Below are 67,525 nucleotides of genomic sequence, written 5' to 3' on the forward strand. Positions count from 1 at the left end.
AAAACCAAAATGTCCATCAAAATCACAGGAGCGCAGGGAACAGTTCATGACTCCTCAGGGGGCCGACCCGGAGGGTGACGGTCCAGAAAATCATAGTTCATGTGATCAGGGGGCCGGCCCGGAGGCCGACGGCACAGAAGTCCATGGTCGAACAGTTCCGGGGGCCGTCCGTGTGGACGGCAATGGTGGCGACATGGAAACCGTTCAGGGGGCCGACCGTGCGGACGGCAACGGCGTAGAAACAGTTCAGGTGGCCGACCGTGTGGACGGCAACGGCGTAGAAACAGTTCAGGTGGCCGACCTCGACGGCGGTGACGTCCAGCAGGTGGCCGAAGATTCCCAGGTGCAGAGCGAGGCTTGGGCGGCGGCATAACAGCCGTAGGACCAGGCGACGCTGAAGCAGAGGCTGGACCAGGCGTAGCAGAGGCCGGACCAGGCGAGGCAGAAGCAGAAGCCGAGGAAGACTCGGATGAGGCCGGACCAGGCGAGGCAGAAGCTGAGGCCGGACCAGGTGAGGCAGAAGCAGGAGCAGAGGCCGAAGCCGGACCAGGCGTAGATGAAGACTCTGACGAAGCCGGACCAGGCGAAGATGAAGACTCTGACGAAGCCGGACCAGGCGAAGCACAGGCTGAAGCTGGACCAGGCGAAGCACAGGCTGAAGCTGGACCAGGCGAAGCAGAAGCAGAAGGTGGCTGGACGAGCTCGGCTGAACCTCCAGCTGGCGCAATGGGGCGATCGTGGCTCAAGAGTTGGGAGTTCGCCTTGTAATCGGAAGGTTGCCGGTTCGAGCCCCGGCTTGGACAGTCTTGGTCGTTGTGTCCTTGGGCAAGACACTTCACCCGTTGCCTACTGGTGGTGGTCAGAGGGCCCGGTGGCGCCAGTGTCCGGCAGCCTCGCCTCTGTCAGTGCGCCCCAGGGTGGCTGTGGCTACATTGTAGCTTGCCATCACCAGTGTGTGAATGTGTGTGTGAATGGGTGGATGACAGGTTGTGTAAAGCGCTTTGGGGTCCTTAGGGACTAGAAAAGCGCTATACAAATACAGGCCATTTACCATCTCTTTTTGGTGACCCTTGCCTCTATTCTATCTACAAACTTTATCTTCTGGGGGGTGTTTTTTGCCCCATTTGACTGTATTTTTTCTCGTTCTTTCTCCTCAAAGCTAGTTTAAAAAGAATAAACCTGGACCCATTTGTACTGCTTGCACCTACTGCCCAGCTGGCATCCATTGTTTGCAATTAGTTCCAAAGTATGTGTTTGACAGCTTGCGCAGTTTACGTGCAAACTGGCTTGTACATTTTTGCAGGCATGCATTTGTGTCAGGGAGCAAATGTGTCCACACATCTAAATAATACACTTTTTTTTGTTCACAAATGTTAAGATCAGCAGAAAATCAGGCAGCCTGGGAAAACCAGGGAAAGACACAGGTCTGAGCAGGTCCAATTATTAAGAACAATCCATCAATATGCAGGCTAAGTCCTGAAGCAGGCTCAGCAAAAAAACATGGCGAAAAAAGTAAAAGCAGAAAAAATGTGGTTCGTACGAAGAGGGAAAGAAAAATCTGTCTTTACAATCCCCCTGTTTCGGCTTGCCAACTTTCTGCTGGCTGTTGGTAGTGCGGAAATGAGAGCGTGCTAGATTCTCCCCTCCCGAGAATAACACAAACCCCTCAAAGCTCAAATCAAACACACAATCCACGTCACAGGAAACCATTTTGAAGCGTAAAACCTCCCAATGGGAGCTCCATTTGAATGCTGCGGGTATGCGCTGCCTTGCTCGCCCCCTGCGCCTCCCACTCTCTCCCCTCCCGCTCTCTCAAGGCTTAAACCACAACCTAACCCGAACCACACAGCCTCTCAGACGACAAGTCTCCCTTTCTCTCACTCCCTGTCCATTACCCCCTTTATTCCTTCCTTTAACTTTTGTTGTTCTTCATCACTTCTCTCTATGGACTATTAACTGTAAAATCATCATTTGGTCAATAGATAGATAGATAGATAGATAGATAGATAGATAGATAGATAGATAGATAGATAGATAGATAGATAGATAGATAGATAGATAGATAGATAGATAGATAGATAGATAGATAGATAGAAGAGGGGGAGCAGAGATTGTAATTGATGCCTACTTTATGCACATACACAAAATAATATTGTTTATAGATCTAAATTAAGGGTCCTGAACCAGAATTCTGCTGAATACTCAAGTGACCTCTCCCACTACCAAGAGCCACCTCAGCTCTAACCTCAATAACAACCTCTCAAAAACCACCTCTTTCCTTTCCCTTCACCCTGTTCCTCTTCTTTGCCTGGCAATTGAAACACTGAGGTCAGGAGGGCATATGGGAGGCAATCACAGTAGTTTGTTTTGGCTCCCTCTCCCCCACACCAAGTTCTCAGCTGTGCAGAAGCAATGCCGCCACCTTGCCTGCTCGCTGCCTGGGAAACAAACACATCCTCAATCACCGCGAGGCTCTGTATCCGCCAAGGCCACACCAGTTGAGCCCTGTCTGACAAGCTCAGGCCAGAAAAGTTGGACTCCATCTGATGAACTCAGGCCATGCAAGTCAAGCTCTGTCTACTGAACCCAGACCACATCAGTGGCAGCCAGACAGTCAAATTCAGGTCGCAATAGTTGAGTACCCCTTGTTGAAACAGTGCCAGCGAGGTCATCAAACTCATTGTCTGCTGAGCCCAAGCAACCGTAATCAGCTCCTGGTGGACAAACCTGGTAAGTCATACCCTGCTGTATGAATCCAGGCCACAAAAGTGCAAGCCATGCTGGCTGAAATCAAGCCAGAGGTCGCTGAGCCGTCTTTGGCTGCGGGAGCAGTTCTGTCATTATGTTGGCTAACGTAATAGCTAACAGTGGCATTTTCTGACGTAAGACCGACGCAGCTGGAAATGAAACAGTAGTGTAAGAAAGTGAAGATGTTGTAAATAAGAGCAAGTAGCCAACAGCCATTTAGACCAGAGATGTCTGACACAAATTCTCTTACGCCATGCATCCCTTCTAATCCCCCAAACCAAGACCAATAGCTTCTAAACCTCACTCTGTTTTTCTTCTTGTCCATCTGTCTCTCGACAGTTCACCTTCACAAATATTTTCCTAACCGCTCGTTGTAACCACACTTTTCACCCTCCTCTCATGTGTCTCTTCTACAATAGTTTCTGATCATTCTCAGACATATACATGGGTGCTGCAAGGAGTTTTTTGACCGCAGTCTAATTGTGCATCATGGGAAGAAACCCCTGCTAATATGCATAGGATCTTATTGTCAGTAGAAACAAATCAATCCAATCTCCATGGCTCAATGTTCCTATGGTTTGTCCTCTCCTCTGCTCTCCTCTAAACTGGTGTTTCAGAATGACCTGCAGGCAGGCGCAAAGGAGTGATAGACTCCCTGATCTCCATTCAGCCCACTGTGCAGCCAAGCAGCAGCTGGAGCCGTGAGCAGGTATGAAGTGCTGAGACGAGTCGGGACTTCCAGGAAGTTCAGCATCAGGGATCAGGCTGTGTTATTGACTTGGCAAAGCCTCCAGCCAATATGATTCCACCAGCTAGGGGTTCACTGACCAGTGCACATGTGGGTATGTGTGCAAACCAGAGCTCAGTGCTCTGTACTCCAGATGGGTGGCCAGACCCCAGTTGATTTCTGTTGAACTGAACCTATTTGAACCCTTCTTTTTCTCATTGTTATGATTTTTGAAACACACGCATACCAGATGCATTGAACCAACTCCCTTATCTTCCATGGCTCTTCATATTTAGGCATCGCTATTTTTGCAAAGTTTAAAATCTAAATAAATGTGTTGAACAGCGGGCAGGAGCATGGACCATCCAGTCCAACTATCTTTACTATATAAGGCAATATTGCATATAATCAAAATATTAAAAAAAAAATCATAATCAAATATAATTGTAAATAAACAACAAAAAGGAGTTTCTTTTCGTGTACTTTTAACAAACCGCAAGTCTAAACTACCTAAAAGTATGGTACCAAACAACAAAAATTAAGCAGATATAAATAAATATTAATATGCATAATATAAATATGCATAAGCCTAGCAGATATGCTGCTAAGCTAACAATATCCAGTAAATAAATAAATCAAATTACTGTTAAACAAGGTCATTATCGTTAACGAAAACGAAATAACGAAAACTAGAAGTGAAAAAACATTTTCGTTAACGGAAATAAAAATAAAAACAAGACTTTGCAAAAACAGGAAAACTAACTAAAACTGTAATGAGTGTTCACAAAACTAACTAAAATTAACTGAATTCATTGAGTTTTCATTGACGTGTGTGTGTCATACAATAGTCTGGGGTGAAAATGGAGTGTAGTTTCCAGGTTTTTTTCTTGCTGTGTCTCATTATGCCAGCGGGTGGCAAGTACGTTAGTCGAGTCATGTGTGTCGCCGCTCCATCCACGCGTAGTGTCATGTCAGCAAAAGTCGGGAGAAATCACCAGGGTCCAATTTCAGATTACTTTGAATATGATTGTGTTTTAGATAAAGCAAGTGTCTTGTAACTAACCTAGCTTACCTTGAGAAGGTAAGGGAGCACGCCCAACCCTCATCCCCAGAAACAGAAGCTAACCCCAGGCAAGGCAGCGTGATGCATCCCAAGACAACTCCACAAAAAACATTAATGCAGTGCTTCCAACAGCGACCTGATGGCTACTGGTTTGTCAATTCACAGGAACATCACAAGCGAAAGGAAGCGTTGGCGAATATGTTTATTGAGACTGGGATATCTACACAACTATGTGAGCCAATTGCCTTAAAAAGTTTAGCAATTCACTTGAACTAAAATTATGAACACCCGGTGCTGCAAGAGTTAATAGTCTCATTGGGGCCAAGATTTATCTTTTATAGGTACCTGGTATCAGTGGTTGATAGGTTTCATAGGTTCCCCATAGGTGGGAATGTGAGTTGTCTGTCTCTGCGTGTTAGCCCTGCGACAGACTGGCGACCTGTCCAGGGTGCAGGGTATGGTAGCTGGAATAGCAACATACCCAAGGATATTTTGTTACACATAATTATTGCAAACACAAGTAAAACTATAACTGAAACTAATCAAAACTAAACTGAAACTAAGGATTTTCAAAAAAAAAAAAAAAAAACTAAACTAAACTAGCAAACAAATGGTAAAAACTAATTAAAAATGATATAAAATTGAAAATCTGAAGTCAAAACTAAATAAAAATAAAAACTAATGAAAATTGCAAAACTATTAAAACCCTGCTATTAAACTGCATTTCGGCAGAAAGAACAGCCACTACCTCATCTTGCCTTGTAACTTTATATGACTTATCAAAGTGGGAGGAAAAGATGTATGGAGAAGCCTTGTAACGACTGTGGAGCGTACCACATCACTTGTAAAACACAGTGGCGGCAGTGTGATGCATAGGCACTCATGATTTCCACTGGTAATGGATCACTCTTGTTTACTGGTGATTTGACAGAAGACAAAACTAGCCTGATGAAGTTATATTTTCTGCTCAGATTCGTTCAGTTGACTGGCCAGCACCTCACGGTAGCGATGGACAATGACATGTGAAAGCGACCCAAAAGTTTTTGAAGGTAAAGAAGTGGAGAGTCAGTGAGTCATATGACTATCACCCCACCAAGCTGTATTTCAGCTCAAACTAATGGGAGGTAGAGAGACCCACAAACAACTAAAGACATCTACAGTAAAGACCCAGCTTTATGGCTTTAGTGATGCCCAGATTTCAAGTAACCATCACCTGCAAAGGATGCTTGAAAAAGTAATAAAAATTGCTTTATCTTCATTTTATCCATGTCTATATTAATTATCTAGTGACATTTACATATGGGTAGAAACGGTACTCACCGTCATCTCATTTATCATCTCGTGGCAAATTTAGATTGTGAGTTCAAAGGAATTATAAGACGAATGATGGGAAAACACTACAAATCACTATTTTTTAGTATAACCAATATTTTGACAATGTGCTATTTTCAATTTTTAACTTGGTAAAAAAAATTGAGACTTTTCATTTAGGGTTTCCTAAACAAGCCCATCAACCAAAACCTCCTGATATTAGAAAATGTTATTAGAATATATGAGTTTAATGTTTTATACTTACTAAAAAGCAATCTAAACAACAATGAAGAGCCTGTTCTTTCTCCAGTGTATTCCTTAAATTGTTACTCATGGCACTAAGCCAACACGTGTATCAATGTGACTACAGTATGACTGTATATATACAGCGAGGGGCCATATCAGGGTACGTTTTCTGCATGTGAGGAGTTCACGAGGAGCCATGAACACAAGCATTAGGCGCCTATATTGACTGTGTGTGTCCTACATTCAAACGGAAGATGTTTTTTTATGTAAGCGTCTTATGGTTCATGGACTCGCACTGAAACAGACACACACACACACATAAGCCCACACTTATGGGGTGACAGAGTGCACTGGCTGAGCTCAGATGAACCAATGGCAACCTGGGGAAGGAGGAATGTGCATGGCGCTGGTCCAAGAGAGGCCGTCAGAATCCTCAGCAGGCAACCCCGGTTGTCTTAGCGAACACAAGTGTGAGTGTGTGAAAGTCTGTGCATCTGCACAAGAAGGTGGTAGGTGTAGTAACTGTAGAACTATATGAGTATGTATAATTTTACAGACAGTTTGGAATGGATTGCCTTTACATATGTATGGGAAAACACTTTCAGCTCAAAGTTTGTATTGTTTTTGTCAGTTTTGTCACATTACAGTATATGAGAAGTTCTTACTCACTGTCAATCAGCGCACGCAGTCAGGCACAGGCTCTCCTCACAAGACAACCCCAGTGACAACACACTGATGAGATAAAGTTATCTGCAGTGTTATTGTGGGATGCTTCATCTAAATTCCTTAGCATTTACAGGATGCAGTGAAGCATCTGCAGGCAAAGATTTCACTTGCAAATGGGCAGTTACTACAACCAGCAAGAAGGAGATCTAGGTCCCTAGAGAGGCTACAGAGTCAGAGAGGACACTCACTATACCACCACTCATGCCAAAAATACAGCATGATGTCATGCAGATTCCAATTGTGGACTGCAGTAGAAGAAACAGGGTCATGTGTGCACTTGACTAATGCACAACCGCACAAGAAAAAAGGAGAGAGGGGTAAGGAGGGAAAGGAAGAGAGTGATGTGCTGCTTAAAATATTCAATCCTCCTTCCATTAACTAACCGTGTAGGGATGGCAACACGACCTGCACTGTACATCTCGAGAGAGAGAGAGAGAGAGAGAGAGTGGAAGAGAGAGGGGAAAAAGAAGGAAGAGAGATGGTGCAATGTGGGATCAGACCTCTTTTATCCAGTTGTCTTTAAATCCAGCTCAGCATTTTCTTGATGATGTCATCTCTTTTTCACTCTCACTTTGCTTTCTCCTTCACCTCCATCTGCTCTCTCCCTCCACCCTTACTGAACTTTCCGTGTCTTGCGCACACATGTTCATCTTCCCTTCCTCCGCAATTACACAACGTGAGGTGCATTACAATACATAAAGCATCATGTTTAAGCACACCAAGATCCTTATAAATCTGGAGCTGCTTATAGTCATCCCAAGTTCAGCTGCACCCAAGTGCAGAGCTAGCTTGCCTGCACACTTCCATATTCCCCTTTCCTTACACCACAGCCACCTTGCGGCAGCTGACACACAACGAGAACACCAAACAAACAAACAAACAAGGGATAGCATAGACACAACCAGATGGGGGAACGCGTGTAGGTTTTTATTGCATGTGAAGTAGAAGGGTGAAAGGAGGGAGGTGGTGGTGCTAGGGTTATATACACACTGTATCTCAGGCACCAAAAGGTGAAGGAAGTGTCTATTTACAATACAGATGTATGTAGCTATGAATTTTTTTTTTTATAGAGACTCTGTGGTGTCTGTAATGCAGCAATGTGGGTGCCATACAGATATTCATTTTCAATTGTAGTGTGCTTGCATTGTAGTGCTAAATACATTACCAACCTAGGGTACATATTTACTCAGCAGCAATAGTGAAGCTGCAACTGCACAAATTGTGCATATGAGACCAGGTGAGCAAAGGTTTTATGCACATGTTTCTGTCTCTCCGCTGACTGAGAATCTATGTCTTTGATGTAACGGAAAACTCTTAAATGCTAGTTAGAAATTGCTGGCAACCATGTGGACAAATGTTTGTCATCCCCAAACGTGTCAGCTCAGGGGATCCATGCAGAAGAGACCTGCTTTATATCAAACTATTCAACCGTAGAACCTGAAATCTAACAGCTGACCTGCAGGACGTGCGGAAGAACAAAAATCATCATTTACCATCAGACCCTGATCCGACCGTGCGTGAGTGGATTTGCTGTCACTGTGCCATGCACGTAAATGCACTCATCAATTTTATTTTCTAAATCCCATTTCAGTTTGAACCACTCTTTATATTGTGGACCACTATAAACATTTTGCTCACTTCTAAAATTTAATTGTGATACCCAATAAAAGAGGCATCCTTATATGTATATCTGTCTCTGTTGCTCCACCTGGATATCAATTCAGGTCTGCTCTCTTTCATCAAAGCATTATTGAGAAGTAGAAATATGTGGAGCTCGGCTCTAAACGTGCGGTGTGAGGTGACGAGCCACAGGAGAGGGCTACAGCTTTGGCACTATGCTTACACCTTTGAGCGATCCATGCACACTAATTATGCATTTGTTTCAAACGAAGGAACACTCTTAGTGTCACAGAATCACAAATTGAAGCGTGCTTCTTTCAGTGTTAAATATAGTGGAATTTTGCATTAAACTGCCTGCAGAAAAATGTGTGCACTCTGAAACGTAAACTACAAACAGGCCCACATATGCAATAAGCCCAGTATAAAAAAATAACTGTCAGTGTTTTCAGTTACAAAATTGACAGACCTCTTTAGGAAATATGACATAGGGTTTTGCCCTCAGGAAATCTGGCCCTAAAAATGTAAGTCATGGTGGAACTGTTCAGAGGACGCTACATCAATAACCCACTCCTTCTAGCATATGACTTTGTCTTTTTCTGTTTATCAGTTAATGAGTTGTTCCTGTTTACTTGTCTTTTTTAAAGAGCTGAAATGACTCAGAGACATTTAAGTGTGTGAGCAAGAGATGAGCTCATTAACCGAGTGTGTCTCAATGTGCAATGTCTCTGCAGTTAAAAAAATAAAAATGTATCCCCAACACTACATAACCACCACTGTCAGCAGGCCTTAAACAGAGATTTAATGTTAGCGGCTCACTGTCAGATTATTGTTGACAGTTGCTGTTAATGTACCAATGCATGTATGTGACTTTAGAACAAACAGGGCTTCCCCGTGACAAAGAACAAGAGGACAACAGGAACAGATAATTACTTGGAAAACACCACAACTTGATTTCCCAACTTTCATGTGGGGTCTGTTCAGGCCAGGGGGAGAGCGAGAAAAGGAATTTGGACTCTCTCTCAGTTGGTTAAGCAGCTGTTTCTCTGGAGGTTCAGGTTGGGCAACAAGAGAGCAGAGTAAAGAAAGAAGAAAATAAAAAAGTGAAAAAGTGAGAACAAGGGAAAGAGTGAGAAACGGAGGGGCTGTGTAACTGGAGGCTTGTTTCATTCCAAATCAGATTGCTTTATAGTAACACAGGGGGTGAGTGGTTCCAGGCAGCAGACAAAGGGCCAACAGGATCAATATTGACATTCTCCTTAGTGATAGATGAGTTGGCTGGGTGAGGTCAGGGACTGGACCTTTGTATTAGCCAGAGAGCATTAGTGGTCACGGCTGGGGGACACTTACAGTAACCTTGGCCTTTCAGTATAATGGAGGGTCTGAGGGTGCCCAGGAGAAGTCCCTCCCTTTTATGGGCTTTATTACCGTAACGGAGCTCCATCCTCCACTGGCCCGATTCAAACACAGATCATTACTTTGTCAAAACAGCTACCAGACCACATTGGCACTTGCGCAGGCAAAGTTGTGCAGCAAACAGAATCTCAAGGTGGCTGTTTTTCAACACAGCAGTCGTGGGAGATGAAGAAAGGACAACACAAGACAAAGCAGAGCAAGTGACTGTTTATTAGGTCTTATTCCAACAGCATGTACAATAGGACAGATTCACTGGTAAGTCTTGCGCGGTAGGCAAAGATACACACACAGAGTACAATCTTTTTCCAGAGTTACGGCAAGATGGGCTACCACAAAATGCTGCAATATAACCCTCCTGTAATTTCCATGTGCTCGCTTTGCTCAAACATTTTAATTGTTGTTTACCTTAAGTGGTCAATTAATCCAAGGCAAACTCATAAAAGAGAGAAGGCTGTGGGCTGCCCAGATAGTCAGATCCAACTAGCCTAAGAATAATGGCTACTAGGGACATCACAGTCATTGGTGGGAAAGAAGAAGATCATAGTGGAGGGAAGAGCATAATAGGAAAAACACAGTAGGGGTGCAGGGAGAAAACCTCTGAAACAAAAAAAAAAAGAGAGAGAGAAACAAAGCGAGGAGGTGCAATTACACTGTTGCCAAAGAGATGGTGGTAAAAAGGAAAGGAGGTGGGAAAAGTAGAGTGTGAGGAGGAAGAGAAGAGGTCATCTGAGGTGATAGAAATTTGGTGAGTTGGGTTCATCAAAGATGGAGCTTGGCCACTCTCCTCCTCCTCGGATTCTGTTCTGGCTCGGGTTACTCAGTTGACGCCTCGCAAACACAAACACAAACACACGAAACACATGGCTGCAGTCTCCCACGCACATGCTCGTTCTTCTTTCATGCACACTTATAAGTGTTTCTTACAGAAACAGAAGTATCATCAAAATATTGTAAGTCAATGCATGTTGATCCCTATGAAATGCACACATACACGCATAGTCTGTCAGTCTGTCTCAGAGTCCAAACCACTCGGTGACCCCTCCTCTCCTGGGGTCGAGTTTCTGCCTCTGCTTTTCGTCCTCCATGAACTTCTCCTGCATCTCCTCCATAGAGCCCTCAGCCGGTGCCCGCTCTTTTTCTGGGAAGATGTCAGGAAAAGTAAATGTCTGGCCCAGCGCCTGATGAGGAGGCAAAGACAGAAAGCACAGAGAAAAATTTTAGCTTAAAAAACACTGTGTTCTTACTTAATGAGAGAAATCGGTTGTTTGTTAAGACTCAAAAACCATCAATCTTGTAAATCACTTTCTGTGTAACAAATATGTCAAACTGCACCTTCCTAAAATAAATCACAGTTCTTTGCAAAAATGAAGGCGAGTGTGTCACCATTCTTGCTCTGTTACTCTTCATATGACACAGATGCTCACTCTCTTGTCTTTAGTTTTTTTAGCTCTCCTCTCCTGTCCATTTCTCTGGTCTTGATTTATTCAGAGGGAAAAGATGGTATCCATTATTTATTCCATACTAACCCATTTCTAGCCATAACTAATGCATCTCTGGCAAAATGTAGCCTGTGTCATGTTGACATAGAGTACAGTACAGACAGCACACATATGCATGCATGCACACTCACTTGCACACAAGTGCGTTCACACACAGAGACAGGTCATGCATGCAGACATGCAAACATATCTACAGCCTGTCTCTCTGAGCGTCCCTCGTGGACACCTGGCAACAAGAATTCAGTTGAGACTGATAACAATAGAGTCAAAGGATCAAATGAGGGGAAAATGCAAGAACATGTCATTTTTATCACAGGGCATTTACATGTTAAGCAAAGTGCTATAACTTAGTAGTTTCCCCAACAACAGTAGAACATCTACCAGAGAAATATAAAAACCCAATCCTCAATATATTTGTCAATACATCTAAAACACTAAAAGAACCTACATGATCAATTCTCTCATAGAATCAAAACTTTAAAAACGTAGTAGAACTTAGAGCTGCACGTCATCGGCATAGCAGTGGAATGTAATATTGTCTCCCTGTCTAATGTGACACAGCGGCCACACACACAAAAAGACAGGTCCCAGTATAGACCCCTGGGGGATTCCACAGTTCAGTGCACAGTATTGAGAGCTGTGGTCACCAATGAAAACAAAAAATGTGTTTGGCACAACGATACATTCAGACAATGGTTCTGCTTGCCAAAACTGCTGCAGAGGAGTGATAAAACAAAACACTGTATCAACTGCTGCACTGAGTAGTACTAGAACAGAACATTCACTACTATCAGCAGTTAAGATATCATTTGTAATCCTAATAAGCACGACATCACTTCTTTGATGCTACATAAAACCTAACCTTTTCAAAGATACTGTTATGATGTAATGCTTCAACAAGCTGTAGACAGACGATCTTAAAGTGTTTTGCTATAAAAGGTCATTTGTTATCCAACTACTCTGTGGTATCCCAAACCTGTGGATAGCTTTGAGGGAGCTAGGAGGTTGCTGAGAAATCAAGTTTTTGGTTGTGGCTCCAGAGGAAGGATAGCAGTTTGGGTAAAAACCAAAAGGCAACTATAGGGGATGGCAAGGAAACATCACCTATATGTCCTCCTGCCTCCAGCTGATGACCCTGCAACTGACATTCTAGGAGTGGCGGAGGTGTGACAGGATTAGTGCCAAAGCAGGAGAAACATCTCAGCCATACAAGAATTTACTACTCCTGCCACCACTGCTATTACTGTTGCTGCTGTTACTGTGTTTACTACTTTAATTACTGGTACTATCCATCACTATTGCTACTGTGACTGCAGCTGCTGTTGTCATCAAATTAACCAAATCTACTTGCACATAAAAGCTGAGCAAGTGTGACAGTAAAACAGTGAAACAAACGGTTTAATTGGATCCAGTTAAAAAAATTTTTGCAGAAATCTACATTACCACTTGCCGTCTACCTTTTTTCCCCACCTGATGTATATTATTCTTCCATATTTGCTCTTTTAACACCATGAAATTATGAAGAAAATCATGTAATTATACAGATAACATTGTTGTCCCATCTTTACAAGTGCTTATTTCTAGATGACCACAGAGCACGCACACCAAACCCAGGCAGAGTTTATGCACACTTGTAAATATTTATACTAATAGATTATTCTGTAAGCCTCATGTATCTTTATGATATGCTGTTTGGGGTTTCCAAAAAAATGAAAATAAGGATCATTAAAACTGTAGTTTACACTATCAGCTTCCTCTTCATAATAAAATCCACTTAAATGACTCCGATTGATCAATTATTATGTGTAGAGGCCTGCTACAATAAAAATAAATTGTTTCAATGAACACAATTGTCAATCAACTAAATATGTGAAACATTCTGTATGGGGTCAGTGTGTAGGCGTTAAGGAATGGTCTGGCTCTGATGTGAATGTTACTTTGTCTGTCTCCAACCCCCAAAATACCAAGAGAAACATGCATATAATTGCTGCAAAGTAGGGCTGCTCAATTAATCGAATTTTAATCACGATTACGATCTGGGCTTTCAACGATCATTAAAAATGACTGAGCCGATTATTAGCCCCTCCCTCATGCTTTACTCTCGCGCTGCTCCGTGTGGCAAATCAAGCGCACTGCTCTGCATTTCGAACACGCGTCACAACAATTAAGAGGACCCGAGGGAAGCTCGGAAAGCTAAGCAGAAGTTATTTGGAGAGGAGTGGACTGCCGTTGGTTGAAAAGAGAGGTAAAAAAAAAAAAAAAAAAAAACTTCAGTGGTGTGGAAACATTATGGCTTCGCGGAGTCAGACGTGGATCAAGTAGACACAGTGTGTAAACTTTGCTATGGTGTCGTAGCTGCACCACAGAGCAACACTGCAAAGTTTACATTTTTCATTTATTTCTTTTATTGCAAACATTTGCACTGTTATCAGTATTTGCACACTATTTTATATTATTTTTTAAAGTCATTATTCAATACATTGTTATTGTTAACCCTTTAAAGCCGGTCAGAGCAGCATGCTCGTTTTGTATAACTATTTTTAAATCCCTGTAGAACCTGAACCGCTAAGCTAGCACAATAAATTTTTTTCCATATGAAACCAGAGGAGTTGTACTTACATCTTATGCCATCAGCTTGTCCTAGGTCACGGTTTCCTTCCACATAAAGCTTTGCAAAAATTGCATAAAAAGCGCTTGCAGGAACAAAAACATAATATTCCAGAAACACGCTTTGCCGATCCGATCAGCTGTTCTTAACACTTCCCACATTGAAAAAGACGTCAACGCGAACTATCGCAAGTGACGTCATTTTCGCGGAAAATGTAGTTTTTTACTTGTAGGCCTTAGAACTCGAATTGCACTGCTGGCAATAGTTTATTTTGATGCACATGCACATTCTTTGCAAATTTGCATCATAGGATTGTTTTTTTGTTTTTCCTGCAGTGTATATAAAAATTGCTGTATCTCCAAAAATAAAACTATGAAGACACTCAAAATAAATTTCCTGTTGTTGTAAACTATTTTTTGCAACTTTTTTGTATTTAAAGTTTTGAGGGATAAGCCTCTTAAATTTCTCCAAGTAGAAATATATGTAAAAAAAAAACCAAAACGATTTTCAATTTTTTTGTAGTTTATTGCACTTTTTTGCAATTAATGTAGTTACTATGGACTTAATACATACACATTTTTAAAATATGGGCTATAACAGTTGTATTGATGTATAGCAACTTGAAATGCTCCCACAAATGGCACTACAGCATGTAAAAAAAATATTATAAGCTCTGGCGGACTTGGTTCTATGGTAGATCTTAAAGGGTTAAATAAATATCGTCAAATAATCGTGATCTCAATTTCAGTGAAAATAATCGTGATTATCATTTTTGCCATAATCGAGCAGCCCTACTGCAAAGCATAGTTTAATTCCCAGAGGGAGAGGCAACATGAAGCTAAAGATGCAGAATGAATCAGACTGTGTCTACTGTAAAAATAGCTGCGAATAAGGACAGCCTATAGCATTTTGGGCAATATGCTAAAATTTGACATAGTCCAGCAACTGGTAACTGCTGATAGATCTCAGAGTCTGCACAGTGGTGTGAAAAACTAGCAACAAACAACAAGCTTACCAAGTACAAGCTCCAGTAAGTTTATTAGTTCATAATACTGTTGGACATGAGAATAGACCCTCCACAATGGTCTTTGTTCTGCTGCACTCGACTTGGACTGTATCAGTGGTTCCCAAACTTTTTTCGTTAGGCCCCCTTCTGTTTTACAAGAAAAATCTTCGCACCCCCCCAACCGCACAAACACATCCTCCAACCACACACACACACCCATATTTTGTTTTCAAACTCTATTGTGGTTTATTTCACACCTCAAACATTTAGTAGACAACTACATGAATAAACTGCAATAAATTTACAGGTAGCAATGAAATAAACTACTAATTCTTTTACGCTACGTCCACACCTACGCGGGTATATTTGAAAATGCAACTGTTTCTATGCGTTTGGGCCTTTCATCCACACATAAACGGCGTTTCGAAACACCGAAAAGGGAGGATTTTTTAAAACTCCGTATTTGCGTTTACGTGTGGACGAGGAATACAGAGTTCGTCACGCAACGTCAAAGCTATGTGCCTTTTTTCACGTCACGCTGTGCGCCACGTTATTGTCAAAGTCAAAGTCAAAGTCAACTTTATTTGTCGATTCTGCCACATGTACAGGACATACAGAGAATAGAAATTGCGTTACTCTCAATCCCTAGATAAATAGCAAATGAACATTTAAATATATTTAAATATAAAAGTGATTAAAAATGCAAGTAAAATAATTAAAAAGTAAAAATTTAAATAAATACAATTTTACATATAACAAGAAAGCTATACAATATACAATATAATGGGTAAGTGACATTGAGTGTAAACCAGGCAGAGTAGTGCAAATAGGCAAATAGTGCAAATGGAGATTTAGTAATGTACGGTAAGAGAAAGTGTAACAACAAAGTCTTATGAGGTAATGGCAGTCCAATGCTCCACAAAGTGACTGGTAACTGGTGCAGGCCAGTGAGTGAGTCAGAGAGTGTGTGTGTTTGTGTGTGTGTGACAGAGTTCAGTGAGACCGTGGAGGAGAGAGGGGAGAGGGGGCAGAATCGGGAGGGAGTTAAGCTTCCTGACAGCCTGATGGATGAAGCTGTCCTTCAGCCTGCTGGTCCTGGCCTGGAGACTCCGCAGTCTCCTCCCCGACGGCAGCAGCTTGAAGAAGCTTTGCATTGGGTGCGTGGGATCAGCCGCTATGCAAAGGGCTTTTTTAGTGAGACGGGTGCTGTAAATGTCCTGGAGGGAGGGGAGAGAGACACCAATGATCCTCTCTGCAGCTCTCACTATGCGTTGGAGGGTTCTATGACAGGACGCATTGCAGGCTCCAAACCACACAGTGATGCAGCTCGACAGGATGCTCTCGATGGTGCCTCTGTAGAAAGTGTACATGATGGGGGCTGGTGCTCCTGCTCTTCTTAGTTTGCGGAGAAAGAAGAGACGCTGCTGTGATTTCTTGGCCAGTGCTGTGGTGTTGTACGTCCAGGAGAGATCCTCTGTGATGTGCACACCCAAGAACTTGGTGCTGCTCACTCTCTCCACAGACGCTCCGTCAATGGTCAGAGGAGCATGTTGGGTGTGCATTCTCCTGAAGTCCACAACAATCTCCTTCGTCTTCTCCACATTCAGAGAGAGATTGTTGTCAGCACACCACGTGGCCAGGCGTCTCACCTCACTTCTGTAGTCGGTCTCATCCCTGTTGCTAATGAGACCTACCACCGTTGTGTCGTCCGCAAACTTGATGAAGAGGTTGGAGCTGTGTGATGGAGTGCAGTCATGGGTCAGCAGAGTGAAGAGGAGGGGGCTCAGCACACATCCCTGCGGGGCCCCTGTGTTTAAAATGATGGTGCTGGATGTATTACTGCCGACCCGTACTGCTTGAGGTCTTCCGGTGAGGAAATCCAACAGCCAGTTGCACAGTGAGGTGTTGAGCCCCAGCTGGACCAGTTTTTGAATGAGCTGTTGGGGGATTATAGTGTTGAATGCTGAACTGAAATCTATGAACAGCATTCGAACATATGAGTCTTTTTTGTCCAGGTGTGTGAGTGCCGAGTGCAGTGCAGTGGAGATGGCATCATCGGTTGAGCGGTTGGGCCGATACGCAAACTGGAAGGGATCCAGGGAGGGGGGCAGGACAGTCTTGATGTGTTGCATGACTAGTCGTTCGAAGCACTTCATCAGGATGGGAGTAAGTGCAACAGGACGGTAGTCATTAAAGCAGGAGGGAGATGACTTTTTTGGAACCGGAATGATTGTGGTGGCTTTAAAACATGTGGGGACGACAGCCTGGATGAGTGATATGTTGAAGATATCTGTGAAGACATCAGTGAGTTCCACTGCACAGTCTTCTCAGTACACGACCAGGAATGTTGTCAGGACCCGGAGCTTTACGTGCATTGATCCTGCTGAGGGATCTCCTCACGCTGTCCGGTGACAGAGTCATCACCTGGTCACCAGGAGGGGGTGGGGTCTTCTGTGCAGTGGTGCTGTTTTGGACTTCAAAGCGAGCAAAGAAAGTGTTCAGCTCGTTCAGCAGGGGGATAGTGCTATCACAGGTCTGTGGTGGGGGCTTGTAATCTGTGATGGTCTGAATGCCCCGCCACAGGCTCCGTGAGTCTCTGCTGTCTTTGAAGTGATGAGATATTTTCCTGGAGTACTGTCTCTTAGCCTCTCTGATGCCACGGGAAAGGTTGGCCCTAGCTGTCCTCAGGCTTGCCTCGTCTCCATCTCTGAAGGCAACATTCCGAGCTTACAGCAGCCTGTAGACCTCTCCTGTCATCCATGGTTTTTGATTGGCCCGGACAGTTATGGTTTTCGTGACTGTTACATCCTCAATACACTTGTTGATGTAGGCAGTAACAGTCTCTGCGTACTCCTGGAGGTCAGTGGTGTTGTTATAGGTGGCAGCCTGCTTAAACATGTTCCAGTCTGTAGTATTAAAGCAGTCCTGTAGAGCCTCTGAAGACCCCTCTGGCCACACTTGTATCCGCTTACGAACCGGTTTGGTCACTTTAACGAGCGGTCTGTAAGCAGGCATTAGCATGACAGTGATATGGTCTGAGGCGCCGAGGTAGGGGAGGGGAAAAGCTTTGTAAGCTCCTCTCTGGGTGGTGTAAACAAAGTCCAGTGTGTTATTTCCCCTTGTTGGAAAGTCTATGTGTTGTTGTATTTTTGGAAACACGCACTTTAAGTCTGCATGATTGAAATCCCCAGCCAGGATGAGAAAAGCATCAGGATGGGCTGTCTGCTGCTCACTGATGTGCTGGTACAGTTCATTCAGTGCCTCATTCCTGTTGTTGACATTGGAGGAGGGAGGGATGTACACAGCGCACAGGAGTATGGCTGTATATTCCCTCGGTAGATAGAATGGCCGGCACTTAATAACCATTAACTCCAGCACTGGTGAGCAGTGTTTGCAGACCGCAACAGCATCGCGACACCAGGCATCATTGATGTAAACACAAAGTCCTCCCCCGCGGGTCTTACCTCCCGCGACGATGACTCTGTCAGCACGGTAGCATGTTAGCTGGTCGAGCTGAATGGCGCGGTCCGGGACACTGTCGCTGAGCCATGTTTCCGTGAACACAAAAGCACAGCAGTCCTTTACATTCCTTTGAGATGAACGTAGCAGTCGGATGTCGTCCAGTTTATTTTCTAGCGAGCGTACGTTGGCCAGAACGATAGAGGGGATGGCGGGTTTGTGTGGGCTAGCCGCTAGCCTAGCTCGGATGCCACCGCGCTTACCCCTCTTCTGCTTCCTCTCACACCGCTTGAGGCGCATCCATTGTGGGCGAAGTGCGGGAGTGGGGGTCGGTGATTGAGTAGGCCTTCGGAGCAGACCCAGATCTTTCAGCTTCTCGGTGTCCACAGAGTTTAACTTAAAAAGTTTGTTTCTGCCGATGTCGAGAAGAAGTGTTCGGGCATATCCTCGCTTGCACACAGATAGACGCGACAAAGACTTACAAAAACACTGCAACTTACAGGACGAAAAACACGAAAAAGTAGTTTGTTTGGGAGAGAGAGAAGCCGCTGCGTGTGCACGCGCCGCCATGTTGGATCAACATTACATGAGATGAATTTCTATAATGGCAGATAGAGACAAAATACTGTTAATCTATCTGCAGGGGAAAGTAATTCTGTCGCAGAGACCTACCTCGGCACTTGTGCAGGTGAAGCCAAAGGGAAGATATGCTTCACCATATTTTATAGTCTTTGGCTTGGAAGGAAGTTGGTTTGGAAACATATTTGGCGATGCTTCATCTCCTGCTTTGCGTTTGTGTGGGAATCCCGCCAAAAACCTGTCAATTATGCTAGCAGTGTCCAAACATTCTTTTTTTTTTTCTTTTCATATGTGCCCCCCAGCAATGGTTCTGCGCCCCCCCTAGGGGGCGGGCCCCACACTTTGGGAACCTGTGGAGTTCTCCGTGGCATTACCTGACAAAACCCTGGATTTCCAAGTGTCCGTGTACAACTCCTTACACTGCTTAATTCAATTCAATTTTATTTAGATAGTGCCAAATCACAATAACAGTCGCCTCAAGGTGCTTTATAATGTACAGTAGATCGTACAATAATAGATACAAACTTATGATGCTTAACGCAACAAAAAGTAAAGCGGTACCAACAATTCTGTATTAAATGAATTGTTTTAATGAGTCAGACTAGTAAATCAAAAACGATTTCAACTGCAGAACACTGGACATAAAAAATTACCAAATTTGTTCAAATTCCTGCATCTTGAGTTTGCAGTGATTGTGTTATGTGTAGAGTCACAGCTGAAACAGCAAAAGCACAGCTGTGGTCTTTCTTTGTGTATATGGTAATTTTGTCAGTGTCACAAGATTAAATTCTGGCGTGTCTTGCCCAAGTCATTACCCCTGTTTTTGATTAACACTCAGGCACCAAACCCCAGAAAATGGTATTTGGAAAAGCCTGAGTAACTCCATCCAACTATCCAAAACACATTATGGAAACTGCTATTTTGGTAGGATACTTCACACAGGCCTGAATTCATGTTACTCTCAACATGTGGCCAGTTGGGTCTGAATTCTGATACCAGATTTGAGGAGTGCCTGGAGAAAAACATGCACAACCTTCAGTCAAAAGCTACCCTGTTCTTCTGTTTCAATTTCAAACTACAGGAGGTTTTCTAGTGAGTGCAGTATAACAGTAAGAGATGACTGTGCAAAATAAGTCGGGCACAGGCAGAGAACTGCCAAACACCAGAGAAACACCTGGAAAACGCCAAGGTCTTCAGTGTCTCGCTGCACTCTCGCACACTGCCATCGAGGAATCCAGAATCCAGAACGCAAACACTGGATGAGGCCAGGAGTAAGAGAAGGAGAAAGGAGGTCAAAGGGAGAAAAATGGGGCTAGAGTATGCGAGGAAGTAAACGTGACAGGAAAAAGATGAAAGTAGGAGGTGACGAAGGAAGGGGTCTACCCCAGTCCTATAAACACAAGAGCTCACAACAACATGAACAATGAAGCAGTGAATGAAACAAGACTTCACCCGACCTGAACCAAACATTGTCGCATGACAATTCCCAGTTATACAGAGCAGTTCTGGGTACCTTATGTATACAGACAGTGAAGATTAATACCAGCCTCGGAGAGCGCGATTCACAAAAACAACAAAGCAGCAAGACTGAAATCAACAAAGAGCTGAGACTCGTTAAACAAGTCTTATTGTTGGCAGCAGGCCGCGCCCTGAGTGTGTGCGTGCATGTATGTCAACCGTCTGCTGGACACATTTTCGCAGTGAGAGAAAGTGTTGGCAGAGAGGATTCATACTTTTGTTTGAAATGTATACATCGCACCACAGCAGAGGCAAACCCCAGTCTCATCCATCTCCTGGCGCTGAGCTACAATGATCTGTCCTGGGTGTCTGTCTGACTTTCTGTGTATCTGAGTGAGAGAGGGAGTGTGTGTATGACTGCATATTGAGTGATTTATGGTGATGACCCAGTCCTGGCCAAAAAGGACAAAAGTGGAGAAAGAGGCAATATTATTATGTGTATTTCTCTTCCACATTTGTTCCTCTAAGGCTTTTATTTCTGGTACTCGTTTTGTTCCTAGATGACAAACTGAAGGAGGCGTATTTTCCCTCTCCCTACATCTTTGCCATCTTCAACGTGCTCCCAGTTGACTCAAGCTGCCATCCAGGAATATTGGGAAGCGATCCCGTACTGCCATGCAATGTAAACATACTCCTCTTACGCACATGAACAATCCATTACAACACAGTTTTCCTCTCAATGGGGAAAAGAAAGAAATGGGTGGTGGGGGGGTAAATGTTGTCATTGACTCATTACCACACCGTTTCACTTTTCCCATCTGTAGGTACATGTATACTTCTTTATTAAGCTCTAATTCAGTGCCTTGTTTTGCCCCAGGAAATGTGCATTTAGACTGTCAGTCTGGCCAGTGTCACATTTCGGGACCACTGTCAGAGATTTAACCAGTTGGTGGGGGCAGCTGTCAAATTAGGAAAACAACTGGTGTGAACATGTTTTCTTAACCGCTACATTGAGGAGGAACTGAACTGCTTGCATGTAGTTCGTGTAAGCCTCCCAGGCAACACTGTACTCGAGTGAAATGACCCCATCTGAAACCTGAGTTTGTTGAATCCATATGTGTGCTCGTACACATACACAAAGTCATGCACACGACCTAAGTAACCCTCTTTGCTGACCCCAGAGATGGGAAAACAGAAGACTAGGCGAGAGACAAAAAGAAACTCATAAAGGACAATTATTCAGTTCGATCGACCTTTCCCACTGATCTATGACAAACTGAGCATGCAGTCATAGCTTAAAAACAGCTCTAAGAATTTTTTTTGTTTTTAAAATTGACTCCTTATGGGTGCATTATTAAAACAGTTGGAGTAAGTGTCCTGTAAGAAGAGGAGGAGAAAAAAACTAAAATTAATTCAAGAAAAAACGATGGCTGTTATATTTAACTATAAAATATGAAAGTCACAGTTGCTCTGGGTGGATATGTTCAAGTGTCTGATGAAAACAGGAAAGTGCCAGGTCAGTAAAGTGACACTTTACCAGCCTGGAGCTGAATAGAACATTATGGCACAGTCGCACACTGAAGGCAGCGAAGGCTAATTCAACCTGCTTCTCTGGACTGTGACCAGACTTCATGATGTGAAAGATGATATATTAAGATCTAGATCCCGCTGACTGCTAAGGATAGAATAAGAACTATTCCAAGACTAATAATAATAATAATAATAATAAAAAAGAGGTTTGATTACTAAACTCCATTGAGGTAAGTTTGATTTCATTTTCCAATATCACAAATCCACAAAATAGCCTTTTTCATATCACATTTTATGTCCTCTGAAATGAAAGAAGCATGGAGCAACATTTTATTACTTTAAAGACTGTTTAACAGCTGTAAAACTACTCTCCAGGTCAAATAGTGACTTCCATTCAGATAATCTCAATAAAATCCATGTGAAAAGACCTTCTAACCACTCTTTTACAGCCTGAGATCAGCATTTCTTTTGTGCTCTCTCAAAACATCAAGCACCAAGAGTTATTATGGAGCTAAATAAGTTGTGACTGCGAGGTGGGGGTCAAGTACACCAACTTCTTGGATGACCACACTTGACCGAGTTAAAGAAAAAGGAGTTCTTCAGGTGGTTATACAGCCTCAGAGGGCTTTAAATGGTCTGAAAATCGAAACTGAGCCATTAACGCCAGCTCTTATACACTGCCAGAAAAACAATCCCCTCATTTGATAGGGGACACAAAGATAAACCGATAAGCTACAAAATCACTTACAAGTGAAAAGAATAACATGGATCATCTAATTACAATGCTGAGAAACCCTAGACCAGGGCATGTCGCTTTTATGTTGCCATGTACCACAGATGCAATTTAATGTTGCAGCTTGTTGATATTGAGCTAATCAAAAATCAAACACATGTAGACAGATGCTAATAAAGTGAGAGAGAAATCTGGGCCATGAAGAGGCGGAGAGGTGCTGACAACACGGTGAGAGGCAGTGGCTTATGTGGCTAGAAAACAATGTGGTGATGTGAGGTAAACCACATACCATGATGAGGTAAACTGTAGCAAAGGACAGACATCTCTAATAGTTGTGTGTGTACATGTGCGCAGAAGGCGTTTAAGAGACACTATCCAAACAGGCTGACAGTGATTTTTAAGGTGGAATTTAAGAGTTGTGAGCCTGTTTTCTTTCATCTTAAATACAGCCGATATAATTCCCACTTCATAAATACAAGTGAAAAGGGGCTTTTAAACAAAATTTAGACTAAGTAAAAAAAGTATAATTGATAATAATTATAGTTTAATTTCTGTCTATGGAAAAAACAAACAATACTGTCACTATTGAAATGAGATACCAGCAGAAGCATTATACTGTAGTATTAGCGACATATCCACTGCCACAGTGTTAACCACCTAAAAGTAAAGGTATACCATGACTGCTGTTTAATGATTTCTTGATATCATCAAATAATGAAACGGAAAAAATATTTTCTACTTGTGAAGTTGTATCTTTGGTAAGACTTTTCAACCAGCTGCTTAAAGTCATTGCATCAGTAATGAATAACATGCACCATTTGCTCTTCCTGTCATATGGAGTGCAGCTAGCAATGCTCGGTGGAGTCATCTGTTTACATTTGGGTTGCAGATCACCAGCTGTTAGAATCTCCTCCTTTGAAGCCTGGTTGAAGTCATTGGTGGGGTTTTTATTTTTTATTTTTTACCTCAAGTGCTTTGTTGTTTCCAGCTTTTTGAAAAGTACTCTGCTTTGTTAGAGGGAGTTGAAATAGGTCCATTTTTGCCAAATGGTCATTTGAGGCCATCACATGGCTCTTGCTTTTAGACATGCCTGGACATGTGTCCTTGGGAATGTAAATACCGTATTTCCCGGACTACAAAGCGCACCTGAATATTAGCCGCACAAGCTAAAATGTGGTGATCATGGACTTTTCCACGCTGTCAGATTCCACCGGTGGAGTTGAGTATAACTTGCTTTTCGCAAGTTTATCGCCGCTCGTCATCCACGACTCCCGCTGAACGCATAGCGCTACTTTGAAGTTTGTTTTTCATGCTACTTGTACAGCACTATGTTGCCTGGCGGATGGACATGTGACAAACATACCACTCTTGAACCCCGATACTGTGTGTCTGATCACATGCCCTTCCGCCAGGCAACGTAGTGCCGTACAACAGCGGAACAAACAAAACAAATCGTCTTACGATATGACAAAAATCATGGACAATCCATAGAAAAGCCGCACCTGACTAAAAGCCGCAGGGTTCAAAGCTTGTGCAAAAAGTAGCGGCTTATAGCCCGACAATTACGGTACCTGGAATTTACATTCTGTGCTATCATAGATATGGTAGCATGGTGGTTATCACTGTTGCCTCACATTAAGAAGGTCCAGGGTTTGAATGTGTCCGGCGCCTCCCCATGCATGTATGGGTTCTTTCCAGGTACTCTCAGCTTAGGTTAATTAGAGATTCTAGATTGCCCGTGTCTGTCTATGCATTAGCTCTGCGAAAGACTGGCAACCTGTCCTGGGTGTACCAATTTTCGCCGTGTGGTAGCTGGTATAGGTTCTAGCTGCCCTGCGACCCTGAACTTGATAAGCGGAAGACGATGGATGGATGATCGCAGATGATATGATTTGACATAGCCCTTCTCATAATAACGCTTTATACTTTTCCTATTGTTTTATATAAAAGAACAACACTGTCAGGTTGTAAAAACCAAACAAACAAAAAACCCCACACACTTAAAACGAAACTCATTTGTAATAGACCAACAGTAATGACACCAACTTGGAAAGCCTTCAAGACATCTATAGTGTTGCAAATATTTTCTTTGTGTTTGGCTGTGCCTAAATACAGTAGGTCGGTCTATAGTAGGTCAATGTGTTATCTAAGTATGTTTTCCCACGTGCACAGTATGGTTTAAATGGTTCAACTGTTAGTGTTTTAGTGCAACGTCCAAGGCAGCATCATTAGCATAAAAAGCATTTCTACTAAGATGAACAGGGGAAATCACCTGAAGTACTAGTTACAATACCTTTCAATACCAAAATCGCCAAAAAAATGTTGTCTCTCTCTTGTTGTTGTTTTCTTTAATACCACAGGTGAAAAACTACACATGGTAAATACAACTAGTGCAATAAAGGCATATTTTGGGTTATGGTGACATGACTTTTTTTTTTTTTTTTTCGACAATTGGCACTGTCATTGTGAAATCAGCTATGCTCTAAGAGATAAAATGTTTGCAACAGCTAATGTAAAAATAGATACTTTAGACGTTGTGGCAATGTTAATGAGATATTCTGCAACCACCCTAACATTTTCTGTGTCTTTAACTTGTGAAAATATAATGTTATCATTCCAAATAAACAGTCTGCCACCATCATGGTATCAATTTGGGTATCAAGAATATCACAGTTCTACTGGTATATTTCTTCTACATGTAAGAAATGGCAACTTCAAACATTTCGGACATAATTCCACAGTTCATGTATAAAACACAAGATGAACAGTGCATTTTCATCTGCAATTACAGAGAGTAAATGGTCAAAGCAAACTAGGCGAGGCAGGAAAGGCAATGGAACAGGGCAGGAGAAGAGATGTAGCCAGATGATTGTAAATGGCTCCTGCTGCCTGGCTCCTGGGTGTGCCACACATTCACTCTCACTTTATCTCATTGACGCACACACGCACGCGCGCACACACGCGCACGCGCGCACACACGCGCACGCATACACACACGCGCGCATACACACTCTTCTGTCCAAATGTCTTGGCAATGAACAGTTCCAGGAACAGTAATATTAAGTAAGGAGAGTGGGGATGTAAAAGAAGTACGTATTAAAAGACAAATTAAATAGCACCCAGGAAAGACAGCGAAATTAAAATGATTTTGTGTGAAAACATACAAACAAAATTAAGTTAAAAAACAGATGAAGTGTAGAAACCAAGAGTACTTTGCTATGGCTTAATTTAGGGTTATGACCCTCAGCCTCCCTCCAATTACAATAACATCTCCTCCACAGCCCTGTAATGGCCAAATAACTTGGTCAGCTTTGGCAAGCAGTAGTATATGTCCTTGCGTGCCTCATTGTCAGTCCTACTAATATTATGTCCTACCTCTACTGCCTACAATGCTGACAGATACAGTTATGCACACGCAAGGATGCAAGACTGTTAAAGTCAGTGTGCCCCAGGGTGGCTGTGGCTACAATGTAGGCGCTATATAAATACAGGCCATTTACCATTTACCATTTAATTCAACCATACAGAAAATGTCAAATTCATTTGTTAAATAAGAAGAGATCTAAAACCCTTGTGTATACTTGACTTTGTGGACCAGGAGTAAAGAACGTTGGTGAACATCGCCTCTAGTGTCCAACTGAAAATACTTTAAGATTTATCGCTGAAACCCTCTGACATACTAGTGTAGGACATCCAGTAATACATAAGCACATACTTCTGCCCAGAGACAAATGGAGGGCGTGAGTGAGAAAGTGCATGTGTGCACGTGCGCATGCATGATAGGTTTCATGCCTGGGCATGTCTGCTCCCAGCCTGCTACTGGAGACATTGGAGCCTGGTAACAGAGCTCTCAGGAAAATATCATCACTACCTAAATACACATCCAGCCACCCACAAAGACGTTCACATCAGTCTGATCTCAAACTGGACACTCAGATGATAATAGCAGAAGTAGCAGCAACAACCGTGCGCTCACACACACACACACACACACACACACACACACACACACACACACACACACACACAAATATATCTGTCCATTATTAACAATAATGACCAACAACTAACTGAGTTCGATTTCTTCAGTTTTTCCACCATCCTCCATCATACCTTAAAGCCATATTACGCCTAAAGTTTGCCTATCTCTATTGTTCCCCATTACAGACACGCAGAAGCATATGCATAAACAGCTGTTCACCATCATTATCCCCTGCATGTATGTCAGTCACCCCCACAACCCCCTACAATGTACCCCATTTCGATTGCCAATACTTGTAAACAACCCCACCACACACACACACCCCTTCTCAAGCATCCCTTCCACCTACCCCACACCCTCCCAGCCCTAGACCAAACTATCTAGGCTACCAAACACAAACACAGCTAGACCCTTGCACAAAAAACAACACACTCACCCCTACATGCACATGAACATAAACATCCCGGCGTTGCCCCTGCCCCCCTCCCTCACTCTGAGGAATGTGGGGACCAGCTGGTGGAGAAAAAAAAAATAAAAATGAAGAAGCATACCAAAACAGGAAATACATCAGCACAGGCCTATCAGAACATGTTATCAAGCCGGTGGCAGCACCGCTGAGAACACGGGTGGCGCCGCGTGCTGATTGGCGGATCAAAGTGGCAGCTGTGTCATTACAGGTCTAGAGGTCAGGGGTAATCAAGAAAAGGTTACGAGCATGCGCGCTTGTGTATGGGTCAGTGTGTATGTCTGTGTTGCCATGGCTATCTAAATAAGGGGAAACTGGAGAGAATGTGGAAGGAAATGAGGGTGAGGAGAGAAGATGCTGCAGAGAGAGATAGAGCAAAAGTAAATAGAAAACAACAAAAGAAAAGACAGGAGACAGAGAGGCTGTAAGAGCCCTGAAGACTATTCATATAGTTCAAGTGAGCCGTTGATTTGTTGTGAGATTTGTTTGTCACACCAAATTACTATAGCACTGTGCTTTTGAGAGTTTCCATTGTGTTTTCGTGATAATAATTAAACCTGCCCTATGCAAATCCATCTACAGCACAGTCACTGCATTAACACTTAAAGCATCTAAAATGAATTGGACATAAGAGTCAAACATGTGAAGGCACAACTAAGAGCCTCCACTACGGTCAATAAAATTAAAAAGTAAAAAAGAAAAGGTTTGCGTGTGAGATTCCTAGACCCTGCTCTGCTCTCTATAATTCATGTTCTCTCTCTACTGAGCTCTTATGAAACCTGCACACACACACACACACACAGCCACACACTCTCGCACAAGATTTTGCTTAGGGGTAGAATTTTCCAAATCAAGACATACAGGGAGATGGGGGGGCCTTAAAGAGAAGCCTGATTGCCAAGAAAAGCTTCTGCTTTCATAATGCTCACCACCAGCATACACACATGTCTGTGCACACATATATATGTAAACACACTAATTAGTGGATAAGCTTATGCCTTCCTTTAGATGGTTTATGTGCCTACAATGCTGATAGATACAGTTATGCACACGCAAGGATGCAAGACTGTAGATAAATTGAAAATTAATTTATCGCGTTTGTTTTTAATTATTATAAAGACTTAAAAAAAAGCCTCTGTTATAGCTCAGTGCACTCTTGCGATACACTAAAAATATTAGATATATCTGACATTCTCGATTCAATCTTTCAGACGGTCGATTCCTTTATGTTTTGAATAATTGCGCAGATCTGTGCTTCATATGTAGGAATATGACAAAAGTCCTAGTGGCACTGTATATGACTCACTGTGAGCTTTTAATTTAAACCCTCAATGCCATTCTAAATAAGTGTGGACAAATCCTTGGACAAATCCGGTTTCTTATTTCAGCTGTCAATCGGAGAATTAATGGTCAACTCTCCTCAGAAAGGTGAAAAAATGAATAGCCCATTAAAAAAATAAATAAAATACAATTCTTTAAATTGAATATTTGGTAAGAAACCATGATTCAGTATAGCACCTAAGGCCTCGGTATGCGTTTAAATTTAACTTCTGTGCTCCATGGCCTATCATAAAGGAGAAAATTCTCACAAGAATTACTAGAGGTACAAACTGAATTGAAATTGCATTTTTGATAAATCATCCCACCCAAAGGGGAAGATGAGACCGCCTCGGGAGGGAAAAGTGCAGAAGTTAAAAATGTTAATTGGCGTGATAAGCAAGGGTGAGGCCGTACAGAGAAGGGAAGGAAGCAAAGCGGCAGACGGGCAAGGCTGTGTGAGGAAAGCCTGTGTTTGCGTGACAAGGTGAAAAGGAGGAAGAGGGAGGGAAGGTGAATGGGAGCTATCATGATCCAAATAGTTGAAAATAATAAAATTCCACACAGATAAGCAAGATTTCCCTCAGCTTCACTGCCTGATTCAGCACCTCCAGTCCCATAGAACAGGGCTTCACTCAGAGTGGAGAACAGGAGGGGAGGGGCTGGGGGTCAGAGGGGTTTGCAGCAACCCATCCTGTACCCCCCCTCCATCACCACCCTTTATCCTAGCCAGATACACACAGTTGCACATATATGCACAACCATACTGTGTCTATTATTAAGCAACAAGGAGTCAATAACAGATACAAGAAAAAAGGGAGACTAGTAAGAGAAGCTATACAGCAAAACGTTGCCATCTAGTGTCAGTCAAACAGAGAAGAGAGCCATACTTGGCCATAGCTTCCTTCACATAATCGCTCTGAATACAGCTGTTTTTCCTCTTCTCTTCTTGTTCCTTTTTTTCCAGCTGTGTCACAACTCCTCCATAGTTGCTACTCAGTCTAACTCAGTTTGTTTGTGTCTCTCCCTGCGCTTTTTCACTTTGAGAGATGCCTTCCATGTGGATTGAGCGGGGTGGAGAAAGCGACTGAAAGAAACATGGGAAATGAGCAATTTCGATTTCAAGGAAGCTACCACTTACTCTACAAGTGCTGGTCCAACCCCGTATCTTGTTTTGTTCTGTGGTCGTCGGGTCAGGACAGTGTTTTGGGGGACAGAGTGAATGTGACTGGGGCATTTGGTTTGCTCCAATGCTGTCAGCGACTGGGGCCAAGGAGAGAAACTTTGACAGCTTATTTACTACTTTAAAGAGATCTTGGCCAGCAGCCACATAAACAATAGTAGAGACCTTTCACCTGTTAAATGAGATGACTGTATGGGTTAAAGATATCTGCCTTTAACTTTTACAAAAATGTGCATGTGTGTAAGTGAATCTTTCAGATGGAAAATTACACTGACACTACTATGCTAACAGTGAAATCACTGGCTTATGTGTAAACAAAACAAGCTGCTCATTTCATGACGACTAAAGGCCGGCATCGTGAGAATACCTTGTACCATCTGTGTTCCTGCTCTCCCTTCTGCTGCAAAGTTTTTGCTCATCACCTACTTTCACTACTCTCAGCCTTATGCAGACCATCTCTGACTGTATGAAGTGAGCTTTTGTCTACAGATAAAACTCTGAGCTTGAGTGGGATTTGCACAATCATACCCAACAAAAACATGAACTTACATCAACACTTAGATCCTGCCAGTGAGTCTGGATGACTGTTAATGCACATGGATATGCCATCTTTGATTCTATCAGGTTACAATGACTGGAAAACAGCAGAGACTGGCTAGACCACTCCATGACCTTAATGTGCATTTTCTTTAGCCACTCCTTTGTTCTCTTAGCAATATTGCTTTGGGTCATTGTCATGCTGGAAGACCCATCCGCAATCTCACTTCCGTGTTCTGGCTGAGAGGAAGTACTCATCCACGATTTTATGGTACATGCCCCTTCCATTGAGCCCTCAGTGCAGTGTACACTTAACAGGAAAACAACCCAAAGCATAATGTTTCCATGTCCGTGCTTGATTGTAGGGATGGTCTTCTTTGCGTCATACTCAGCATTTCTCTTTCTCCAAACACAGCAGGTCAAGTTGATGCCAGACAGCTTGATTTTGGTTACATCTGACCACATTACTTTCCCCTAAGCCTTCTGTAAATAATTTAGATGTTCCCTGGCAAACTTAAGATGGGCCTGTACATGTGCCTTCTTGAGCAGGAGGACACTGTGGGTGATGCAATTCTTCAAACCATTATGACATAGTGTGCTAAGAAATGGTGTTCTTAGAGACTGTGGTCCCAACTGCCTTCAGTTCATTTAATAATTCTTTCTGTGCAGTGTTGAGCTGATCCGTACCTTCCTGTAATCATTCTCACCAGAAACGGCCCTAACCAATCTGGCGCCCTAGGCAAGATTTTAGGTGGCGCCCCCCCTACATCAGCAGTGTAGTGTAATGTTGTAACAAATAATATTTCTATTAAATAAGCTTTACTTTGCATTTTAATTAACGTGGGATTATTTTTTGTATTTAGAAATAATAGTACCAACTTTTTTTTTTTTTTCAACATTTGTGGCACTGGCGTGGCGCCCCCTGATGGACGGCGCCCTTAGCATTTGCCTATACGGCCTATGCCACGGGCCGGCCCTGATTCTCACCCCACCAGGCATGATCAAGCGCAATTAATGGTCGTTCTCACAAAGCCTCTTGCTGTTGATCTTGTAGCCAGAGGTGCCTCCAGAATTTTTTCACAGGGGTGGCCATATTGGGGGTGGGGGCAGTGCTGGGTAGGGAGTAATGATGGGACCAACAAATGCCAGAAATTGCACATGCTGAAATAAAAAGTAAATGTTTTTATTTCGGGGGGGGGGGGGGGGGGGCATTCCTGCTGACATCCTTGACAGCTCTTTGAGATATCTCTCTCCATATATATATATATATATATATATATATATATATATATATATATTATTAGGGGTGCAACGATATTCGTATCGATATTGAACCGTTCGATACAGTGCTTTCGGTTCGGTACGCATATGTATTGAACAATACAACATTTGTAATTTATTTTATCAATTTTCCTTCTGACGATGCTGTCTGTGTTGAGCGCTCAGTGAATCTGTGTTCGACTACTCCGCCTAGGCTGCACTGTCCAGCGCAGATCCACTGAGCGCTCAACACAGACAGCATAGTCAGAAGGAAGAGCGCAGGGCAAGCTAGCGAGACAGAAGTTAAGCTCTCCTTGCAACAGGCAAATTGAACCTCATTCAGATCTGGCGTTTGGAATTATTTTGGTTTTCATGTGACGTATGACCCTGAAGGTAAGCGAGTCATGGACTAAAGTAAAACAGTATGTTGGATGTGCCATGCAATGCTCAATTACATTGGTGTGAACTAGTGTGTTAGCGCAGTTAGCTCGTTAACGTGTTGGCCGTCTAGCCCCATGCACGGAGCGATCGGCGGTAGCTTGTTAACGGAGTTTTGCCGTGTTGTGGCGTTAAGGTCATTTCAACGAGATTAACCTGAAAGCACTAGTGGGAACACAACGAATATGACTGCACATTTACGCCGACATCATCCTAGTGCAAAGACAAAAACAACAAGCATGCTACTAACTTTAGCCGAGTCATTTAGACAGCTGTTAGCACATGATTCTCCTTATGCTGCTGAGAATATAGCCCAGAAGAAGCGGATAGTATAGCTTTTATTTTGGAAAGAGACATTTCTCTGTAATAAACTCTCTTTTCCAAAGATGAGTGATTCCTCAATCAGATACAGGGCTCGCAATATCGCTAGCCCGACGTCCCGGGGCTAGAGATTTTTTCAGTCGGGCTACCAAAATCTATCTCTTCCCTGCCCGTCGGGCTATTGTAGGAAGGAAAAATATATGTCAATGCTTTTGCATTCTTTCAGAAATGTAGCTGGCTAATTATGTCATTGGCATCGGTGAGCCACTGTCAATATGTGACATATTGAAGTCGCGTTTGAATTTGCGCTCGTTTTTTTGCTTTCACTTTGCAATCGTGCGAACTGTGTATAGAGAGCGACAGCAGTGATCTGTGAGTGATGATAATTTGTGCACCAATTCCTCTGACATCGTCTTATTAATCGTTAGCTTACTATGCAAACATGACAAGTGAAATCTCCCGCAGCTTAAACATGTGAGAGGTTGATCGCGCAGAGAATCGCTGAGCTTATGTGAGTGAGTGTGTAAAAGCATTTCAGTTCTGCTGAGCCAAATAAGACAGGTCAGGGTGAAGAAGTGACAGCCAAAGAAAAGCTTACCACAAAACGGAGAAGTTATGACAAATCAGACTATAAGGCAAAAAGAAAGTGCAGCTTTATGGTTTCATGGACAAAATAATTTCTGTGGCTGCAATATGACGAGCTAAATAACCAGGGCTGCACATAAGTGGTCCGCAGGTGCGCATTCGCTGTCAAAATAAAAAACACGCACAAGGGTTAGGGTTCAATTTAAAAACTATACTTTTGAGTTAAAATATATATTTATAATTTTAATAAACGACAAATTAAAAAGGCATGAACATTTTTTTGTATCGAAAAAATATCGAACCGTGACACCAAAGTATCAAACCGAACCGAACCGTGAATTTTGTGTATCGTTGCACCCCTAATAAATAAATATATATATATATATATATATATATATATATATATATATCTCAAAATAAATTAAAACTTTTGTATTGTTCATCAACTTTCCATTCTGACGATGCTGTCTGTGTTGAGCGCTCAGTGGATCTGCGCTCGACAGTGCAGCCTAGGCGGAGTAGTGAAACGCAGATTCACTGAGCGCAGGGCAAGCTGGCGAGACAGAAGTTAAGCTCTTGTTGCAACATGGCAAACTGAACCTCCCCCACCCTAATTCAGATCTGGCGTTTGGAACTATTTTGATTTTCATGTGACGTATGACCCTGAAGGTAAGCGCGTCATGGACTAAAGTAAAACAGTATGTTGGATGTGCCATGCAATGCTCAATTACATTGGTGGGAGCTAGTGTGTTAGCGCAGTTAGCTCGTTAACGTGTTGACACCGTCCAGCCCCACGCACGGGGCGATCCGCGGTAGCTCGTTAACGGAGATTTGCCGTGTTGTGGCGTTAACGTCATTTCAACGAGATTAACCTGAAAGCACTAGTGGGAACACAATGAATATGACTGCACATTTACTCCGACAGCATCCTAGTGCAAAGTGGAAGCAGAAAAAAAACAAGCACGCATGCTACAAACTTTACCCGAGTCATTTAGACAGCCGTTAGCCCATGATTCTCCTTATGTGTTTAATATGCTGCTGAGAATATAGCCCAGAAGAAGGGTATAGTATAGCTTTTATTTTGGAAAGTGACATTTCTCTGTAATAAACTCTCTTTTCCAAAGATGAGTGATTTCTCAATCAGATAGATTTATTTTTTATTACTTTTTTCAGCAACATTAAATTTAAAAACTGTATTTTTGAGTTAAAAAATATATTTATAATTTTAATAAATGACAAACTAAAAAGGCATGAACATTTTTTTTGTATCGAAAAAATATCGAACCGTGACACCAAAGTATCGAACCGAACCGTGAATTTTGTGTATCGTTGCACGCCTAATATATCAATTAAAAAGAAACTACCATAAAAATTCAAGACTGTTAATTTCTTTGTAAGTGAGCAAACTTCAAAATTCAGCATGGGATCAAAGAATTATTTCCTCTCCTGTATAAGAGATGCAATCAAACAACTATGAACATAAAAATTAATTAATTTTTTTTCCCCCAAATATCTGTAAGCATTATACATGACTCATGTAAGTGAAATATAATAATTTGTACTTGCATTTCTTGTTAACCTCTGCCTTTGGCATCCAGGAAGAGTGAAGCAATGCAGAGAAAAGCTAAAGAACTAAAACAGTTCTCTCAAGAATTTCAACAGCAATTTCAACATTTAGCCTCAGTTGCATTTTTTTCCAGGCACTACTGTGCAGCCACGTAGCAGAGTACTTCCTGCTGTGTATCACTTGTAAGAAAGGTCAAGTGTTATTTCCCCGAAACCATCTGAAGATTTTGTGTGAAAACAACTAAATTTACAACCACTCAGTACAAATTGAAGAGAGAATAACATTTCCTAAAAAGCTGGCAAGATGCATCTTGTATGACAAGTAAGTGACTTAAAGAGTTATTCACCAAAACACTATAAATGTCACTATAATGTTAACTAAATACCAACTTTGAGGATTGTAATCTGACTCAGAGACAAAAAATATGTTTGTTAATATGGTGTTGTTATTGAAAACACTCAATAAAATCTACATCTGTTTTTTTATAAATCTCAATCAATCTGCATGTTTTCATTTCCACCCCCATAATTATCCATAAATTGACATTGACACTATTACAGACAACTGTTAACACATCATTTATAGCATCTGTACCAGTAATTCTTAACAGGTACCTGTAAACTATCACTGTAATATCCAAATCATGACCAATGCTTTAGCTACAGATGACTTATTTTAAGAAACTTCACAAAGTGATTTACAATCCAGTGGAAAGATGAATAGGAGTTAGGAAGGCAAATGCAAATCAAAAAAATGACAGCATTCATCACTAAATCACTAAACACCCCGAAACTAAATGTCTAAATAAATCTCTAAGAAACATTTTACAGAATACAATCTAGGCTGGAAAATAACAGCACAGATGAACTATTAAAATGGTTACAGTGAATTTTCTAAATGGACAAGTGAAACGCAAAATTTCAAAGAACAAGTTTCATGTTAATGCAATGCAATTGCATTTGTCCCTAACCACCAGAAACCTCACGTTAAATTTCATCGAGTGGAAAAAGTTAGCGTTCATCCTTCAGCTTCACTGCGCTAATGTTATGCTAACGTAGCTGTTTTGATAGCAATCACGTAGGACATCATTATATACAAGCAAGTCCAACTTCAGTAACCCTGCAAACGTCACTGCTGTTTAGTTTTCTCTCTTCGTTTATGTTGGAAGTGATAGCAGAGCTGTACGTTTGTATTTTTTTCAGAAATCTCTCAGTCAGAACATGCTATATCATGTTTAGGTGAAAATTAGCGAGCTAACTTCCTGCTAACTTCTAACTCCGTTGAATTTAATAAATTCTGTTTTCATGGATGCCTGGATGTTAAACTTAATTGTTACACCTGGTAAAGCAGCAACACTGATCATTTTATTAAAGATGAAAGAATTTAGACAGTTTTTAACTCTCAGTGATGCCGCAGTGTTTGTTTGACTTTGGGACCTGAAGCAGACAGAGTTTTGGACTCATTTTACTCCGCGAGGCTCCTGACTGCGGCAGCTGTAATGCTCCGGCAATCCATCAAGCGGTGTGCTTTCATAGCTTACCAAAGTCGTACTAAAACATTTTTGACAGATTTCTGCGCGCCGTGTACTACATAAAATCGGTTCGAGGTCAGTAAGCACAACCAGAATTCATACATAAGGCACACTGTCGATTTTTGAGAAAATTAAAGGATTTTAAGTGTGCCTTATAGTGTGTAAAATACGTTATACAGAAGAAAAGAATATATCGCGATATATATCATTACCACACATGCTTCAAATTATACCGTGATATGGATTTTAGGCCATATCGCCCAGCCCTACCCTGAGCACATCGGCTTGAGTTAGCCTTCAACTGGGCCAAGTGGTGCATAAAAGCAGTCTGATTTTAAACACATTAGTCCCACTGAAAGCCAGTCAGGCTTAAAAGCAATCTGATTTACTGAAGATTTGTACCGCTGTTTTTGTCACCTCACCACCAGCACCCACCACCCAGTTTCACACACATAGAGCCTCTTTCCCCTCCCCCTGATTGCTCTGCCCAGTCTCTGGACCTCCCTGTTCTGGCACGGCTCCATCATGGCCTTGGTCACCTCCCTAGCTCACCCTTAAAGCCCCTCATACTTGTACACACTTTCCCACACACAATGCACATTTCACACATGCAGAAACAGCCCCCCCCCCCCAGTACTGGGGTGCCCCCTAAGCCTAAGGAAAATGGCCGTCACGGAACCCTGCAAAACGGGAGGCCTCCCCTCAACCACAAACCTAGAGTAAGGAATGAGAGAGGGGGCAAACGTATTACTGCTGCAATATTAGCTGATGTGCAGGGGGAGGAGGGGGGAGCCAAGGATGAGGGTAGTAGAACGGGGGTACCACAGTGTGAGCATCTACCCACAGAAAACTCTTCCACATGTGGAGTCAATTAGGCACAATCTTGTTTTCTACCAACTGCTGCAAAAGAAACAAGAGTTTTCTGGGCCTTTGTGTTTGAGAGTGTGTGAACGTGTGCGTACGTGTATACTTAAGAAAGTTAAGTACTATAGGAAAGGGTGAGGAGAAATCATGTTTTTTACAAAAATCAGCCAGAGAATTTAGACAGGGTTTTGGTTTTTATATCTAGCCATTTAGCAGCAAAGAGACAGCAAATCTTCATTTCTGCATGCAGTTAAGTGTGCACGACTTGACAAACCTGCAACATGAATGTGACTAGGGAGCAAATGACACTCAAAGAAAAACATCTATCCTCTAGGGCTCATTATGCATGAATGATGCACATGTCACAGGTGTGTGTACCCAAGTGTGCGCAGTGTTCTGCATCCTCCTACCTACAATGGTGGTGCATGTCTGGTGAGACAGAAGCGTCACTACTAACTGTGCTGGGAATTCCTGCCACACACAAAATCACAAGCCACTGCCTTAGTGTTAGACAAGAGGAAGTCTCCCCTTTAAAAGATTCATGGCTGCTTCAATTATGTATCCTCTTTTTCATCCTCTTTTGTCATGTTTAGACAGTTTTCATTATTCATCCATTTCAAGATTGATGGCACCCGGTCGGGTGGGCGGTGCAGTATATACAAGTGTCTACCCCAGTGTTGATTTACCTGGGCAAGATCAAAACAGCAGTCACAAAACAAAAATTGCACAAAACTTGCTTTTCATACAGATCAAAGGGCCATTAATAAGGTGACTTTAGTGATGTTTTATTTTGCAAGTGGTGGGTGAGGGATGTACAAATACTAACAGACTTTAAGCTTTAGTGAAATGATCAAGAATACTCACGTAAAGGTCTGGAGGCAACAGCTTTCTAAGTGAACATGACTGCTCCATCCAACCATATCTCAATATTTGTTGTAAAAAGTCTCATATGAAACCAAAGAGACTGTCTTGCGCTTAACTTTTACCCCAACCCATTTTTCAAGAAGGCTGCCCGAGCGTGTGAGCCGTACGGGTGGGAGCTGTAGCTGATGTAGCTGTTCAAGGATGTTTGTGATAATACCGTAAATTTAATCTGCGATAACAACTTGCAATCCATCCTTTTGGAATGAGCTACCATCATTGATAACATGACAAAGCACAAATCAAAAGCAAGCACAAAAGTAGCATAGATCGTTTTTTTTCATTGGACATTGCAAATAAACGTATAACATGATGGCTTAACATTTTAGTCTAACAATAACTAAAGTAACTTCATCTTGTAACTCTTCAAGAGGCTGCACAACATTATCACATAATAAAACGGAAATTAAAAATTATTTCCTAACTAAAATGTTGCCACTTGGGTCAAGCTTTTTGCCCAGCTGCTTAAATCCCTCCTTGTCCACCTGATGCACCAACTGCATCAGTAATTTTCATCCACCGTCTGCTCTTCCTGTCACATGGAGCACAATCAGCGAGTGTTCCCCTGATGCTCGGTTGACTCATTTGTTTACTTCACCAGCTGCTAGTATCTCCCCCTCACATGCCATCATAGCTTCATCTACTCAATGGTGTGCTTCTGCCTCAAAAATTATTATAAGTTTGTTATTTCTACAGTTTTCTTGCATATTTTGCAAAGCCCCTTGCTTTGATTGAGGCTTGACCTCTTGCGGCCAAATGGCTTCCATACTCCTGAAGTATCTCTCCTTTCAGGTAGTAAATTTTCTTCAAAAAAATGACATGCTGCTCTCGCTCTCAGACATATCTGGCCTTGCTCTGTTTTGCGTGCTCTTCACGGTTCATGGTGTAGCTTTATAATTTAAATTACACTTATTTCAATCACGTAAACATTTATTCCAGGATTACCATGTACAGTAGGATATGGCAAAGCCCTGGTGAGGTGCACAGGAAAAAGATTCAAATTATAGATATGAGATAATATGATGCGCGTGGTTTATTCTCAAGAACAAAGGAAGAATGTCAGGTAAAGAAACTGTACTTCTCAAGCATGTGTATAAGGAAGAGTGAATTAAGGATGTAGCCTTCAAAGCCAACTGCAGGACAATGCAACATACCCATCTCAACCAACCCCAGTTCTTCCCTTTAAAAAAAGCCCACAAGAAAAAAAGATTAAAGTTCAATGCCCCCAAAATGCCCCCACAGTAAGAAACACACACACACACACGAGCGCACACACACACACACACACACACAGCTGGCCGTCCAAGAAAAAAAAGAGAGCGTTATTGTGGTGAGGTCTCTGCCTTGCACTGTGTACTGGGTAGGAGTCTGTGAGCTATAGCTACACTACACACTAACCAGAAGAGATAGGAGTAAAAGGATAAGTGTGTGTGTTTATGTTTTCTCACCAGCTGAACGTAGGCTACTTTATAATCTGGTTGCTTAACCTTCTGGTTTAGATGATTTCTTTTCTTGTTGGACCCTGAAAAAGAGAAAGAGCAGCAGGTATTACTTTTGAAGGTAAACTAGAAAGAGAACATAGGGACAAAATGATGATATTTATGAATATAGTGAGAGCATGACTAAGCAAAAATAACAGTATAATGTTAAAAGAAATGAATATCATTATGGCTTATCAGTTACAGACTTATAGTCTCTAGTATGGTACCAGTATTATTCTCTGTGGGCAGTGTTGCAACATTTTTAGCTGTACTACGAGTCAGTCAACAAAACGTGTAAAGCACTAATTATCTGCCCAGAAATTACAACAGTGTGCTCCATTCCTTTCTGAACAACACCAAGGAGTCTAGTGAGTGTTTTTCTTTTTTTGGTTTTTTTTTTTTAAGCAAGAAGCTCTAGCTACATCAAACAACAAGGGACGAGCACAGGGTGACAAAAGCCCAGGAAGCAGTGGACTTGAGCTTAATTTGTGCTACCACAAATATGTCCATTTGCGTATGCATTTCCCTAGGGAGTGGTATGGAGAGGGGTTTTAAACAAAGCAAACGTACTCCCCATGCAGTCCTCAAAAATCCCAACTGCACGTTGCTGGACGAGGATGACAACATGTGTCAGCTGAACACTAATTGGTTGACAAGTGAGCCAGAACGGCGAAAGCAGTGACAGTGAAGTTCACCACAAAAAGGAGATGGGGGAAAAAAAATAAGCTTTTTGTATATTTTCAGCAGCTGGCTGACTGACCAACAACAGTACAAGCAAGAGTTTCCCACAGACTAGTTTTACCACATACTTTGTACGCTGTCCCTATCGACAACAGACACTCTCTACAGGTAGATGAGCTGTCCATGGACTGCCAGGAGACTTCCAGTGCATTACCACTGCTGATCCTTAACTTCAGCATTACACAATTTCAAGTCATTGAAAGAACAAAATAATTTTATGTGTTCTTTCAATTTCTCTGGATGGATCTTTGCTATAATTAATTATTTAAATTAATTAAATAATTTCCCCCAGGGATCAATAAAGTATTCTGATTCTGATTCTATCCAAAGGTTCCCTTTCTGGAATCTTGGCTTCAGATAAACTAAAGTGGTTTGTCTGAACTTTGAAAACGAGGTGAAAGTGAACTATTGCAAAAAACGAACAAAGGGTTATCTTCTCTTCATAGTGGCTAAAAGCCAAAGTTATAATTGAAAATGTGTGGAAAAGGACAAACCAATCTTGTTTACCATGTAGTGCTGGTTAACCTCTTTCACAACTGCAGGTGATGATGACATCATCCTCATTCCTTTCAGACCTCTCTGGGTTTGAAAGTCAGGGAACCGGGTAACTGCTGAGTGCGTGCATGTGTAGGGATACCACATGTGTGTGGAGGCAGGCTAGGGACTTAACTTCAAATAAATCAAAGAGATTTTTTGAGGCCCTAGATACAGGTATACACATCTTTACATTACAACAAAAACTACAATGATGACGGATACTAACCAGCGCATCAAATGGTCCATCTCTCCCATAGAACTCTAATCTCAATAAGACCCCAGTGGTCAAGTCAACAGGCCCTCTGAGTAACTGCCATTTCCATGGGAACAGTTTATGACATTCAAAAACAAGGGAAACATTCCCCTGTAGTGAGTCATTCGTGAGTGTGTGTCCATGCCTATGTGTGTGTGGTACGTGTAGCTAGTAATCACTAGCCGGGCAGCCCACTGCTCAGGGCTTTCCCTGAGCAGGGTTGTAAAACACACCCCACCACCACCTCCACCACGCTGGCTAAGTGGAGGCCCCTAAGTGGGTGGGAGATGAAGGTAAAAAAAAAAGTGTGTGTGTGTGTATATGTTTGCCATTAGGTTGCTGAGGAAATCCACAGGGAAATGCTACAACCTTTGAAATAGCAAGGTACGACCCTGACCAGTTCTGTCATAAAACATCGAAAGGTCTTTGAAAACCCACAAACAAGTGCATAATACCTCGAAAAGATATAAAAGAAAGTATATTTCCCTTGGTTTCCTTTCCCAACGTATACAGACACACAGACAGACCTTTCATACAACACTCGCAAACGCAAGCACAATTCCTCCCTCTTTGAGATTGCGGTTTGGCAGCCAGCTATCACGTTACAAATCCCAGACCAGAGGAGTAACCATGGCAACTCCTTCCAAAATACCCCTGCCGCATATGGAGGGAAGAAAGGGTTGTTTTGCGCCCCTTACTCTCCTCAGCTTGCTCCCGTCTTTACACTGCAAATGGAGTGGAACCCCTGACGCAGACAGGGATACCTTCTCTGACGTACCTAAGGATAACCGGGGCCCTCAGCTAGTCTTACTTCTCTGACCGACTCTATCCCCCAAAATCTCCCTTCTTTCCTTCTTCTCAACCAAGGAGCTTTTCTCTTAGCTTCTAATGACACAACTCAAATAAACAGTTCTAATTGGTTCCTCAGACTGCAGGCTAGGCTAAGCTTGGCACCTCTCTCTGCCAGAAGTGGAGGGGTGTTCTCCTCTTGGACCTTCAGAGCTAGCAAAGAAGGGTCTTAGCATCTCTCCATCTTCAAGCAATTCAATTCTCCTTTTCCTCTGTTCTATCATGAACTTGCAGATTCCTAGAATTATACTGAGCCCCTAAAAACTTAAGCCATTAACTCACCCATAAAAAGCCAATAGGATTACTAAATCAATGATAAAACTGGGTTTGGCTCTGAAATTATCCCTGACAGGGGCGCAGGACTCAGGGATTCGAGGTTGGGATGAGGAGGGGACGAAGCAGCAAGTTTATAAGTGAATAGCATGTGTTTATGTGGAGGGAGCATGGGGTGTCCTGGGACAGCTGGAGTGCTGCAGCAGCAGATCGTCAGATAAGCAGCTGTGTGTGTTAAGGAGAAAGGAGAGCCAGGCACGCTAACCACCACCGCAACTAGCCGCTGGAAAACACTCCCGCTGCTGCATGTCAGTGGAAGGCAGTCTACATTGTAAGCTTAAATTGCTAATCACCGCTAACCACTGCTGACAGTCTCCAAAAATGAACCAATTAGACTTTATGTTTCCTAAAACCCTGCTTCTGTGAACCTCAGTGCTATATAAAAAAAACAATTAAAACAATTCTCACAATAGAGAATTAGAATTATCATGGGGGAAAAGAAGAGTAACAATATAACCTCATGATTACAAATAATTTCCAGTAAAACCAGCACAAGTCAGAAACAGTTTTAAAAGATTTATATTAGGGTTTTTAGCTCCTTTGAAAAGTTTTGCAAACTCTTGAGGCTTTTATTGTGAATTAAATAAAAAAAATAAATTAAACAAAAATGAATCGCTGCCAAGTTAAATTTTTAGACGTTTGATAAATTATTTAAAGAAATGTAGACGTGTTTAAATACTTTATAGAAATATTTTTTGCCTACCCTGTAGGACGTAATGAGCTAGTAACATCATGTCACAAGTACCAGCATGTCACAAGTCTGCTATGAATATGCTCAGTTATTTGAGCAATTTGGGTGGGGGGGGTAATCTCTGAAGAATAACTTCCAGTGAACATCAAAGTACCGTATTTCCCAGACTACAAAGCGCACCTGAATATTAGCCGCACAAGCTAAAATCAGGGGAAAATCCTGTTTTGTACATACATTAGCCGCACCTGACCAAAAGCCGCAGGTGTTTCAATGTTGACTTATCATATGTAAGAGAATATGCACATAGGGAATTGTCAGGAAAGAGATGGCTGTTTGGAGACACACCCCTTTTATTAATATTTTGAAAAACAAGTTATGGGTACACATTTGCATAACTTTTTAGGTATATGTACAAGTAGCGGTAATTACAAGTACGAAACATGTACTGTGCTTCATAAATGAGTAACAAATGTAGTACATAACAATAACCTGCAGCACACCAGAAAAATAGATCCGGACTACCTTTTAGGCTCAGGTGCAGTGACACGGCTTTAACAAGAAGAAAAGTCAGTCATTCACCACCATCTTTCTGCGCACTAAAACCACCAAAGTCCTCTTCTCCAGTGTCGGATACGAACAGGCTCAGGATGGCTACGTCTACACTCTCAGCTCCTTTCCTTCGTTGTCACTTTCAAAACCAAAGAAATCCTCGTTGTCAGTGTCAGAGTCGAACACCCTCAGAAGGGCCGTGGCGGTGTCCTCCTCTCCATCATGCAGCAGTCCAGCCCTTCGAAATCCGTTGGTGATCATGGATGTTTTCGCACTTTTCCACGCTGTCAGATTCCACCGGTGGAGTTGAGCATAACTTGCTTTTCGCAAGTTTATCGCCGCTCGTCATCCACGACTCCCACTGAACGCATAGCGCTACTTTGAAGTTTGTTTTTCGCGCTACTTGTACAGCACTATGTTGCCTGGCGGATGGACATGTGACAAACATACCACTCTTGAACCCCGATACTGTGTGTCTGATCACATGCCCTTCCGCCAGGCAACGTAGTGCCGTACAACAGCGGAACAAACAAAACAAATCGTCTTACGATATGACAAAAATCACGGACAATCCATAGAAAAGCCGCACCTGACTAAAAGCCGCAGGGTTCAAAGCTTGTGCAAAAAGTAGCGGCTTATAGCCCGACAATTACGGTATATGTTTTTGAAATGCTTGTCCCTATTAAAAATTATGAAATTACATTTACATAATTTAATTAAGTAAATGCATTACATTTTAATATGGCAGTAATTTGGTATAACATTACCAAATTACTACACCAGATAACCAAATATGGGGCCGTACAGATAGATAGCACCAGGCAGAAAGTACACAGAAGTAGTTTTGCAAGTTTCAATCAATGCTTTGATCAAACATCCTGCTAGTTACAGACAAGACTTGTTTATACATTGCAAGCAACACTGAAAACATAAGAACTCAATGGGAAAAATCATGTTGATATCTACACTGATATGGACTGGGTAATGTGTTAGGAACAAAAGACAAGTGAATAGTTTAATGAAAATCATCAACCTAGAGAGGGTTGAATTCAAAGACACCACAAAAATCCAAATAAATAAAATGCCGTGGGCGTCTCCATTTTGCCGAAATTTCAGTGCAACAAGTCAAAATGCTTCACAGGAATTTGTGTGGCCCCAAGTGCTTTTATGCATGCCTGACAACATCGGAGCCTGCTGCTAATGAGACGACGGGTGCTGTCCTGGGATCTGGCCCAGGGCATCACTGAGCAGTTACACAGTCTAAAGTGCAACATGGTAGCGTCAGTGCCTGTCTACTTTCCCTATATGGGACCGGGCATTGTCATGCACCAAGAGGAACCCAAGACCCACTGCACCAGTGTAGAGTCTGACAATAGTTCCAAGGATTTCATCCTGATACCTACTGGCAGTCTGGGTGCTGTTGGCTACCCTGTAGGGTTCTGTGCATGCCTCCATGGATATGCCTCTCCACCACCAAATCGGTCACGGTGAACAACATTAGTGGCAGGCATTCTCCACAGCTTCTGCAGACCCTTTCACATCTGTCACATGTGCTCAGGGTGAATCTGCTCTGTGAAAAGAACAGGGCGCCAGTGGTAGACCTATCAGTTCTGGTATTGTATGTTCAATGCCAATCGAGCTCTACAGTGCTGGACAGTGAGCACACGGCACACTAGAGGATGTCAGAGTCTCATGAAGTCTGATCGCTTGGTCAGACACATTCACAACAGTGGCCTGCTGAAGGTCATTTTGTAGGGCTTTAACACTGCTCACTCTGTCCCCCTTGCACAAAAGGACCAAATGCCAGTCCTGCTGACAGGTTAAGGACCTACGGTTATGTCCAACTGTCAGAAAAGACCAAGAGGTAAAAAAATGTCAGTGACCTCCACCTGTAAAACCATTCCTTGTTTTGGGGGTTGATTACCAACTCCCTGTGGTACTTAACTGATCAGATCATATTTCCAGACGTTTAACTGACTTGATGCTATACTCTGATTAAAAACTGTTACTTTATTTTTTTGAACAGTCCATTTCGATACATCTTCACTGTAAGGGTGAACTGTGTTTAGTGTGTAACAAGATTTGTGTACCGAGTTACACATCACAAAAAAAAGTTTCATATTTAGTTTGCACATAGTCCATTACTTATATGCAAATCTTTTATGTTGTACTTAAGTCATGCATTCGGTTTGAAATCAAAATATTTATACCACGTATGCATGTGTGCGTGTGTGTGTGCGAGCGCATCTACCCCACTGACTCAGAACAGCTGCATTACAACTTTAGGATTTTAATTTGGATGAAATATTTGTGGCTTGGTATTGCATACCAGGAATCAAGTGTTTTCACCACCCTCTCCCAATGTTTTGGACTGACTAAGCCTTTAGACGCATGCAAAGTCATGATGTTTGTATGTTTTTCCACCACTGGCATCAACTGTGTTGGTGTTGCCCGTACAACATCATATTTATGATGCACTAGTGTCATTATAGAAACTGATTAAAATGTGATGAGGGAAAAGAAAGCCAATTATAAACTCAAAATAAATACTTTATTCATCCAAAAAGACTGGGAAATGACTGAGTTACAGCACCAAGCACTTGAAAAACAACTTAGCTCAATAAAAAAATACAATAACACTGAAGAAAATAGCTCATAAAGGTAAATGATTACATTAAATGATGAGCGTAATTAAATGGTTTAATAAATAAAGCGAATAAATATAACATGAATATAAAAAATAAAATAAAAAATCAGTACACACACACACACACACACACACACACACACACACACATATATATATATACATACACATATATATATATATATACACACATACACATATACACATACACATACACATACATATACACATACACATATATATATATACACATATATATATACACATATACACATACACATACACATATATATATACACATACACATATATATATACACATATATATATATATATATATATATATATATATATATAAAGAAGGAGCCCATTTTAGCACTATAGTACTTGAGGCTCAAACACCAAATGTAAAGAACATCCCAATCAAAAACTTTTTTCCATTTAAATTAGCTGTCATGGCCGCATTTATCAGAAGAAAAGCAGAAGATTACAATGAAGATGAAAATAAGAAAGAGTAGAAACACCCAAAAAAACGATGGTGCTTGTATCCCATTTAGAGCTGAGCAAACACACTTTCATCCCAAACAACAAAAACAAAGAGATAAGGCCAACCCTGGCAATAACATGATGATATTTTGCGAAACAGTACAATCACTCCAAATTCTGAAAAAGTTACAGGCCCTCTGTGCTTGAGTGCAAAGAAATGAGAAGACTCACCAAACTGTATCCTGGTGCGGACAACTCCCACAGGGACATTATAGATCTTCTCCAAGTAGTTCTTTATATCGTACTTGGTCATTCTGTCCAGATATACCCAGAAAAATAGAAAACAGAACAGAGGTTATGGAGGCTTCCAAGAATAAGGCGTTGCATATGATAAGGATTAATCTGGACGTGTGTTTGGAGACACAACAGGCCGAGAAAAAATCTTTGCGGTTAAAGTCGAGCCCTTGCAGGCTTACATACTGGATCACTGTTGATCATATAATGCCACATTCACTTAACTGACACCTACATAGAAATGATGCAGCTCATTTCCACATTGCATTCCCATAAACTTTGTTGTTATATTATCAAATGTAACGGACAGGACACTCTCGTACAAACCCATATTCAGCTTTTATTCTATGGACCGTAAAGTGGAGAGGAGAAATGTGAGTGTCAGTGTTCATCCAATTAGCTGTCTGCAAGTATTGATCGCGTCCTGTGAAACCCTACACAGGAAGTGGGCCTGGCACCAACTGATCCGGCAGGCCAGCCTAGCTAAAGCTAGCCTGCTGGGCAGCATTTGAAGCAGATTCCTCTGACTAGGGAAAGAAAGGCTTTTAACTGCTAATCAATCAAGCCAATTGGATTAGCCTGGTAGAAAGCACTTCCCAAATGCGTCTGACAAAGTGCTTAATAGCGACGTTGTGGTCTGACATGAGTGCCTCGGATATGGCATCTTCTATCACCTCATACGTTTCTTTAATAGAACAGGATAATGTAATATTCACCGTTTTTCCAAGGTGACGGCCCGATACCTTGAGTTGTTGTAACAATATTAGCTGAGGCAAACATTTGCATGAGAAAACCCCATCTGTGAATACAAAGACTCTTTGTACTTAAGAGTGATGTAATATATGTTCCCATGCTATACAAACAATTGCCTTTTCCCCCTATAATAGACTAAAGTTTGGCAAACCTGACATTGGTGCAGAAGTAAAACCTTCTCTTTGACCCTCTAAGATTTGTGCATTGAGGCCTTGCTCTTTTTGATACTTGAATAAGAATTTCCACATTCAAATCCACCATTTAATCAAAATATATGGCTTGATATAGTGATTTGACCATCACAGGGTTTCTACTAAACATCAACTTCAGAGAGTTGCCCAGCTATGAAAAGTGAGAACCAACTTGGCAGTGAGTTTCATCCTCTCAACATTCAATCGTGGTCCTGGTCCACTAGGGGCATTAGTGTGAAGAGGCTTCTGCTTTACTGTGACAAAAAAGGATCTCGTTGACAGCATTTCTAGATGCATTTGTCTCTACTGTCAAGAGGAAAAAGATGTGGCATGCAAATCCGTCTTCTGCTCCATTTACGCTCCCCCCCCTCCACCATAACTACTGTCTCACAGTGTGTGTGCCAGAGGGCAGTGAAGCACAGCAAAGTGACCAGGGGTACGTCAGATCAGGAGGGGAAGAAAGACTGATTACACAGTCGGGTTTTCCTAGAAAGCAGTTGCGTGGAACTGGAAGAGAAGAAAGTGGCTTAGAGGCCACTGAGGTCTCTTCTGGATCATTAGCACAGTGAACTGATCCTGATTAATGAGGAGAATATTTCTAAATCCCAACTGCTTTTACAACTAAAATTATCCCGCCACCACAAACACAGCAATGGCATCCATCATAGAAAAAAAGAGTTCTATTACCAGGTTATATAAATTTCTGTTTTTGGGGGGGTAGAGCTAAAGTTTCTGCTGCTGGATACAAGAGCTTCTAGTGTATATTTACAAACCGCGATTCATGTTTGTATTATGTTATGTACTTTGCAACAACTGTCTTCCAAACTATAACTCTTTGCAAAAAAGTTGTGATACATGTAAAATGGAAATATTAAAAATAAAAAAAATTTGCAATGACTCGAAAATCATTCAAATTGAATATTTAATTAAAACTAGTGCAAAGACAACATGTAAAATCGTGAAACGGTGGATATTTTTCCGTTTATACACCGTTTTTATACACTACCATTTCTTTTCTTTTTTAATAATCACATCTTTAATTTGACCTCAGTTGCTTTGTGTGTTGTATCACCTTTTGCTAACTGTAACCATTCATACACAAATTGCTGTGATTAGTGTAAACAAATGGTTGTCCCACCATGTGTTTGGGCCATCTCTTATTATTTTTTTCTGTGTTTGCTTCTTAAAGCCCAAAATGCTTTAACTGGCCATTGTGGAAAAGAGCAAATGAACAGAACCTAAATTGAAACCGAAGCTCGCTGTGAAACAGCCATGCTGAAGTAATGAGGGTACCTGTTTATGTGGACTGATCGGCAGAAATGTGACATATCAAGCACCAACATGAGTTTGTTTATTTGACATTAGTCACTTCATGTACCAAAACAAACAAACAAACAAACAAACAAACAGAAAAACTGTTATCCAAGTTTTTGGCACTCATTTGTAACCACAAGCAGACAAAAACTGATGAGGTTGTGTTTTTTCTGTTCATTGTGTATTGTGTGGAGTTAACTGATAAATAAAATCTCTTTATGGCATTAGTTGTATATCTAACTGCTTTGCATTTTTATACAGTACTCTAAATTCATACACACACTTGACAGGGGTTGCATGAGATAGCTGTTTTTCCTGTGACCTGAGTCAATACATAACTCCCATCTCAGCTACAAACCAGGACCCAATCTGAAAGAAAGCCTTGGGCTGAAAGCTGAGGAGAAAATGTCAAGTTAAGTGTGCACATAAACAAGGCTAAACTTAGACAAAGGGCGTGGCGTCTCCAGCAGCGATGCAGGCAGCATCTGATCATCATCCCAGTATAAACACCCATCTGACTCCACAAGCTAACCTTTCGCACTTCTGCCTCTCAGGAAGAATGAAAACCTGTCTCCAGCAACTGCTAAGGCTAACGGCATCGTTCCTCAGCAACTGGTATATATTTATACGCAAACACTCATGCTACAAAGATTCCTCAGCCAAGACGATGAAAGAACTCCAAACACAAAACCTAGAAGGGCATCAGATGACGCAGACGATGGATTAGGTTCAATTATGGTCCGTTGTTGCCAAGCAGGTTTAATTCAGGAACACTAGCTTCATTGTCAGAAAACAGTTTAAAAAAGTTATATTGTTCTGCATTGTTAAAGGGGGAGTGTAAAGGGAGACAAGGGACCTTGATCTAATATCATGCAGTGTTAAAGAAAGAAGGGCTGGAAGCAGGATGACATAAACGAGGTAAAGCTTTTGAAGCTTTTGCTCTGTCTGGCTGTGACACGATTGTTTATGTGCGACAATAAAGCAGATTCATCAATCTGCAGATTAACCTACTTGCAGTTGCTTTCAGATGTAATCTCTCACTTGCAAAGAATCTACAAGCTTCTGGATCGTTCCTATTCTGAAATGTGGGCTAACTCGCATAGAGCCAAAAAGATTATCAGTATCACATCCACTGGTTTTAGGTAGTCAATTTACACCTGTGCTCTGAAAGCATGAAAGAAGTAGGTGAAAGGACACATTTGAAAAAGAGCAAGAGGTGGCTTTGACAGTGTATGACAATACTGAAAAACTCCCATTAGAACTGCTATCCTTAATGTGTCAACAAAATCTCAATTTTCTGTAATAAGCTATGACAACCTGGTACCCAAGTTGAATTCAATTCAGTTCTACTTATATAGCATCAATTCACAATAAGAGTCCCTTCAATTTGCCTTTATATTGAAGGGTCATGGTTAGGGATGGGTATCGTTTAGGTTTTATCCGATACCGGTGCCAAATCGGTACTTTTGAAACGGTGCCGGTGCTTAAACGGTGCTCAAACCGGTGCTTAAAGAATGGAGAACACAAAATTGGTCCAAAAACCTCTCATGTTCAGCTGTTTTTTTTGTAAAAAGATAACAATGTTAGCCTTTTCTGCAGCTATAGGGCATATATGGTATCACTCTTGGCTGGAAGCAGTGCTTAAACAATGGAAAAAACACAAACTTTGTCCAAAAACCTCTCATGTTTAACTGTTTTCCACTTTTTCTTTGGTCATTTTAGCCTTTTTGGCCAGGGTGAAGGGAGTATCTGCCATCAAACAAGAAGACAGCCGCATGTAACTATGACGGTGTTTGCTAGTTCACCTTACATGCATTAATTTAATAACGTGGTTAGTCTACTCAACGTAAATTACACACGAACAACATTAAGCTACTCACGCAGAGAAGAACGGCTGCTGCTGCATCATCATCCGTCATCATTTCTGCTACACTGGCAGGGCTAGGGGCCAGGACTCTCCTCTTCGGGTTTTTGGGGGATGTTGCTAACTGCGGGTCCGATAACAGGCACCACACCCGCAGTAGATGCGCTCGGTGTGAGGTCTCGCAGCAAGCTATCAAATACGGCGCATTTTTCGGCTTTAAAAAAAAAACGCTATGCGTCGCCAGGTGTTTCATCGGATTCGAGGTGTTACCTCCTTTGACAGTATCACAGTATCAGCTTAAAGCACTTGTTGCAGGCTGCTGAGTTTGCATATTTTGCTGTGAAGTACAGCCAGACTTTTGACCGCTTCGCCTGTGTGTATCACATCTCAGGGAAAAAAAGCACCGAAATGTGCGCTGTTTTTCGGTCTGGTTACTACCGTTTATGTCAGAATCGGTGCCATCATGGCACCAGATACCGGTACTAGGGCTGCTCGATTATGGCAAAAATGATAATCACGATTATTTTCACTGAAATTGAGATCTCGATTATTTGACGATATTTAACCCTTTAAGACCTACTATAGAACCAAGTCCGCCAGAGCTTATATTATTTTTTTACATGTTGTAGTGCCATTTGTGGGAGCATTTCAAGTTGCTATACATCAATACAACTGTTATAGCCCATATTTTAATAATATGTATTCATTAAGTCCACAGTAACTACATTAATTGCAAAAAAGTGCAATAAACTACAAAAAAATGTAAAATCATTTTGGTTTTTTTTAACATATATTTCTACTTGGAGAAATTTAAGAGGCTTATCCCTCAAAACTTTAAATACAAAAAAGTTGCAAAAAATAGTTTACAACAGCAGGAAATTTATTTTGAGTGTCTTCATAGTTTTATTTTGGAGATATAGCAATTTTTATATACACTGCAGGAAAAACAAAAAAAACAATCCTATGATGCAAAGAAAACAGCATGTGCATCAAAATAAACTATTTCCAGCAGTGCAATTCGAGTTCTAAGCATCCCAGAAACTATTCAGAAAAGTCAAACATGACTTATAAAAACACCAGTATAGGCTTTTAAGGCCTACAAGTAAAAAACTAAATTTTCCGCGAAATGACGTCACTTCCTGTTTCGGGCAGGAAGTGACGTGCGATAGTTTGCGCTGACGTCTGTTTCACTGTGGGAAGTGTTACGAACAGCTGATCGGATCGGCAAAGCGTGTTTCTGGAATATTATGTTTTTGTTCCTGCAAGCGCTTTTTATGGAAGGAAACCGTGACCGAGGACAAGCTGATGGCATGAGATGTAAGTTTCATATGCAAAATAATTATTGCGCTAGCTTACATGGTTCAGGTTCTACAGGGATTTAAACATAGTTACACAAAACGGAGCGTGCTGCTCTGACAGGCTTTAAAGGGTTAACAATAACAATGTATTGAATAATGACTTTAAAAAATTATAATATGTTTGCAATATAAAAAATAAATGAAAAATGTAAACATCTAAGTTTAGTGAACTTTGCAGTGTTGCTCTGTGGTGCAGCTACGACACCGTAGAAAAGTTTACACACTATGTCTACTTGACACATCTGACTCCGCGAACCCATAATGTTTCCAAACCACTGAAGTTTTTTTTTACATCTCTTTTCAACCAACGGCAGTCACTCTCCTCTCCAAATAACTTCTGCTTAGCTTTCCGAGCTTCCCTCGGGTCCTCTTAATTGTTGTGACGCTGTTCGAAATGCGGAGAGGTGCGCTCGATTTGCCACACGGAGCAGCGCGAGAGTAAAGCACGAGGGAGGTGCTAATAATCGGCTCAGTCATTTTTAATGATCGTTGAAAGCCCAGATCGTAATCATGATTAAAATTCGATTAATTGAGCAGCCCTAACCGGTACCCATCCCTAGTCATGGTGATTCATATGTCAAGTATTAAGTTCCACTATAGTACCGTGCAAAAGTCTTAAACCAGCCCCATTTCTTTATATTTTGTTTCTGAGCATCTTGCAGTTTTTTAAAACAGTCTTGAGCAATAGTTTTCCAGGCTTTCCCAAAGTCTTTCAAAGTGTTTTTCTGGACATTGGCTGCTTTTTCACTCCAGTACTTTATTTTTTTCAGAGGAATATTCGTTGTTTGTTAAGCTACTTAATACTTACATATGAATCACTCAATCGCAAAAGAGGCACCTTAGTCAGGGATGGGCCAGTGTTGGGTCTACACAGACAACTTAGCAAACTTAGCAACTTATACTCTGTCTACAGCAGATGAACGGCCTTTCCATTGATCCGCAACCTGTTAATTTAAGTAATAATAGATGCATTATCATCATAGTCTAAATGGAAGGGTGACTGTCAAGAAGCCATTCTAAAGGATATCAAAACAGGTCGAAAAGTCTGAAGCATGCCAAATTATCTTTAAAAAAACAAAAACAAATCAATGCCTGAAAGTCTTACAGAACGATGAATCCAAAATAAAAATTTGTGGCTCAAATGATCGTCATCCGTAAGACAAAGTGTAGTTGGGGATCTTGTCAAAATTGATGGAATTATGAACACAAAAATGTACCAACTGATTTTGATTCCACTCTAAAAACATTACATTGTAAGAATATGGCATTGCTCTTGGCTCAAGAGGAAGAGTAGGTCATCTGCTAATCTGGAGGTCTGTGATTGAGACCAAACCCAAATGTCTAGGAGCAAAGCGCTGTGTGAAGGGTTGAATTAGGCTTGTGGCCTACAAAGGTTAGAGTAGGAAAGTATATTATAGTGCTTTATTTCCTTTTTTTTTAAGATAAACATCACTTTGTATAAGCTTGATTTTGCTGTCACAACCATAGAAAGATTACTTTGTTCAGAAACTACTAAAAGACATTTAATTGGCCCCTTGTTTGACGAAGAAAAAAGAAAAAAAGAGCTGCATTAAATATTTGGCTGCTCATAGTCTTTTTGGTTTACAGCTTACAAGTAACAGACACACATTACAGTTTAAAAATTGCCCTTCCTTTATGATCTCATCAGGAGCCATTAGGCTTTTTATGATCACATATAACCCTCTCGACCCCGATGTGGCACCCAGTGTAGAACCAGTTCATGTATTTCATCATTATTTTTATTCACCAAGAACAAAACAAAACAAACAAAAAAAGAAGACTGGTGGTAGTAAAAACAAAGCTACCACAGAGACATTATTCGAACCACTGACGTTAATGGTTCTGGGAGGGGTTACATCAAGAAAGTCACTAATGACCAGCCGATACAGCCCACAGACTCCATCCACCATGACTTGATAATATCCGAGCTTTACATAGTAAAACTATTAAACGTTCAGTCCAGAGGATCAGAATCAAGGAGAACTGGTTCTGCACCAGAACCCAATGGAAAGAATTATTGACGAGTTAGGGAAAGAAATCTCAGGCACTGGTTGTTTGCTGTCTGAATTGCTCTTGCATCAACTGTGAATCTAACAGGTTTTTTTTTTTTTTTTGGTTTTTTTTTTTTTGGGGGGGGGGGGGGGGGGGGGGTGGTCTTACAAGAAATAATACATGGATTATACACTGAAGAAAAATGCCTTAATAAAGACAAACAGCACACTTTTATGGTGAATGTCAGGGAAACATTAAACTAGCTTAAATTAATAAGGCCTTTATATACACACACAATAGTTTAAACATCGAAGGTACACTACACAGCCCATACATACTCATACATGCACACATGAACATCAAAGTGCACTGCGTCAAAGTGGTTTAGCGGTGAGAATGAAACAGGAGAGTATCTTTTGCACAGATGAAAGGCAAATGAAAGCCGCTCCACATTGTTGACCTGCCCATTGTCAATTTTAGGTTGAGATACGTACAGTCTCTACTTTAACCCTCCCATCTTCAGAGACAATACACACACACATAAAGTGCTAAACACTAAGTATCAAGATCATAGTAGCCGACTTTGTTTAGAGGGAAAGCTGCCAAGGAACCCGAGACTTGAGGAGAAAAGAGACAGTTGAGAAGTTGAGAGCATAAAAGCAGCATGTGAAGGATTAGAGTTTTTTTATTTGCCCTGCAGCCTGACAATAGAACAAAAATAGATCAAAGAGCCGGTCATTGAAAGTCACAAAAGTTCTTACCGAGAAACAGGTCAATAGAGTTTACATCACAAATCTACAGGCTAAATGACTTAATATGACATTAACTTGGGTTTACAAGCATGAAAAAAAAATGGCACAGTTTCAAACGTGTGCTTATTACGTTGAAGAGGTGACCAGATATATTGGTGACTCCAACGCTGTTAGGTCCAGGAACTGAACCATTGGCAAAAGAAATCGTGAGGTGCAGTACTACAGGGTCAGTTCGCTCAAGTCTGATTAGAGTGAGAAACCACAGCATGGTCTGGTTTCATAGTTATTAGTCTGCATAGCATGAAATGTGACTGTGTAGCAGACTCAACTGAAAGTTCAATGGCATGCTCTTTTCTTTGTGTGCATGTGTGTGAGAGAGAGTGTACTGGCCTCTCGCCATGCCAGGTGAGGTACAAGAAGGTGTGCGTGGGTGTGAGCCTAGAAATTTGATGATGTTATAGAACAGAGGGGAAATACTTACATAGCACAAAAGGTTTGAGAACAATCAAAAAGACCAACAAATACCTCCCTCTGGCAGGTAGAAAGAGAATTTCCAGAGAACACAGCCCAGGTGTCTCAAAAAACAAGTGTCAAAGGAGGATTGATTTTGGACACATAGCAAAGTGCTTAAGAAAAGCACAATAAACAGCAGGCCCAGGGTGGGACAGAGGGAAAGGATGGAGGAAGACATGCCAGAAAGTGAGTGATACTGCCAAAAAGTACGAAAACTAGAGAAAAGCAAAAGAGAGCAAGACAAACAACTATGGATATCTAGCTCCCAGGTGTCAGCAAGATAAAGGCCACCTTGTGTTATTCTCTTGAGAACGCCAACAGTTACCAGTTCTCATTAACAGCTGCTCGGCTCTAAAATTTACCCACGCTTACACCGCCTACACTTAAGAATCATAACTACAACAGCTTTCACTGCCACAGTGACTCAGACTTATCAATAAACTGGGAGTGGGAGTGACATTTGTCATTGTCTCTCTGTGTGGGTCCATTTACTACGATGTTGTTAAGAAAAGTGAAAAAAATAACAGTGTTTCCAAGCACACACTGAGGCCCCAGCAGCATATCAATCAGCCATGCACCTCTCGCAAGCATCAAAGACTGTGAGGAAAAAAACAGAACACCTTACACACCCTTATAAACACACACGCACCCTGCACTTACCCAGTTTTGTGCATATATACACAAAGAAACACACCATTCGCACAAACGGACTCACACTTACAAGTATATACAGAAAAACACACACACACACACACACACACACACAAAGACACACAATTACATAAGCACCCTAGGAGTTTGGCAGAGAAGAGGCAAGAATCAGAGTGGGAGGCCAGGCACCTGGATGAACAGATTATGGTCTAAACCCCACCAGAGACACATAGATGATCTGCCTCAAACTTCAATTTTTCTCCCCAGTGTGGGTTCTGGGCTTCTCATTGCCTCAGGAGTGCTGGTAACCTCAGTGACCTTGGCTTGTAGCGGTAGTCAAAATCAGCTTGTCACTATTAAGTGATGACTGGACCTCCTGTCACGTTTAGTGACGCAGTAGATACAGCAGAAACTTGACAAAATAAGAACATCGTATCTACACAGACAAGATTAGTTTTGCCTTCCCTTTCTGTCTCACTGTTGATGCAGCTTCTCTGAGAGACTAATGGTGAAGACTCGATGTGTACAAACTGATTCAAATGCCCCAGTTCAAAGCCAAATAAAAGTACTTTTGACCTCACCTCATGCGTCACTCTCCATGTGAGAGTGAAATGACGGCCTGTCACAAGTCATTGTTGCAACTAAGCTCATTAGAGGATAATCATGAGGTGGTACACACTATCTACACTGTGGAAGACTGAGGCCTCCGTTTTCTGTTTTTGAGCCTGTCACACCACCTGGTGGCCACAATATCAAACATCAGGGACATATTACTGGTCCCGCAAGACCGTTACTGTGGCAGTAAAAATAAATTACTGCAGACTAAATGCAAAACATATGTTCATTGTACCATACGTTCAACTGAAACTACTATAGTCTAAACTCTAAAATAAATTTACAGCCTATACAGGGCAAAAAATGATTGGGTCTTTTTAAAGTTTATTTTATGTTCATTATATCTTTTTTAAGTTTAGTGTAGTTTTGTTTTGTTCTCTTCTTGGATTAGTCACTTGACCACTCTTACTCATTTGTTTTGTGTTCATTATCAATCGCATATGGAGAAAGAAAAAAAAGAAAAAAGGATCCTCAATCCAAGGAAATCTGCTCTAGAGCTGAACAGCTTGTACTTAAACAGAGAGAGATAGATAGAGTGAATGCTTACAAAGGGCCAGTATGTACAAGTAAGCATTTGTGATTTTTGATTAATGTGTGTACAAATTTACAACTGGAACAATACGCAGACTTCAAACGATAAGCACCTGCATTTATGGGCAACGGCAGCCTGAAAGGACTAAACAAATGGACTAGTATGTAATTTATGGCGCCGTGGAAAAAGACAGGAAAAAAAAACACTGTGGCAATAAAACTATAAATGAAATATTCCACTGACGTAAAAGTATTTTAGATCAGAGGCATTATATCTGATATATAAGTTATAATAATTATGTACAACAAGCTCTATCGTGAGATCTGTTAAATTAATATGTTAGGAAATACTCAAATCTCTCCCAAAAGACTTTTTCAAGACTTTTCATTTACAGTTCAGAAAGAGGTGATTAGAGGCCAGTGCTGGTGATTATAAAAGACAATTTGCTTGAAAAAGTAACTATGCATTTAAATAAAGTAGTATTAACAGGAAGTTAAGCGTGGGATTTACTGGCTGTTTTACACATTGAGTCATATTAGCAGTGTTTCCCTGAGTCTCACACGGAGCTGAAATGAATCAAGTATGCATGCAGTAAGTGAATGACAAATAAAATATTGAGTTTTGTTGATTTTTTTTTTAGGGCTGGGGGAAAGGGGGGTGTGAGCTGAGACATTGTGAGGTCTTTGTTATTTACATCAGGGAAAAGAGTAGCATAATACCTAAATGTAAACTAAAAGACAATTTTCAGCCTCAGTGAACTGATGTTGGGTCACAAACACATTTAACCTCCTAAGACCTGAACTCTTCCATGGCATGCATTTTTAAGTTCTCTTTGATATTTGGGAATATTGGGGCCCGATGAATGTAAAAAACAAAGAATTACCAGATTTTTTTTTTTTACCTTATTTTTGTTTTTAAGAAAAATAAGAGCCACATATCAGGAAATTCGTTTAAAATTTTGATAGGACAGTAGCAGTTTAATGTCCTCGTAAGTGGATATCAGGCCCTGTAGAGCAAAATTTAGTATTTTGGTCTAAATAACCCAAAATAGTGGACGCCAGGTCCTAGGAGGTTAAAATAGAGAAGAATATAACACACGAGAGACTGTAATTTAGTTTTCCAGCAATCACCTTTATGTTTTCCTACTCAAAGAATAATAGGCATCCATTAGCTTAAACAAAAAATGGACTGCAAACCACACTTTTATATTTTATGGACAAATAACCATGTCTAAACTTGAGGCAACCTTGAGAATAAATACAGACTCACTAATCCGTGCATAGTAAAAGTTTCTCCAAGTATTATGTGCTGCAAAATCAATTTACCTGAGAACGGTGTGATAAATAAAGGTGTATGGTAATGAACTCATACATATTAACGTTTATAATCAAAGACTTACTCCATTGGGATGCGAAACTGGACAGTGTCTTGAGGCTGCTCTTTTCCCGGCCTCACCAGGGTCAGAAACCAGCTAGGTCTGAAGATCCTCAGCTGGGGATTGCCCAGCTGGTAGAGAGGATATCTGAGGAGATATGCACAGGCTGGCTCTTATTATCCTTGATATCGTTCCCATAAATCCTATAATATTGTCTAAAAGAAAAGCACAATAACTGCTACCTAGATGATCAAGTAAAATTATGTCTTTAATCTTTGTTTGATTTAAGATAAGCAGCTGAGGTCAGTCCAGCACCAAGAGGGTTCCCTTTTCTACTAAAAATATCTGGAACAGTTCCTTAAACTTTCAGCTCACACAAATGCGTAGAACGGAATTTCTTTGGAGATTTTACTCACTGCCATATAAGCAGGTAGCGCATCTTTCCTTTTACTTAGTTAAGACAAATTGAAAAAACAAATAGAAATAAGGATGGGCAAGAATAACTTTGTCTGAAATCAAGAGCATTGAACTACAGAGGTCTTGACCGGGGATGTCAAATATATTTTACATCGAGGGCCACATAAGGTCCACTTTGATCTTAAGCTGGCCGAATAAAACTCAGTTTATTATCAGTGTAAACAGATTTCCCTACACATTTAATCCCTGAGATATCTTAATATAAAATAAAGAAGTGCATTTTCGACAGCACATTGCAGTTTTTCTACATGAAAAATGTGAAAGATTACAGAAAAGTTCTGGCAGCTCACTGCCCAAACTGTCCCTATTTATAAAACTTAAAAAAGTACTGTCGATGTTTGAAATTTTCTTGTTTTAACGGAGCTTTTCTGTCATTTAACTGTTTTATTGCTTACATTGATTCGGTATAGTATGAATGGCTATGGGGGAGGTTGTCATCAGCAGGAAAAGCTGTAAAACTTATAAAAATACAGTTAATCCAGCAGGCAGGATCGGGGCTTTATGTTTAGCACTCCTGGTCTATACCTAAGGATGTGAGGTCAAAGATGTGTCTTCCTCCAGACACAAACAAATGCAGCCGGTAAATGGGGGAGACTCAAAGGAATATGAGACACTGAAACAATCTTTTATTAAATACACACACACAGAGTTTGTTTTGCACTGCCACGCTTTATAATAACTTCTCCATGAAACTTGGAAAAACAGACAAATCCAAGTCTCCAAACCTAAATGATCAAATATTAGCAGTGTAGCGTTTTATTGGATCTTGAGCAAACAGAAAAAATGTGTTTATGATGTTTCTGTTTAGCGGTGGTCTCCCATTAGGCAAGATCGTTTGTATTTACGTAGCTCAGCAATACAAGCTACACATTTCCCGTGCAATGTCTACGGTGCACTAATAACAGCACCCTGTATTAATAAGCGTGGGTTAAACCTCGTAAACAGTCACATTACCCCTACGATGATTTAATATTGCGGCAGATTAGTTGCTGCAATTTCACCAACCTGCAAAGTGACTGCACAACAACTCCAACATCATGTTATGCCGTTTGTTTTTAGCATAGCAGGCTAGCGCCCGCTAAGTTCTTGTTGCTTAGTTATCTGAAATTCACAGTGAGCACATAACTTGCAGTCTAAAATACACTGACAGTTATTGACAGCAACGTGGACTAATCCGACTGCATTCAGGACAGAGTGCATACAGGTCAGCTGGGAGACATGCTAGCAATAGCTTGCTTTCTTAGGTTAAACTGCCAGAAAAGATGACTAGCAATGTATCCACGAGTAAAACTGAGGCTTCTTATTTAAACAAAACACTTGATACTCACAGCAGTCGTGTTACTGGCATCCCTAGAAATTCTTACTGACAGACATACGCTGATAGTTACTTTATAGTTTTTCAAGGTTGTCAAATCCTACACGTGCAGGGATGTGCTTCCGGGAACATTGGCAATGCGCAAGCGCATTGGATATACTACCTTCCTGTGATGCTAGGGTGTTAGTGAGCTGTATGATATGTGTGCTCCTTGTTTCAGCTTATTGAATAATAAACTAAAAGATCCCCATGTTATACCGGACTGTTATGCAGCTAAAAAAAAAAAAAAAAAAGCACTGAAAAGATTCAATTACTTTGTCACGCATTCGGTTTCATTTTTGAGAATGTCATTGTTGTGAGCATATTGAGAAATTAGTATATCAGAGAAACAGTCGGGTGGGGCAGTTTGGACAGAAAGGAAAGAAAGACAAAGCCTGCAATGGTTTGTTCATGTGCAAAAAATGACTGTTCTGGCGACCCCTAAAGGGAGCAGTTGATAGAAGAAGAAGAAGATTTTGAGTATATTCTCAGGACATATATGATTAGGCATCAGCAGAGGGAGACCTCCTCCCATCTCTGCATCTTCTTATCTTTGCTTCAGACTCCACATTTGTTGTCTCTTCTTACAACACGATGTGCCTGCACCAAGGGTAAAGATGATTGAAGACCCCCTGAGTGGAACATGAGTCTGTGGCTCAGCTGGTTCAGACCTGGCAGGAAATGGACCTCACTGACAATCCACACTGTGCTTGGGAGGGGAGTTTCCATCAGTTAAGATGTCATGGAGTGGATGTGTGTGTGTCTGTGTGTGTGTGGAAGGCTTTTATTATTATAGAGTTGCGTCAGTGTATGAGGCATTTTGTTGCACTATTTCAGAGCGTCCTATAATGCCACTAGATGTCCAGTTTCATTTTGTTTTTTTTCTGTAAGAAATGTAAATAATTGCTGCTGCTGAGTTCATTGCTTGTTTACTTGTTTGTTTCTTTGGAACTGGTTCATCTGACAGCTGATACGACGCTGTAGCAGGGAGCCATTATGCTGATGAGCCTGAGGTGCGACGGTTGCTTTAAAAACATAAGCTTGAATGCCAGAATGCAGTGGCTGCTGCTTATTGTGCATAACGACACTGGATTGTTCATTAAAATAGGTTAAATTCTATAAGCTCTAAAATTCATGATTCAACTAATAATAGATTGATACATTCAGGACCGGCCCTAACCAATCTGGCGCCCTAGGCAAGATTTTAGGTGGCGCCCCCCTACATCGGCAGTGTAGTGTATGTACTCACAAGAAACCGAATAGCTTTGTCTTTGACCTTTTTTTTTTTTACTTAAAGAAAGCAAATTCACAATCAGAATAATTAACAAGATAAAAAAATATATGAATAAATAAATGAATACAAAAAATAAAAAATGAATATATGAAATACAATAAATTTCATTTCATTTCATTTATTTATTTATTTTTTTCACACTTGGTACAACAGATCAAACAAACCAACCACACTTTCTATCAATAAAGCACTACAACCATGTGTGAAAAGGAGCAGGAAGAACAAAATATTCTTATTAAACCCCGCCCCCTATCTACATTCCAACTTATATTACAAGTGGGCACCAAAAATCAGGGAACAAACTAATATTAACATTTCTCTCCGGTCCTAACCCAAACCAAACAACAAATATACCACTCCACATAGTAACAAGGAGAAAAATAAAATTAAATAAATAAAACAAAAAATTATAATGGATCCATTTTCAATGAACTCCAATTTCATTCACATTCTTCATATTGAGTTATCGTTTTAAGAATGTAACACTTTTTAAAACAATGTAAACTTATACAATTCTTTAAATTATAATGAAGAGAGTTCCACAGTCGTATACCCCTAACCGTTGGACTCATTAATCTTTGTGCAGTCCTAGCTAGCTGATGCTTAAAATAAAATTTCCTTCTGCTATCTTCTCCCCCTGAACACATTAAAAATACTCTTTGTAACTTAAAGGGCAAAATATTATTTTTAGCCTTAAACATAATTAATAGTGTCCGTAATTTCACTAAATCTCCTAATTTTAATAATTTTGATTTTATAAATAATTTATTTGCATGTTCTCTATATTTAACGTTATGAATCATTCGTATCACTTTCTTCTGTAATAAGTTTAGAGGTTTTATAGTATTCTCATATGTATTCCCCCAAACTTCAACACAGTAACTAAAATATGAGAAAAACAATGAAAAATATAAAATGCGCATTGTTTTATGATCTAATAAATCTCTTAAATTTCCCAAAATATAAATGCTTTTGACCATCTTCTTTCTAATATACTCAATATGAGATTTCCACGTCAAATTTTCATCTACTATTACACCCAAAAAACGAAATTTCTCCTCCTCTTCTTTTCTCTTTTTTCTTCCCTGGGCACCTGACAGTTTTGGCCGTTTTGACACCTTGTGTTGATTTTTTGATGTGGTGACGTCCAAAAGGAACCATGATACGGGAAGGGAGGGGGCGCACCGTGCGGGGAGGGGGGGCCTAATGTTGTAACAAATAATATTTCTATTAAATAAGCTTTACTTTACATTTTAATTAACGTGGGATTATTTTTTGTATTTAGAAATAATAGTACCAACTTTTTTTTTTTTGGATGGCGCCCTTAGCATTTGCCTATACGGCCTATGCCACGGGCCGGCCCTGGATACATTCACACAGAGCTTATCAGAGTGCAGGTAACCTACAAATTCATTTAGTAGTTGTTTTATTATTTATACACAGCAGTATTTCTACTGAAAGTAAATAACAGATTGTTTCAATCTCAATGCATCACTTGGATATCTGAAGAATAAAAAAGATGACAGACATTAACTAGGAGGAAGTATTCATCAAACAGCCACACCATATCACTGAAAATCCTTCTTATGCCAGGCTCACTCACCTCTGGGGATCTCGTGTTTGGCATCTGGGTGTTGGCAGCGCATCCTTTTGGTCCTTCAAAGTAGCATTTACATAAATGGGCCAATGACCAAATGGGCGCTAGCCATTGCTTTATAAACGCAATGCAAATATCACCTGGGCAGTGAATCCTAATGCCATGTGATAACTATTTTCAGTAATTATATCATAATTTTATTAATCATCAGTGTTAATACACTTTGGACTAAGAGTATTTTGCAGAAAAATCAAAACTTGTGCATATTTATAGCAATTGTTGAATTTAAAATCACTGTAACGAATGTGGAGAAGGATGCGGTTATCTTATCTTATCTTTATTTGATATGCCACTAGTCGGTATTTGTTTGTTTGTATTTTGTGGGTGTTTTTATATTAAATATCATTATCTATATCCTGCATTTTACTTTTTTCACATCAATATCACTGAGATTTCCTAATAAAATTCAGATAAATTAAATTAAATAAACAATTCAGGTCAACACAGTGGATCAGCGTTAAGCATTGTTGCCTCATAGCAACATGACCCCCATGCAATCCTGAATTTGATAATCATAAGAAAATGGCTGGTTAGATATTTCATACCAGATATGTTTACAGTGATTCCTGCATATTTTTCTGCCATTGTAGCTGAAAGCAGAGAACATTTCACAGTAGTCTTGTGGCTCAATCCTGCATCTGTGTTCTAGCTTTGTGAAAAATATTCCTGACAGCGGGTCTGAGAATCCAATAGCAGTAAGGGTACCATTAGCTGGCACATGGAGGTCTGTGTGACCCTCCAAAGATATGCCTCCTCAGACCATTACTAACCCACTGCCAAACTGGCCATGCTGAATGATGATATTCCAGGCATCTTAACATTCGCTGCAGTGTTTCCAGATTCTTTCACTTCTGTCATGTGCTAGTTCTCAACTTTGAAGATGCCAGTGCTAGTGCCAGTGGTGGCCCTGAAAGTTCTGGTGTTCTCTGGAGAAAGATAATCTGCACCGTGCTGTGTCGTGAGCACAGTTCCCACTAAAGGGCAATGAGCTCTCGTACCATCCTCATGGAGACAGCAGCTTCCTGGAGGCAGTTTTGTAGGATTCTGGCATTGCTGCTCCAGTCTTCACCAAAAAGAGCAGAAATCAGTCATGCTCCTGGGTTAATGGCCATCCGCACCTTTGTCCAGATCACCTCCTGCTATAGGCCATCTTCTAGTATCTTCTTTACACTCCTGAGCCTGTGCAGTCAGGGGAGATAAAGACAGAGCAGTAGCTTTTGACCATGACCAACTGCAAAACCACTCCCGTTTTGACTGTTGTCTCTTTGTTGCATCCCCAATGCATCTATGCTTTTATTTGCACCAGAGCAGTTGAAATGGATTCATAGTCAGTTATGCTTCCTAAGTGGACAGATTGACATGCTTGAGTTTAATTGATTTTGTGTTCTACTGCGATGATCGAGTGGTCCCTTAATTTTATGAGCAGTGCTCATTAACTAATTTCACTGGCTGCTGTAAGAACACAAACTGAAATATTGTTTTTTTTTTTATTGCTTTTTTAATACAGAGTTTGGGATATCACAACTGTTCTCATCACTGTTTAAAATTGGCTCTTTGGGAAAATAGATGTAGCTGATTATGCTTATCATTCAATTTTAAATAAGTCATGATTTGGTCGGTGGCTGCTTGTCTGTCTTGCATTTTTAGCTACAGTAGACACACCCACACACGCAAAAGCACTCATACACAAACCCTATCACATTTGTATTTGCAACAATTGTAACTAATACTCAGTTGTGCATGTAGCTGCTATAGCTACAATTCATTCTTAAAGCAATGGTCATTCAATAACTGAAATTGTACTTTTTTAACATCACTATCACTTTGTACTGTGTCTGAGTGAAAGAGAGCAGAACAAAGACAGCAAAAGCAAAGCAGAGATTGTATATTTTGGGACAGTAAAAGCTGGGAGAATTCGAGGGTAGAGGAGGGAGCGCTCTAATAGCAGAGGTGGATAGACGGAAACAGTTCAGTCTACTGTGGCATTGTCCTGCCAAGAGTGAGCACTGGGGCAGCATGGAAACTTTCCCCCTCTGACTCTCAGGCAGTCGCAGGAGAAGTCGTCGGTATTGGATATCCAAGAGAAAGAAAAAAGGAAACAGTAAATTAAAGATCCAGACATAGATGGAAAAGTTTGTCAGCTGAATTCAATAGTTTTGCACGTAACGAGATCCACTGTTTTAGCAATTCCTTCTAAAGTCACTTCAAACCTTCTTGAAGAATGGTCCAGCTCATTCCCTAAACAGTTGCTTGGGTAAAACAGGCTATGTGATAGCTAATGTGACAAAGATGCATGACAGCATCATGCACGTTTGTAATGCTAACGAAAGCTGTCCACAAATAGATTCACACAAGCACCCGCAAAAGTCCTCAAAAGTAGGTCTTTGTCATTAGAACCACAATTTGTCCACAAACATACACACAACATACACAGACTCACAAGGTGAAAGCAGCACTACCTAAGCTATTACATTTACTGTAATGAGGGGTTTTTTTAGACACTTTATCAGCCAAATACCTTACATTCAGTGAATTTTGCACAAAAACAGCGCCTTAGTAGCACGTTAGCATCTCACTGCATAGATACATTAAAGCGGATGATTAGGAATTACAGAAACAAAAATAAAGACAGACAGCAATGAATGAGAGAATGCTTTCAAACTAGAATTGAGTTAAAAGTGGCCTTCGGCTGTTACAGGCGAGGCTCATATAGTAGGTTTGGACTACAGCATGTTATGCGTGTTATGCACCACATTCAGGGATGAGGCAAAACTGTATCAGGGGAACCAATTATCATTTTTGGCAGCAGCTGTTTATAATAGCATTTTCATCACCTGTTGACAATTTATAGCAAATGTTTCTGAGATACGACACAGTAAGACACTGTGGCTTGTCATCCATCAGTGGTCAGTTAACAAGTTGTCCAGTCTATACTGACATTTTGTTTGTGGCACAGGTAGAAGGTGCTCCACCGCCACAGCTCACACCAAAATATCTTAACAACTACTAGATGGGCCTGCCATAGATTCCAGTGACTTTTCGTCATTGTTCCTGGTGTAATGACAACATACAAAACTTTAGAATTAATCATATTTACCATCACATGTTTTAATACACATAAGAGCAAGCTCACTGTGACATGTAGCACCCACAACCACTTCTTAAGCTCATAGAGTTGTCTTGTTAGATTGATTTGATTAAGTAGCAAATCAGGGAATTCAACTGATAATGACTGAACATAAATTATTACCATGGTGATATATATATATATATATATATATATATATATATATATATATATATATATATATATATATATATATATGTAAAAAATAAAAAAAAACCACCCAGCACGCCCCTGCATGCTTGAAGGATAAACCGCCCGCAGGGGCATGCTGGGTGTTTTTTTTGTTTTGTTTTTTTCTTCGACACCCAACATTCTTCGATACCCAACATCCACAATGACGATATATATGTATATATATATATATATATATATATATATATATATATATATATATATATATATATATATATATATATATATATATAAATAAACACCCAGCACGCCCCTGCGGGCGGTTTATCCTTCAAGCTCGGGTCCTCTACCAGAGGCCTGGGAGCTTGAGGGTCCTGCGCAGTATCTTAGCTGTTCCCAGGACTGCGCTCTTCTGGACAGAGATCTCCGATGTTGTTCCCGGGATCTGCTGGAGCCACTCGCCTATCTTGGGAGTCACCGCACCTAGTGCTCCGATTACCAGGGGGACCACCGTTACCTTCACCCTCCACATCCTCTCGAGCTCTTCTCTGAGCCCTTGGTATTTCTCCAGCTTCTCGTGTTCCTTCTTCCTGATATTGCTGTCATTCGGAACCGCTACATCGATCACTACGGCCGTCTTCTTCTGTTTGTCTACCACCACTATGTCCGGTTGGTTAGCCACCACCATTTTGTCCGTCTGTATCTGGAAGTCCCACAGGATCTTAGCTCGGTCATTCTCCACTACCCTTGGGGGCATCTCCCATTTTGACCTCGGGACTTCCAGGTTATACTCCGCACAGATGTTCCTGTACACTATGCCGGCCACTTGGTTATGGCGTTCCATGTATGCCTTGCCTGCTAGCATCTTGCACCCTGCTGTTAGGTGCTGGATTGTTTCTGGGGCATCTTTACACAGCCTGCACCTGGGGTCTTGCCTGGTGTGATAGACCCCAGCCTCTATGGATCTTGTGCTCAGAGCTTGTTCTTGTGCTGCC

The 67,525-nt window shown here is 41.1% G+C and overlaps 1 protein-coding gene across 1 annotated transcript; it reads right to left on the reverse strand.

The window, feature by feature from the left end:
* Positions 1 to 10,046: 10,046 nt before the first annotated feature.
* mrpl23 (mitochondrial ribosomal protein L23) lies at positions 10,047 to 60,439 on the reverse strand. The gene is made up of 5 exons (XM_004563367.2): positions 60,295 to 60,439; positions 58,514 to 58,636; positions 46,496 to 46,578; positions 39,147 to 39,220; positions 10,047 to 11,032 (listed from the first exon to the last, which is right to left on the reverse strand). Exons 1-5 carry the CDS (start codon positions 60,312 to 60,314, stop codon positions 10,868 to 10,870), a joined length of 465 nt encoding a protein of 154 aa, XP_004563424.1. The 5' UTR covers positions 60,315 to 60,439; the 3' UTR covers positions 10,047 to 10,867.
* Between the last annotated feature and the right edge of the window lie 7,086 nt (positions 60,440 to 67,525).

This window comes from Maylandia zebra, linkage group LG7, assembly GCF_041146795.1.
Source record: "Maylandia zebra isolate NMK-2024a linkage group LG7, Mzebra_GT3a, whole genome shotgun sequence".
Taxonomy (NCBI): Eukaryota; Metazoa; Chordata; class Actinopteri; order Cichliformes; family Cichlidae; genus Maylandia; species Maylandia zebra.

Excerpts from the sequence above, each read along its gene's own strand:
- mrpl23 (XM_004563367.2), bottom strand. The coding sequence starts at position 60,314 with ATGCCAGTAACACGACTGCT. Across the intron at positions 46,579-58,513 it reads CAGTTTCGCATCCCAATGGA|AATGACCAAGTACGATATAA; the intron begins GTAAGTCTTTGA and ends ATATCTGGACAG. Across the intron at positions 11,033-39,146 it reads AAGTAGCCTACGTTCAGCTG|GCGCTGGGCCAGACATTTAC; the intron begins GTGAGAAAACAT and ends CCTCCTCATCAG.